The 59,779-nt window shown below is 43.8% G+C and overlaps 2 protein-coding genes and 1 pseudogene across 2 annotated transcripts; 1 reads left to right on the top strand and 2 right to left on the bottom strand.

Moving 5' to 3' along the window:
- Nucleotides 1-1,877: 1,877 nt before the first annotated feature.
- Nucleotides 1,878-9,383, top strand: Pts (6-pyruvoyltetrahydropterin synthase). Its single transcript, XM_055622314.1, has 6 exons — nucleotides 1,878-2,020; nucleotides 3,927-4,006; nucleotides 5,834-5,856; nucleotides 6,356-6,412; nucleotides 8,665-8,735; nucleotides 8,933-9,383. The coding sequence occupies exons 1-6, from the start codon at nucleotides 1,941-1,943 to the stop codon at nucleotides 9,054-9,056; spliced, it is 435 nt and encodes a 144-aa protein (XP_055478289.1). The 5' UTR covers nucleotides 1,878-1,940; the 3' UTR covers nucleotides 9,057-9,383.
- Nucleotides 9,384-26,458: 17,075 nt separating this feature from the next.
- Plet1 (placenta expressed transcript 1) lies at nucleotides 26,459-37,195 on the bottom strand. The gene is made up of 4 exons (XM_055622257.1): nucleotides 36,992-37,195; nucleotides 32,251-32,452; nucleotides 30,146-30,204; nucleotides 26,459-27,475 (listed from the first exon to the last, which is right to left on the bottom strand). Exons 1-4 carry the CDS (start codon nucleotides 37,176-37,178, stop codon nucleotides 27,210-27,212), a joined length of 714 nt encoding a protein of 237 aa, XP_055478232.1. The 5' UTR covers nucleotides 37,179-37,195; the 3' UTR covers nucleotides 26,459-27,209.
- Nucleotides 37,196-47,612: 10,417 nt separating this feature from the next.
- On the bottom strand, nucleotides 47,613-48,247 carry LOC129687591 (heat shock protein HSP 90-alpha A2-like; annotated as a pseudogene).
- Between the last annotated feature and the right edge of the window lie 11,532 nt (nucleotides 48,248-59,779).

The following is a 59,779-nucleotide window of genomic DNA, read 5'->3' as shown; positions in this document are numbered from 1 at the left end:
AGCATTCCATATATTTCCACAGATAAAACATGGAGGTTTGATATAACCTGTCTTGAAATGGAGGTTTGTGGGGTGTCTGCCTTCTGGAAAGCACACATATCTCACTGCATCTTTCTTCTGCACACAAACTTTTACTTCATCCCAATCCAAGAGTGATGGTCAGTGTATAAAAGAGAGGCAAACAAAAATGAGAGGGCCTGCTCCTGGCTCAGCTTGCCACAAGGAAGCAAGCTACAGAGGTGAATGTAAGATGGTCAGGACTGATGAGGTATGTGTGTGGGGTTCTACTTTGACTTCTTCCTCCTTCCTTCCTTCCTTCCTTCCTTTCTTCCTTCTTTCCTTCCTTCTATTCATTCAATCTTTCTATCTTGTTTTCCTGTGTGCATAACTCCAGATAATAAGCCACAGCTACCCTAGCAAGCAAAACTCAGTTATGCCTGGAAATATTATTCAAGCAGTTGGAAACACCTTTCTCTTAGATAGAAACTAGATGAAAAGAAAAACGTGGGGCCTCTTTTTTCCTTTATATGTAAAAAGACATTCACAATTCTTCAATTAATCCGTCTCCAGTCAATATTTCCAATACACTCTCTCTCTCACAACCCAAAGTAACCATGGATTTGTCACTATGCATCAAGCAAGCCACACTTCATTTTTTTTCCTACTGGAATTTCCTGTTTACACATCTGTTGGACTCCTTAAAATCCATCTCAGAATAATTTGTTTTCTTTTACTCTCTGATGCAGAATTAGCAGTTTTTCACTTGTCATATTACTTGTTTGACTGCTCCATTAAACTGAACTTGCAGATGGCAGGGGCCATTTTGTCGTTCTGAGGTACATGTGTCTAATCCTTAAAGTGTCATTATTAAGATCTTAGCCTGGTGTGCCTTTAATCCCCGAACTTGGGAGGCGAAGTGGCAGAGGCAGCCAAAATCTCTGTCAGTTTGAGGCCAGCCTGGTCTACAGCCTGAGTTCCAGGACAGCCAAAGCTACTTAGGTAAACACTTTAACTAATATTTTAATTTACTTGGATGGGCGATGGCTGAGGGGCTGCCTTGCCAAAGATGTCCATCTGAATTATTGGGTTTTATTCTTTTGATATAGACCTTCTCACCACTCTCCTGCTGCAGCCTCAGTGCTGGGGATTACATAATGTGCTATATCTGACTCTCAGACAGCATTTAATAGACTTTCTGAGACAAAAGATCCAAAAGGCAGAGCCCACAAATATTGCACAAGGGCAGTAGGGATTACTGGAACGCTTTTCAGTTTCAAAACGCTCAAAGCCAGCAATCTAAAACCAGGATTGGCTTGTTCCTTCTAAGGGTTCTGAACGGTGAATCTGTTTTCAGGCTGCCTCTGGTTTGAGGAGGACTTTGCATGACATTCTCTCACCTGCATATGGCATCGTCAAAGTTTTTCTATTTTCCACTTGAGCTTGTGTTTTGTAGTATGTTGCCTAGAATAGACCGGAACTCCTAAAATCAACCTTCTCCACCCTAGCCTCCATAGTAACTCTAATGAAAGCACACTGCCATCCTTGGCTAGGGTTTCCTTTGGTTAAGGACACTCTCAACATGGTACTGGGCTGGAGAGCATCTGATTAGGCTACCCAGCCATTACATTGGCCTATTGTTACCCAGGGCTGTCAAAAATGGGGAAAGGGCAAGACACAAACTATTGTGGGCAATTTAAAAATCCAGGCCTCTGGCTCCTCACTGGCCCAAGGTATTTCTGACTGCCTAGCAAAGACTGAACAGCAGGAGGCGCTAATTCCTGCCTCCAGGCGGGTGGAGGGGCGTCAAGAGCCGAAACCACCCCCAGGAGCGCTTCCGGCAGGGAGGCCGAGCTTGCACTGCGCAGGCGCGAGGAGCGGGGCTGGCCTCGGCCCCGGAAGCCGCAAGGGCTTGTCTGTCGCGGGTCGCTGGCCTGAAGACCATGAGCGCGGCGGGCGGCCTTCGTCGCCGTGCGCGACTGTCCCGCCTCGTGTCCTTCAGCGCGAGCCACCGGCTGCACAGGTGGGGTGTGCCCACGTGTGTCGCCGCACGCGCGGGGCTTGTCCCGCTACGTTCCCCGGGGCGTGGCCACGCGCTGGAGTTAGAGCCGACCTGGGGCGGGCGGAAGAGGAACTGAAAGTGCGGAGTAGCGCTCCGCCTCCTCCGGGAGAGGGCGGTAGAGCTCTCCTCCGGAGGGCCAGCTCTGGAGAGGTCCCTTCCGGAGGCTGCCCGCAAGGTACAGTACCCAGCGCATCCTGAAGGCACCGTGACAGGAGCATGCGCTACCGGGTGCAGCACAAGGTAGCGTTCAGCCCTTTTTGGCAGAAGATAACCTCAGCCTTGATGCTTTCCAAAGGTCGGAAATTAGATCTGAGACACACAAGACCCCACCTGAGAGTCGGTTTTGAAGGGAGCTTCGTCTACTCTCTGAACCTACGTTTTGTTGTCTGAGAACAGTTGTTTCTAACAGCATCCATCCACTCCTTACTGGACAAGGCTTTGTCCCATACTAGGTTATTGCAGGGAACAGCACACAGTTGTCACCGCCCCCACCCCCCACACCGTATGGCGTTTAAAATGTGGCCAACTTTCATAAAGTGAATTTTCTGCAAAAGCCTTGAGAACTGTAGCGCTCTAAGTGTGAGCAGTAGGAGGAAAGTAAAGGGAATAAGAAAGATCTTGAAGAATTTAAATTTAAAAAATTGTCTGTGTGTTATGTGCACAGCTTACATGAAAGAGCCTGTGGAAGCCAAAAGAGGGCATCAGATTCCTTGAAAGTGAAGTTACAGGCAGTTCTGAGCGGCCCCTGGTCTTCTGTAATAGCAGTAAGGACTCTTAACTGCTAGGCCATCCTTCCAACCCCTCAAAGAGACTTTTATAATAGGAAGCTCAAACACAAGGTTAGTATGCACAAGATAAGAAGTTGACTGAGTTGGTATAGATACACAGATTCATTACGTTAATTGTTTTCTATCTGGAACCACATCTATGTGTAGTAATTTTAATGTGCCATCATGTAATTTGAGTGTCCCAGAAGGTATTGGTAAAGTTTCCACTTGGCAATAGAAGAGCAAGTTAGTTAAAAGAGCCCCAGGCTGTTATGTTTCAGGAGAAAGGAAGGTTAAGCTGCCGGGGGATGGGCCTCTCTTTGTGCTTTTCATTGTTCCTTGCTTCCTTCTGCTCTTGTCCCATAGCGAATACTCAGTGCTTGTTGGATTGAAAGGTGCTGTCGGGGTGGGGTGATGGTGGTGGTGGTGTAGTTCAGTAGGTAGAGAGCTTGACTAGCATGAATTGTGTCCTGGGCTCTAGCCCCAGCCCTACATAAGTCAGTGTGTGGTAACAGATTGCAGCACTCCTGAGGTGGGGGCAGGAGGATCAGAAGTTCAGAGTCATGCTAAGCTACATATTAACTTTGAGGCCAGCACAAGATATAGGAGACCTTGACAAAGGAGAGAGAGGGCAGGAGAGAAGAGCTGACTGTGAGCAGATTTTCTTGGAATCTTGCTGTGGAATAAGTGGGTTGAAATTAAGATTTTTGATAGTTTATGTGATACTGTAGTTTCGTTAGGGAGCATACATTGGTTCTTGATGGACATGCGGATGATGAAATCCAAATGATCCATCCAGTTGATTGTCTAAAGTAAAATTAAATTGTAGAGTTTTCAAAACCCAGAGCAAAACAGGAATTTGGATGTCTTAATTGTGTCACATAGACTTTCTTTCTTTTTTTGCCTTTTTTTTTTTTTTTTTTTTTTTTCCAAAACAGGGTTTCTCTGTGTAGCCTTGACTGCCCTGGACTCAATTTGTAGACCAAACTGTCCTTGAACTCACAGAGATCCACCTGCCTCTACCTCCCCCAGTGCTGAGATGACAGGTGAATGTCACTGTGCCTGGCTTACACGGACTTTTTCTGTTTTGATTTTGTCAGCCCATCTCTGAGTGATGAAGAGAACTTGAAAGTGTTTGGGAAATGTAACAATCCGAATGGCCATGGACACAACTATAAAGGTGAGGGGAGAACACAGTTACTCCTAACCTGTTAGTAGGAATGAAGAGTGTGTAAGTGCAGGGGTCGTAGGTGAGAAGCCTCGTGGACAGTGTCAGGGCTCTGAGCCCTGGATAAGTGTTGTTTCTTCCCTCACAGTTGTCTACTCTGTTAAAGATAGTAGAAAACAACAACAAAAAATGATATAAAGCATTTTCTTTGACAGTTGAATGCATAATAAAACTGCTGTTAGCTGTTTCCTTTTAATTATTTTGGGCTGAAACTAATGTTAAAATTTGATTATAATCTATGTTTGTGGAGACAGATATGTTTAACCTGATTTAAATATCATACTATGTATATATGAATTGAAACATCAAATAGTCCCCTTTTAGATGTAGACTTTTTATATTTTTTGTGTATTTGTTAAAATGAAAATTTTAAAAAATGTCATAGCAATATAAAAAATTTACTATTTTGAGTAATGGCCAATGGAAGAGGTGTATAGCTTAGGCATGTATTGTGGCAGAAAAGCAGTTTGTATATAAAACTTTGTTGGTAGTGTTCTAAGTGTTCTAAAATAATTTGTGGGAGTAGTTGTAAATTTAAAAAAATGAATATTGGGCTATATAATGTCTGTTATTAGCCCTAAGATTATCACAGTGGTATTATTTGATCTGCTATCACAAATAATAATACACAGATGCCTGTTAGATTTTATAATTGCCTTATATACCTTGGCCTGGGCAGATTTTTCACTTACACTGTCTCAGTATCTTCACTATCCATCTCCCAGCCCCCATCCAGTGCCATCCACCTTGATCCTTCTCATCTGGTCAACCTTCCATCCATAATCCTACGGTACTTGCTTGTATTCTTTATCTGGGGCTTTTCACACCATTATTGGAGTCTTTTTCTCTTGACCCATGTGGTTATTTCTCCATGCTAACCCAGCTAACACATTGTGGCGGCCTCCTTCCTCCTCTCTTTCCATCTGTCTGTCTCCCGTGATTCCTGGTCCTCAAAAGCCCAGGAACCTTAGCCCTACCCCATTCTGCCCTGCCCAGGCATATACCATTTACTCAACCAATCAGGTATGTCTTAGGCAGGTTTACTCAACAAGGATAGGTGTATCCAGATCTTGAGGGCCAGTAACACACATCAACCTCCAACATGGGAGAAAAAAGGACTTGATTCTTTGAGAGACACCTGATGCCATAACACACACTCTATAAGCCCTAGAGTGTAGTAGTGTGTGGTGAGATAGGATAAGGGCTACAGAAGCCTCTCAAGATCAGGATTTCAGGCTCAGTCTCTGGCCTTTGTCTTCTCTATATACTTCTAAACCTCAGTGTACTTGCTCACTGTGCAATATCCAGTGATATTTCTGTGGAATGGAAAAAATACAACTTGTATATGTCATTTATTTACTTCAAGTGCTTCATGCGAACACCTGCTGTATTAGCTGAGTACACATTCTTGAAAGTAAAAGATGAGTATTTTCGCCTGCTGGCGAATGGGTGGGTTTGGTGCAAGGCTGGACATGCATGTGCATGTTCCACTTCTCCAGGCCCCTCCTTCCAGGGCTGTGTGAACCTAATAAACAGAAGTTTTTAACACCTTTTTGGATTTGGCTAATTTGCTGAGCCAAAGCTGCTTCCAAGTGCCTCTGTCAGGGTTGAGTCTTGCATTGAATGATAAAATGATTTTAACTAAAAGAATAGATACTTGGAGAAAAATTGGAGTATAGCCTTGGGGGTCAGAGAGCTGACAATTTGCTAACTTGTGTGTATGTGCTAATCTGTGGAAAGTCATGCGTTTTTGTTGGTGTTTTGTTTTCTTTCTCGTAGTTGTGGTGACAGTGCACGGAGAGGTACGTGTTGGAAACGGTATGTGGATTTGTTCAGGTTGTGGGGCCATCTTCCAGACACTGGTGAAACCTATGTTGAAAGCTTATGTTTCAGTTGCTTCACTGTTGGCCTTTTTTGTGTGGTGAGCTGCTGCCATGCAAGGCCCCTCTGTGACCTTTGTGTGGGTGGGGAGAAGAGCCATCCAGCGAGCAGGGTGCTGGAAGTACATGGCACTTCTGCACGGAGACTAATAAGTATCCCGAGGGTGAGGGAGCGTGGCAGAGCCTGCTTGTTGTGCAGCCTTTAAAAACTGCCAAGTGGATTTTACTTTTGAGACAGGCTTTCATGTAGCCTAGGCTGCACTTGAACTTCCTGTGTAGTCAAGAAAGGCTTTGAACTCCAGATCCTCTTGATTCTGTGTCACAGTGCTGGGATTACAGGCATGAGCCACCCCACCAGCTTTGTGAAAGCGTACCTATAGAGAGCCTACTAGAATGATACTCACCCTTGTTTTTTCCTTAGATTGATCCTGTTACAGGGATGGTTATGAATTTGACCGACCTCAAGGAATATATGGAGGTAATACCACATCAGGTGCTTATTGTGTGATATGCCCTCAGCATAACTTTTAGTACCCCCTGTTCACTGTATCTCATGAGATACCATGACATTGTGAGTTGGGGTAGGTGGGGGAGTGGGAGAGTATTTGTAGCGACTGCTTTATTGGTCTTCTGTGGTCTTCTTAATAGAAAGTAGTCAAAGTTGTGTTGTAATGATGGGAAGAAATGTCATATGACCATCCCTACTTTTCTTCAGAAGAGACTCATTTTTTTTTCTATTTATAAGATCCTCCCGTTCTTTTACAACACAGCTTTTTCTTTGAAGCTTTTGCTCATTCTTTGAATATTGTACCATTAATAAAAATTTTAAAATATCACTTTCCTTTTTTAAAAAATATTTATTTTTAATTATATGAGTCAGTTTTTTTAAAATACAAAGATGAATGAATGAATCATAACCTCATAAATATACCAGCACAGGTGATTGTAGAAGCTGGGAGCCTTGGGAGCCTCACTGGGAGCTGGAGTCACAGGTGGCTGTGAACCATCCCATGTGGGTGCTCGGAACCCAGCTTGGGTCCTCTGAAAGAGCATCAAGTGCTCTTAGCCACTTAATCTCGAGCCATCTCTGCAGCCCCTGTACTATACTTATTTAACAACTGTGGCTTTATGCTAAGTTTTTGAGGCAATTCATGATAGAGATAATGCATCAGAGTGTATTCATTAAAAAGTTTCTTGATTGCATCATTGTAAAATTCTTGTGTTGTAAGATATTTTAGAGAGTATCTCTACCAGTTTCTTCATCCCATGGATTTAAACGAGGGATGCTGGGTAGTTAGTGCCATTGCCGCGTTGCCCCAGGCTCTGTGGTCTTCCTTGTTCACAGAGTTGGGAATTTGTATTTCCTCTGGCTGTTCCCGTTGTCCCACCATTTGAACCTGCTTGTTTAGTGCTTCATTTCTGCTTGCTTTTGTTCTCAGGGTTGACAGATGTTTTGTTAAAAAATGTTACTAATGATTACTTTCTCATACTGTTCATATATTCAACAAATTTGTTTCTTTGTATCATTTTAAAAGCTAATTATTGGAAATATGAAAATGAATGAACAAGACATAGCCCCTAGAATGTATACATTATCTTTACTAGGAGGTGAAGAATAGTAAGTAGTCATAAATTTTTGAATAAACAAATGAAAGAAAGAAAGAAAGAAAGAAAGAAAGAAAGAAAGAAAGAAAGAAAGAATCGCTCCATACTTATTAATTTAGAGAACTTTAGAAGAGGGGCCACAGAACCTGCACACACAGTACTGTGCACTGTAAGATGACAGTGAGGAACCTCAGCAATCGAAGGATTAAATACTTAGGAAGCTTTTGAGATTTTCTTCTTCCTTTGGGTGCCTAAGCTATTAAACACACTCACCAGTAAAGGTGGCTTCTTGTGGCCACAGAGTAAAGTTAGAGCCCTGTAGAAACTTTGATAGAGGAGTTGGGGTCAGAACCGGGATCCAAGATAGAGCAAAGATAGTTATTTTCTTGGTATTCACATCTCTTCATTTGATTTATTTTTAAAAATTAGTTGATTTAGGACTCATTCTTTTTATATGATTCTAGTTTTACTGGAGAAATAATTAGTGTACCTTCTTGAAATCAAACCAGGTGGAAAATTAGTTTGTTCCACAATGCTTAAATTTTTGTAAGAGAGCTAATGGTAAAGATTGGAAAGAATCAATTACAGTCTTTGCTAATGACAAAAAGAAACATTATTTTAATATTTGTATTAAATATTTATATTAAAGTGATATTCTCTGCATTTTTTTTTCTTCTAAGACAGAAGATCATTGTTAAATTATTGTTCAGGGCAGAAATGTAGAAAACGTCCATCCTTTCAGACCAGGTCTCAGTGACACGGCCACCAGGTCTTAGTGGCACTGTTCTGTAGGTGACTGTGCTGTGGAAGAGTGTTTCTGCTAACTTTGTGAACAGAATTCAAGAAGTGCTGAACTGAGCTGTGACTCATGATGGCTGTGTTTCTAGAAAGTTCCAGGAACCTGTTTTTGTGGTTCCTTCTGCATTCAGAAACCAGGACACATGGTCAATACAGGAAACTAGGTCTGACCTTGTTTCACAATCTGCTCTGTAGAACCTGGAAGGAATGCTTCCCAGTGTCAAGTCTTGGCCAATCGAGAGGGGAGACGCAGAGACTATGGGGGAAGGAACACTTTGGGGTTTGAGTTCTAAATGAGGTCAGTGGTTCCCTTTTGTTTGTCTGCAGGAGGCCATCATGAAGCCCCTTGATCATAAGAACCTGGATCTGGATGTGCCACACTTTGCAGATGTTGTCAGGTAGGTGCCACTGTCCTGCCTTGGGCAGTAGAAACGAGACAAATTAACATTGTGATTATCGTGAGATTTCTAAAATACTGCTGTCATGGTAGATTTTGTTATTGGAATTCCTCTGTTTTCTTATGTATTAAACTTGAAATTTTGTTCATTATTTGTATTTTGAACTTCTTTAATTCTTTTTTTTTTTTTTTTTTCAGCACGACAGAAAATGTAGCTGTCTATATCTGGGAAAAGCTCCAGAAACTTCTTCCAGTGGGAGCTCTTTATAAAGTAAAAGTGTATGAAACTGACAACAACGTTGTAGTCTATAAAGGAGAATAGACCTTAGGGTTAGTATTGCAGAAAGGCTAGTTTCTGTTCATGTTTGAAAGAGTCTTTGTCCTCTTAGAATACACAGCAGTCACCACATACTTGTGTCCCCACGTTTTATTCTGGAATACCCAAGCATTGAAATAACTGTAAGGTCTCTATTTCAATGTATCAAAAAATGAAACTTGCAGTGTATCCTGAATATATTTTTGGTGAGGAAGCAGAGGAGAAATGAGGACTGACGTCAGGGCCTCACTCACGTGAAGCATGCACTCAGTCCTCTCAGCCATTTTGAGGATCTTGTATCTAGAGATTAAAAATTATTTCATCTCGGCAAAATGTTTTGGTGTAGAATTATTTAAAGGTAAAGAAAGCCCATTTTGTTGTATGTATTCTCTGTTATATACCTTATTTTCAACATTTGTTTTTTTTTTTTTTTTCTTGGTATAATATAAATAGTAAGAATGTTTATGCAGTTTTGCCAGGCCAGGCTCCAGGGACTGCTACAGGCTGACCAGCTCGGCTGCCATTCGGTCCAGGGCTTTGAGTTGGTCTCCCCCAGCATCTGCCCCATCTCTAAGCTGCTGGAGCATGTGAATGGGCTGGTGCTGCAGATCACCCTGACTCTGGCAACAGTATAAAAGCTGAAATGAGTCTTGACAGTGGTCCAGTATTCATAATTTATAGTACCTCAGACACCAAAAGACTTGAACCAGACCAAGGACTCATTGCAATGAATATTCGCATGCAAAGTTGCTTGGGTGGTGATGATGATAATGATAAGTGACATACTGCAGTTTCCAATGCCACTACTACAAATGAGTATTTGGTGAGAAAGGTGGAAAAGATAGCGGAGCAAAGGGGTGAGTGAATGGTAGAGAAAGGCTGAACTAGAGACACCACTCCCACGAATGGCATGAGAGAAGCAAGTGGTAGATGTCATTGCTGTCGCCAGGTAGGGTGGTGTGCAACAGCCTGGAGCTTGCACCCCCACTCAGTTCTGGAATGTGCCGCCCAGCCAGACTGTTATCCTCATTCTGAGCAAGAGCAGGGTGACCACGATGAACAGGTTATTTTCTGTATTGGACCTTCTTGAAAGACCTCATTGGGCCATGCTGCCCCTAGAGGCCACCTTGGTATTGCTGGTGTGCTGCCCGAGGTTTCATGTGGATGCCTGTGGTCGTATAGCAGCCGGGAGCTATGTTGATGTCCCTGGCCCAAGGTACCACCAAAGGCCAGACAAATGTCCTTCGTCTGGGTCTGTATCTGAGGCTATGCTGATGTCTGGGTCTGTGCTGTTGGCGGTGCCCATTCTGATCTGAGTGGCCTGTGCTACTACCCGAGGCCTTGGTGTTGTCTGGGTCTGTGCTGCTGCCGAGGGTTATGTCTGGGTCCGTGGCCCTACTGTGGCATGGGCCGTGTTGATGTTGGTGGTCTGTACTGCCACTGGAGTCTGTGCTGAAGACCATGGCATGTGCTGACTGTGGAGACCATATGGATGTCTATCTCCAGAAACCATATGTAAGTCCATGATCCATGCTCCTGCTGACTGTAAAGAGCAAGGAAGCTATTTTTGTCATGGTATTGATGACTGTGACTCACAGTTGAGAAAGAGGGACACAGAAGGCTTCAGTGGCAACCCCTACCCTCACGACCCACCCCCACCTCTCCAACCCCTGCCAAAAGGTAACAGCTTAGACAGAAAGGCACGGAAGAGAACTCTTAAAAATTCTCACAAGGATGCTGATGGGTACCTGTCCACACTGATGCCTTCTTGCAGAGGTCTCGGGGGTGCGGAAGGGGGAGGACTCAATTTTTTAAGGGACTGTCCACCAGGGGTTTGACCATGCCCCAGAGAGTATATGGGCAACACGAATTGGATTCAGTTTTTTGTTTTTGTATTTATTTTTTGGGGTGTGTGTGATATGGGAGAGGTCATAAGGGTAGGGGGTGGATCAGGAAGAGAATTGCTTAGGGTTCATGATTTAAAATTCTCAAATAATCAATAAAATTACTATGGAAGAAGGAGAGAAAACTTAGAGGGACACAAAGTCTGGAGACTATATTTTTAAATATTTAGTTACTTTTTAATTGTGTGTGTCTATATATAATCTATATATGTATAATATATATGATATATAATATATAATGCAGTTTCTTTTTCAGTTTGTGTTTGGTGTCATGGCCCATTTGCAATTTATTTGTTAAGTGATCTTAAATAGCTTACATTTTTTTCAATTTAAACTTCTTATCAATAAAATGGAAAAATGCCTTCCTTAAATGGTATTTGTAGAACTTGAAACACAAAGTGCCTTTCAAAGTAATAACAGCAATCGTGCCTTTCAAGCAATCAATACAAAATATTGCACATGAATAAAATTTTTGACAACTAAAACATACTATAATTTAACTAAGTGGGCATTGCATTGTCAAAATTGGGAATAAAAGTTCTTTGTTTACTCTCTACAGGTCTATTTTTCTGCAGATGTTTCTAGAATTATAATCAGTGCATAAGTCCTCTCAGGAATCATTAGGTAACAACATTCTGAGAATCCAGTGTGTACTAGTTGTAATGTGAAGAGAAGTATAAAGTCCTATGCTTAAAAAATGTAGAATGCAAACAGGATGCAAGATAAGAGCTGCTCATGCAAAACAAGCAAATACATTCTTGAGAATATAGTCACGAAGAAAAGATAGTGAAGAATACCAGGAGTATATATAGTTCAACTTACGTGAGTTTAGTGCTCAGAGCAAAGCAGGATCAATCAGGAAAAGAGTGTGCATAGGGGATGCTTCACTGAGCAGCATTGTTCCTTTGTGTTGACTCTAACAAGATGTACAATTTGTGGTTACTGTGCAGTCTTCTAAGGTAAAATGGTGCAGGTGGCCGTTACGTCTAGAATTCCAGATAAATACAAATAAGTAGTTTACTGACATTGATGGTGTGTTTGATACGCTGTTCCACAGCAGCAGCTCACAGTTCAGCAAGCTGTTCAAAACCATAGTGGATAATGCATGCAAAGACAGCATTTCCACCACTCTCACATACTGTCAGTTTGTACATCATTCTTGGCCTCACATGATTTGTGTGTTCAATGTTCACTGAAGAAATGTGTGCCTTTAGCATAACTAGAAGTAATTAAGGGCACTCAATCTATTAAATTTAATCTCTAGGGGCTGGAGAGGTGGTTCAGAGGTTAGGAGGAGCACTTGCTCTTCCAGAGGACTGGAGTTTGGTTCCCAGCATCTACATGGGTGGTTGGCAGATGTATGTAACTCCAACTCCATGGAACCCTGTGCCTCCTGTGGCCTCCATAGCCATCTGACCTCAAGGCAGGCTTTGCAGCAAGTGCTTTTACTTACCAATCAGGTCCAAAGATAACATTTGCTTTTTCTATTTGCCCTCCCATTCAAATCTCTCATCAGTCTGTCTGTCTGTTTACTCTCTATAAAGTGAACGTATGAGTGAATAATGTTCATTTAAAGAACCAAAGATACTATACAGGTAGCTTGCTTTTCTGTGGGGAGCCAGACTGACTAAAGACTTTCTCAGGGGCCCTGATGAAAGGACAGCGAGAGCTTTAGTCCTGTGTTCTTCTCTAGGAGTGGGCTTGACAAAGCTGGTCTAGGGCTGGAGAGATGGCTCAGCCATTATAAAGGCTAGGCTCAACAACCAAAATGACAGATGCCTGAATAGCTCAGTTAGTAGAGCATGATCATCTCAGGCCCATGAATTCAAGCTCCGAGTTGAGTACACTTGACCCAAACCAGCAGGACTAAGGGTCCCGAGCTTCAAAGAGTTGAGTGAGAGGCCCAGAGATGAGAAAAAAAATAATATGAGAAATAAAATAAGAGCAATCACTGGAGCCAGGAGGTCCTTATAAGTTGATGACTTATGCTGACCAAGTTTATTAAGAAATACAGCATTGGCCAGGTGGTGGTGGCGCACACCTTGAATCCCAGCACTTGGGAGGCAGAGGCAGGTGGATCTCTGAGTTCTGGGCCAACCTGGTCTACAGAGTGAGTTCCAGGACAGCCAAGGTTATACAGAGAAACCCTGTCTCAAGAAAACCAAAAAACAAAGAAGGAAGAAGAGGAAGTGGTGGTGGTCGTAGTAATAGCAGTAGTTATAGCATCGTATACACTGTTTGCAGAGGGAAGATGGCTAAGGTCAGCAGAGAGCTAACTCAGACAGCGTTGGCAAACAGAACACGGGCTATCTCAGACATACCTGCCTAAGGATTGGTAACCACAGCCCAGGGGAAAGAGGTCCCCAGAACTGCAATCTTGACTCTTTCAAGGCATTAGATCTCCCCCCTAGACCAGCCTTGCCACGTCCACTCCTGGACAAGGACACGGAACTAAAGCTTCTTTTGTCATTTCCTCAGGGCCTCTAAGAAAGTCTTGGGTTAGTCTGGCTCCTCACATCTCTCTCTTTCAGAGGCAACCTCAGCTTTCATTGTAATTACTACTTTTTTGGTTGGTTTTTGTTATACTCTTGCTAGTGAATTTCTTGTGGGCAAAGTCTAAGTAACATCTACTAGATAGTACTCAATGCTTTTTCTTTTTGTTAATCAGATAAATGTGTGGCAAATTGTTAACTGCTGAAAATTTATCACACTTGGCATATGTTTTTGGATTTGATTAACTAGAACATTTTGGGGCTCAAGTATTGGTTCCAAAATGGTTACTGTTTAAAGTAGTATTCTCAACCTGTGGGATGCAACCTTTTCAGATGTCCAATGACTGTTTCACTGGGGTCACGTAAGACCATCAGAAAATACAGATATTTATATTATGATTCATAACAGTAAGAAAATTACAGTTATGAAGTAGCAATGAGAATAGTTTTATGTTTGGGGGGCCACCAAACATGAGGACCTGTATTAAAGGGTCGCAGCATTAGGAAGGTTGAGAACCACTGACTTAGAGTCACACTCATCTCTAGGCTTATTTCTTTTACCTGTAAATGGAATCCTTAGATCAGATGCTCTCTGAAGTTTTTTATTCTAATTCCTCTTCCTTCTTTCCATCCTCCCTCACCAACTCTTCCCAGACTCCTCCTCCAGCTTTGTATCTTCTTTTACCCCTTCAAGACTAATTTGTGTTGTCCAAATACTCTTGGGTGTGTTGCCTTCCCCTGGAGCACAGTTGACTTATTAGGAGCTACCTCTTCAGAAAGAACTGTTCCTCCCTCTCCCAGCCAGTAACAGTTACTAATAGCTCTACAGTTAGTGGTGAGATTGTGTACCCTCTCAGTGCTGGAATTTGGTCTGGCTTGGACTTGCACAAGTTTTGTGCATGCTTTTGCAATTCCTATGAGCTCATATATGTAGCTGCCCCCATATTTCCAGAAGACAGTGTTTCCATATGGTCATCTGCTGCCTCTGGTTCTTATACTCTCTCTGCCTTCTCTTCTGCAGTGATTGCTGAGTTCTCTCTCTCTCTCTCTCTCTCTCTCTCTCTCTGTATTCATGTGCATGTTATGTATGTTCCCTCTGGGGCTGAACATTCTGCAGTCTCATTCTCTGTACCTTGGCCAGTTGTGGGTCTGAGTTAAGCACCATTTCCTATAAATAGAAGCTTCTCAGATGAAGGTTGAGAGATGCTTTGATTTAAGGGTATAATAATAAGTCATTAGGGGAGTTTAATAATGTCTATTTAACAGAATAAAAATAGTGGATTCTCTCATAGGGCCTATGACGTGTCTAAACATAGCTTGATAATGGTGCCAAGGATGGGTTTCATCTTGTGGAACAGGATTTAAATCCAACCAGAAAGTAGTTGGTTATTGTCTTGGTTACTGTTTTATTGTTATGAAGAAAAACCATGACCAAGGCAATGCTCATTTAAAAAGCATTTAATTGGGAGCTTGCTTACATTTCAGAGGGTTAAGCCATGATCAACATGTCAAGGAACATGATGGCAGGCAGGCAGGGGACTGAAGGCTTTATATCCTGATCTGCAGGCAGGAGAGAGAGGCAGAGACAAGCCTACCTTCAGTGACATACCTCCAACTAGGCACACCTACTAATCTGTCTCTAACAGTTGACTAACTGGGGATTAAGCATGCAACTATATGGGCCTGTGGGGCCTTCTTATCCAAAACATCATAGTAAATCTCATGACCCCGGCAGATGTTTGACTCTTGCTCCAATGCATGTCTTTCCAGGCCAGCCACCATTGTAGTTTGCAGGGTTCACAGCTGGCTATAATGGATTACTTTTTCACTGTGGTAGTGTGCACAGCACCTTCTAGCACTATGAGAGCCAGTTAGGAGGGAGAAAGCTTGATTTCTTCAAGCATGTTGTGTCTTCGGCAATAGGGTTTTACCATCGAATTCTGGAAGGTAACCAAGAGCAGTGACAATATCCAGTAATGTTTAGGGGTGGGGGTTGAAGCTATGGGTGTTACTGGCCAACAACTACAAAAGAAGTAACACACTCTGGCACCAGGCTTTTTATTTGTTAGCCTGTGTTGTCCAGTAGGGGCATTTACTACTAGATCCCTGGAACTGGAGTTTCAGATGGTTGTGAGCCACCATGTGGGTGCTGGGAATCAAACCCAGATCTTCTGGATGAGCAGCGAGTGCTCTTAACCATTGAACTGTCTCTCCAGCCCCTCTGCTTTATTATAAGATTAATTTTTTTAACACAAATGTAATCATTTATTTCACACTTACTCAGTGTTTTCTTGGGTGGGGGGCGGCACACATGCCACGGTACATCTAAAGGTAGAGAAATATGTGTAGGAATGAGTTTTTTCTTCCACCATGTAGCTTCTGGGGATCAAAACTCAGGCCGTCATGTTTGACAAGAAATGCCTTTATCTCGTGGTCCCTGTGTGGTTTAAAATACCAAATGAGTCAGTGTTTTAATTTGGAGAAGGAAGACGATTGCTGTTGGGTGGTAAGGTCTGGGAAAGCTTAGGGAAAAGGAGTCTTTGATGGTACTTAGTGATGGTGGTTTGAAATCCAGGAGAAGAGGGGTAAGGAGCACCTAAAGGGCAAACACTGCCTAGTAAAGTTCCCAGGGTGAGAATGTGAGAAGTCTATCCGAGATCCAGCAAGGTTAATTTTAGTAGAGTGGTGCTGTGTGAGAGCATCATGGGAAGTAAGCTGAGGGTGTCTGTACTGTGGCAATGGCAGGGGATACAGATGGGGGAAGAGAACCGAGCTGACACTATGAGGTGCCTTCCGTGGCATCAGATATTTTCCTAGATGATTTTTTTTTTCTGGTTTTAAGACCTTGTTTCAAAAAATGAAAATTCAGAAAAGGGACAGGGCTTCCCCGTGTAATCAAGAATGACCTTGAATTCTGGATCCTCTCACCTCTACCTCCCATGTGTTGGGAGTACAGGCATGTGATTGTGCCTGGTCTAGGTGTATTTGTATTATTTTATCCTTGTAACCACCCTGTTAGGCTAGCATATTAGTTATCTACTGTTGCATAACAAATAGCATAGCTTACACATGACTCAACGCAGTGCACTGTTATCTCAGTTTCGGTGGGCCAGCAAGCCAAGGATGGTTAGCTTGTGACTTCCGGTTCAGCGTTCCATACATGGCATCGCATGGCCTGACAGGTTAGATCCACTTCCCAGCTCACTTGGGCTGTAGAAAGCTGAACCCAGGATGGTTGAACTTAGACCTCAGGCTCTCTGTCTTTTGAAGCATTTCCTAACATGATGGCTGCTTCCTCAGCGTGAACAAGGGAGACTGTCAGAAAGTCAGTCACCATTATGTGTATCTCACACTGTTTCTGTGTTTTGTTCTTTAGAAGCATTGTTAGTGGGTAAACTGTCACACAGAGATAGCTAGGGGTGAGGTTGGAAAGGTGGTTAGAGAATGTGGATTCTGACCTTCTTGACACTAGGGGAAAAAACACATTTCCTTTTATAGGAGTCTCATCAGCAGTGGTTACTTACAGAGGGGATTGTGGAGGGTTTTGAAACAGAAAGTTCTTGAAAGCACAGTTCTGGGAAATAAAAACAACTCTAAGGCTAAGCCTGATAGCACACGCCTCCAATCCCAGCACTCGGGAGGCAGAGGCAGGCAGACCTCTCTGAGTTTGAAGCCAGCCTGATCTACAGAGCATTTTTCAGGACAGCCAGGGCCACACCGAGAAACATTGTTGTGGGTGGACGGAGAGTGGAGATGACAAAAACAACAACAAAACTCTAAGGGGGGAAACTGAGAAAAAAAAATAATCATCGTATCTCAGGTTGGTTTTTTGTTTGAGGTGTGTGTGCGAGCATGTAAGCAAGAGCACTTGTGGAAGCCAGAAGACAAACTCAAGTGTTGTTCCTGAGACAAGGTCTCTCATGGGGGATGGTCAAGTAGGCTAAGCCTGTGAGCGCCAGCAATCTGCCGTTTTCTTCCTCCCGAGTGTTGGATTTACAAACGTGTGCCACCACACCTGACTTTTTCCTGTGTGGGTTCTGGGTAAGGTCTTCATGCTTGTGTGGCAGGTGTCTGACAGACTGGGCTATTTATTCATGCCTCTTCCCCCCTTTGGAGACAGTCTTTTTGTGTAGCCCGGACTGGTCTCAAACTCCTGGCTTTCCTCCTGAGGGTGGAGGCTACAGGTATGAGCCACCCTGCCTGGCTTGTTACCATTTCTTGTGAGCATAATGAGCAAGCTTGGCCATCATTTGTATTGTTTTGTAGCAACCACTAATGAGTTATAAAAATAGTCAGGACTGAGCATGGTGGCACATGCCCGTAATCTCAGCACTTGGGAGGCAGAGTCAGGCAGATCTTTAGAGAGACCCTGTCTCAAACAGCCAATCAAACACACACACAAACACAAACAAACAAGACCAGGTGGGTATTGACCAATGGTGTACAGGTGGCCTCCAATGCACAGTTGCTTGGATTTTCAAACTCCTGGCCTTTAAATTCGTCCTAGAACTGAAAGTACCTGAACGATGGGGAACGGATTGTTCTCGGTTTGCTGCTGCGTTAGATATTTCTAGCCCCTTCCACACAGAAGAACCACTGTTCATTTCACTTTACAGCAAAATTCTGCTACAGTACATTTGTGGAAACCGTTGCAGACAAATGGTGTTAAATCTCCATGTAGCTGCAGAGAGAACTGTCAGCACACGGGGGCAGGTAAGAGGTGTGTGCCAGGAACGCTGTCAGCACCGAGGGGCAGGTTTCTCTTCCCTTATATGCCCTATGTACATGAGATGACATCCCAGGCACGTGTTCACAGAGATGCAAATTCTCACTTCTTCTGCCCAAGTTCATCGTCATTCAGTCCGATGATTTTTCCCACCCTGGAAATGGCCAGCACGGTAGGATAATAAGCATGAACCAACATTTCAAACTCCTTCTACTTTTCATGGTAAGAAATGGGAGAGATGGTGTTACCTTTTTTTTTTTTTTTTTAATTTTACCTGTTACCATTTTTATGTGATCACAGAACTGTGGATGGACATCTCATAGGTGTGTCAGACTTGACCTTTCCCAACACAGCTCTCTAAGGTCTCCTTGTTGGCCAGCCAGTCTCCCTACGCCACTACCATTCATTTTCTCCAGGTTAGAAAGCTGGGTGTTGTCCTTGATCCACAGTGCCCCTCCCCCAACACCACCTTCTCACCTCCTACACTTAACCTATCACAGTCCTTTTAGCTCTACCTCCCAATGTATAGTGTTCATTGTCTAGCGTTCCTTTTCTGATGCCATTACCCTAGTGAAAACTGCCACCACACCAGGCATGGTGACTCGTGCCTTTAGTCTTCGCTCTCAGAAGGAATGGAGGCAGTTCTCTGAGAGTCCAAGGCCAGTCTCATTTACAGAGCAAGTTTCAGATTTGTCAGGGCTAAATAGTGAGACCCTGTTTCAAAAACAAACAAGACAAAACAATAACATCTGCCACCATTCTTTCTTGCTTAGAGTCTGACATTGCCTCATCACCTGCTATTACTTGGTTCCCTTTCACACTCCTTTCTAAAAAGTGGACCTGTCTAAAAGAGTGATTTAGGGGCTGGAGAGGTGTTCCTTAGAGCACATCCTGCTCTTCCAGAGGACTAGATTTTGATCTCCAGCGCACATGTACAGCCTTACAATTGCCTGTAACTCCAGCTCCAGGGGATCTGACTTCCTCTTCTGATTTTCACATATCCACTTAAGTGATTCAGGTCTCGCTGTCTTCTCCACATTGCCCCCTTGAAAGTACCGTCTTACTTTCAGAATATAATACAAACTCCACTCTGCCTCCCAAAGTCTGTATGGCCCAGCACTCCATGAATATCCTCACACGGACTTTAAGTCACCTGTAGGCTTGTGATACTTAATACAAAACATTGATGCGTAGCTGTCACACTGTTTTTGTCTAGTGAGCCTGTATATGTTCAAAAGTGATGCAGCCCCTCCCCCAAGGTATTTTTGATCGGTAGTTGGTTGAATCCATGGTTGTGGAACCACAGGCACGGGGGCCCAATTACACTTATTTGTTAAATAATGAACACTCCTGATGTTTCTGAAAACCTGGCTGACCCTGGCTTTGTAGATGTTTGAGAACCATTTAGAGCATGAGGTAACATCCTTTGATACAGTTTCTGTACTTCAGAGAACAGCCCCCAAGATTCCCTTCAAACCTGTTTGTCCTGCTCACTCTGCATTCCTAGAAAATTTCCATTTCCATTCTGAGTCAAACCTTTTCAGGTCTTTAACTGCCACTGTGGACAGTGTTGACCTGGAGTGTTCAGTCTCTCACCTTTCACACTCTCCTCATGTCCACACCAGCCTTAGCAGCCTCAACTCAGGGCTCCTCTGACAGCAGGATCCAGGGGAAAGGCTTCAGTAGTGGTAATCCCAAGCTCTTCTCCAGCTGTCCTTGTCCTTTGGGCTGAGCTTAAGATGATCTCTGTTCTTGGCCTAGAGAGCAGTGTCTTTGGAATTCTGAGCTAAAGGCAATGTGCTTTGTCAGAAAAGAAGGGCCCCACTTCTTTGATTATGACCATACGATTATGGTCAGTGATTTGCTAATGCTAGTGAGAAGGTGGAGGCTCCAGGCTTCTCTATTTGTATGAGTGTTAGTACCAGCCTGTATGTATTTATATGTATGCCTGGTGCCTGTGGAGGCCAGAAGACAGCATCAGATTCCCTGGAACTGGAGTTACAGATGTTTGTAAGTCACCGTGTAGGTGCTGAGAGCCACATCCCTGCCCCCTGGAAGAGCAGTCAGTGCAGTTAACCACTGAGCAATCCCACCAGCCCTAGGCTTCGTTCTTGAAGGAGAAGAACAAAAGGTGGGGTTTAGGGCAGAGTGGCTCATTGGAGTGCTTACCAGACAAGCTTTGAGGACTGGATTTCAGATTCCAGATCCCACGCTGGGCAGTCATGGTGGCACATCTGGACCGGGATGATCCCCAGAGCAAGCTGGAACTAGCCATATTGGTAAGCTTTGGTTTGACTGCGAGACCTTGCCTCAGTGGCTAATAGCTCAATGACTATGAGCAGTCAGGGATGATTCCTGGCTTTAGCCTTAGGCCTCCACAGGCACTTGCACAGACATGCATGCACACATGCTCATGTGTGCCCACACACATGCAAACATGCTTACACACACATGAATACATAAGGAGGGAAAAAAGAAAGATAAGGGGGCTCTTGAGATTAATCGGAGGGTAAAGGCACCCGGCACCAAGCCTGATGACCTGCATTCGAAACCCAAGACCTACATGGTGGGACCCATATGGTGGTAGGAAAGAATGGACTCCTGCCAGTTGACCTTTGATCTCCACACACCTGCCAAAGACTCCCTGCTACTGTGCATACGCAGAAGAAATACAGTGTAAAGAAAAAAAAGAAAGAAAAAGAAAAGAAAACCAAGTTCTGGGTTATAAGGAGACTTGAGGCTGTGTTGTTTGCATAGTTGCACATTTCAGGATTTGGCTTGTGAATGAGTATTGTGCCCTCCATGATGCATTTGCTATGCTTCAGCTAATCACTTCACCTCCTTAGAGTGGCAATCATCTCCAGTTTCCTGACAAATCTGAGGCTCAAGACAATGAAGAACCTCTTTTTTTCTTGTAGCTGTAGAGAGCTTCGAGGTCCTGAGTCTCCCGCCTTTCCCTGCCAACTTCGGGAATTACACTTAGCCACCACACCTTGCCAAGTTCAGAGTCTTGCTGAAGGTCATCCCACAAGTGAAGAATCAAGTTTGAACTTGAGTCTCTTTTGCTTAAAATATGAGTGATATGCACACATGTATGTGGACGACCACACACACACACACACACACATGCCCTCCAAGTAAAACCGTTAAAATGACTATCTAAAACTTTCCAAGCCATTTAAATATGTACTATATGCATGTTTTATTTTTTAAAAGGCCTTTTGAGTTTGTTGGGCTCCAGCTTGTGCCCACAGTTTGAGTAGAAACAAAAATGAACATGGAGATTTTGCATATATTAATTTGTTTCCCACTTACCTCAAGAGCACATATATAATTTCATTTTACCTCTTTGCATGGATGGATGTAGGTAAAATCAATGTGGGACCGTGCATCTGTGCTAGCTCTACTGAGTCATATCCATGGAACTATAGTTCAGCAGTCAGAAGTCAAATAATTTTAATTTTTGTACCCCTTGAAGGGCATCAAGGGAGATCCAGTCTGTGACCCCAAGTGATCCCTGAGAAGTCCCAGGGCTTTTCTTTCACTGGCTCTGAACCCTGCATCTCAGTTCCCAAAATACTAAGCTCAAAGTTTGCTTTTGCTCTTTTCCCTTGGTCCCCCCTTTCCCATATCAGCTCTTAATCATGTAGAACACTTAATCTTTCCTTCTCATTATCCACTCTTTGAATTCTCTGTAAAAGAATAGAGCCAGGAGCTGACCCAGACAGCTGGAGACATTCTGCTTAGCAGGGAGAAGGTGGATGTGGAGCTGGGGCTGGAAGAAGGGATGATGGTACAGAATCTCTCATTAGCTAGTTCTTTGAGAAGTCACAAATGTATAGTGTTGGCCCTTGTTCTGGTCACCATTTTGTGCACATTTTTAGTGTTTGTAATGCTCGGCCATCTTGTCTGTCAGTATCTATTTTGATATCTTTTTAGCTATTACGTAGCAATATTTGGATGGTGTACACTTGTGCCAGCCACTGTCTTAGATGCTCTGTGAGTGTGAATTCACTTCACCCTCTCAGCAGCCTATTGGGTGGCTGCTACTGTCATTTTACAAAGAAGCCAAGTCCACAGAAGTTACTTCTACAAGGTCCCACAGCTAACAAGAACCACATGAGACTGGACTCAGGCATGTGACTTCAGTGTCACTTAGCATGCCACCCATCTTATGAAACAGTAGATTTTCACTTAGTTTTAAGCATTTTATTTACAAGCAGCCTGATACAGCATTGCATTGTAATCTCAGCACTGTGGTGGACGAGGGAGACAAGCATATGAGGAACCCCAAGGCTAGCCTCAGTTAGATGGAAAAAAGAGCTTAATAATAACCCATGATTCTAGGTTTTCTACCTGCTTTGAATTGTTAGTGTAATAATTGGTCTGTTCACCTGGTTTGGGGCCCCTTATGAAGATCTTGGAAGTAACTAGGTTTGGAAGGCATCACTCTTTTTTCCTTCTTTCTCAGAAAGGATCACACCCTTTAGGTGGGTAGATGATTTTGTTCCTAATGATTGGAATATATTGATTTTATAAAGTGTGAAGCTATAAGCAAAACAAGGTTGGAAAGTTTGAGAAGTTACAAATGTATAGTTTTGGCCCCTGTTCTAGACACTGTTTTGTGCATATTTTTATTGTTTGTAATGCTCGGCCATCTTGTCTATCAGTATCTACTTTGATATCTTTTGAGGTGGGAAAAAAAGGTTGAGTAGCAAATGGCAACTGTTCCCTTACTGTCTTCTCTTCTTCCTGTGGCTGAGGTGCAGCTCACAGGCTTCAGTTAATGAGTATCAGAAGATTATGTGCAAATGGAAGACCAGGATTCTGTATTCCTGGAACTCCCAGCTCTTCATACCATTTCAGCGCTTTCACGTTTCACTCTGCTGCCTGCTGTGCTTGCTGCTTATGAACTCTTTTATAGAGCAACCAAGGGTGGCAGTCGCCTGCAATCCAGACTGCTTCAGTTCTGCCTCCCAAGTCCACAGGTGACGTCTCTTGTGGAATACTGCGTTCCTCTGAGTCTGTTCTGCCTCGCAGTCCTCAGCAGTGTTCCCAAAGCCCTTGTTAGTCAACCAGGTGTGGCATGAGGTAACACTTACTTATCTCCCCTGACTGGATTTTTAAAACTGGGAGCTAGCTCTCCATAGTCAAGAGCCTTTGTTGTTCTTGCAGAGCATCTAGGGTCCTGTCCTCATCACCTATCCTGCGGTTCACAACCATCCATGATTTCAGCTCCAAGGCATCTGACACCTTTTTCTGACTACTATAGGTACCAGGCATGCATATGGTTAACATACATTTGTGCAGGCAAACATGTATACACATAAAGTTAAAATAAAAATTGAAAAAAAAAAAAGAACAAAGGAATTTTTTAAAAGAAAAAGAAAAACTAGGATTGGGTACAACAGAGAAGGCCAAATTGAGATCTAGAGAGAGCTGGGACAGTAGGGTTGTCTCACATCATCTCACACCATCTCACAGAAGACGGCACACCTGTTTGTCTCTGTTCACCTCCCTTCTTCTTAGAAGGTCAGACAAGTTGACTCGGATCTCCTAATCCCATTTTCTTGCTCAGCTGCCTGGCTGAATTCTGCTGCCCAGACTTCTGCGTGTCTAAGAATCTTCAGAGAATGATTTTGCCAGGATTGCACTTTGTAACAAAGTCAATATTTGTCACAACTTCCACACTGAACCTGAGATGAAGGACGGGCTGAGCCATGCAAGATAAATATGAAACTGCTCCTAGCTTGCTGGGTCAGGATTTACCAGTGTTTATTTTGGAGATGGTACTGAGCAGTCAGGCCTGGAGAAACTGCCAGAGAACACAGCATATGTGTGAGTGTCAGCAAGAGACACCTACACCCGCCCGTCATATGACCCGTTGAGCCAGTTTTTCTGAGGGAATCCCTGGTATTTAGGAGCTAATCAGGAGCCCCAAGGCGTCCTGATTAAGGGGCAGGCTCAGAATGATTCAGAACAGCTTTTAAAAGCTGTTGGCCTCAAATTCATGGCAGTCCTCTTGTTTTGGCCTCTGGAGTGCTAGGAATACAGAGTTGAATCCCCACCCCTGGCTTGGTGTAAGGATTAAATGAGATGGTTCATATGTACAGTGCTCAGGGCAAGGGCTGGCAGGGTCACTAGTAGGCACCCAGCTAGTGATACAAGAGAAAAACCAAGGAACAAGAAGTTCCAAGCGCTGGCCTCTCCCTTGGACCAACCACTGAGATGGTCACACCTTGCCAAAATTTTTAGAATTCTGTGATCTATTCAAAACAAAAGAGAACAAACAAACAAAAAAAGCTATCAGGGTAAAAATGCTAAAATTTTGCAGTTAACAAAATCTATCAGCTCACTGGTTAACTACTTAGAAATCATGAAAGAACATGTTACGACTGCACAAGAAATGCAGTCTGCAGCTATAATCACTGGCAGTCAACAATAGCCAGTTGTACATCTAAATCAGGTTTTTCCAGAGTCACCACGTTGTAATATTCAGAACACCCAGTTTTCAACCAAAATTCACAAGACACAAAAGAACAAAAAAAGGATGGTCAATTCAAAGAAAGAAAGAAAGAAAAAAAAAAGCAGATATTGTTCCCATTGGGCTTAAGAGGAAAAGATTAATAAAATGGTGTCAACCATTTTAACTATGCTCCAGTGGAAAAGGAAACCATGACAAAGAAGTAAAACCAGGGGAAATTATTTCTGAGCAGAGAATATTGGTGGGCAGAGAAAAATAATATCAAGAAGCCAAATAGAAATTTTGGAGCTCAAAGCTATAACAGATTAAAAAAAAAATTGAGGCTTAACTGGAGACTTGAAGAAGTAGAATAATTGGTGAGTTTGAAGACAGGCCAGTTGAAATGATCTAGTTTGAGGAGCAGGAAACAAACCAAAACAAAGAAAAAGATGAAAGGTCTGTGGGATACAAATGCGCTGACATACATATAACTGGAGTTCCAAAAGAGAAGAGAGAAGGAAGCTTAAAGAACAAAAAGATAATGTGCTGAAAATGACCAAAGCTGGTGGAAGACATAAATGCCTGTCTCCATTCAGAAAACAACAAACTGCAGGGAATTCAAAGACATACACTGAGACTTATTGTGATCGTGGCTACAGTTGATTCTGTAGTAACTGCTTCTGCCATAAATGGCATTGTTGTCTTGACACACTCAGTGAACAGGGGTGGCTCCTATTTCAGCCCCTTAAAGGGCAGAGCCAGCTCAGAAACTTGTGATTATGTGGGAAACCCAGCCTTTGGAGCTGTCTGTATTTCTGTGCTGCCTCTCATCATCTCTGCGGTGTCTCTCCTTTTCTGCCCCCTCCCTTCTGACAGGGTCTTTCTGTGTATCCCTGACCAGCCTTAAACTTATGAGAAGATCAGACTGTCCCCAAACTTACCAGCGGTCCTCTCCCCTGCCTCTCGAGAGAGCTGTGATTAGGGGAGGGCTGCCGTACCCATCCACTAGCTCTGTGGTTAGGGCTGGTTGTCGATGTTCTCTGACCCCTCTGTCTTCTTATCCTTACACATACACACCTGATAGGCAGCTTGGTCTTCATGTGGATTCCCTAGTAAGGGGAGCAGGGGCTGTCTCTAACAAGCACTCTGTTGCATGCTTTTCAATCACTTCCTCCTGGTGGGGCTGCCTTGCCAGGCCACGGAGGAAGAGGATTCATGTGCACAGTCCAGGTGTGACTTGATGTGCTGGAGCAGGTTTGCTGGTGGAGGGGGAGGCTCCCCTTTTCTGAGGGGTAGGGGAAGAGAAGACGGGAGGAGAGTGGGCCAGGAGGAGAGGAGAAAGTGGGCTACGATTGGGATGTAAAGTAAATAATGAACGAATGAATGTACAGAACGACCAGGCAACTATCAGGACAGCACATTTTTGTGAGACTTGCACATGTGGCACACATGAAAGTAGCTAACAGGGTCAGCACCTAGCAGAGAGTCATATGAGGGAGTTTCTTCACACCATGTGCTCCTTAGCTTTTTGTTAACTTGACCCACACCAGGGCCATCTTGGAAGGGAAAACTTAAAACCAGAAAAATTCCTCCCCTAGATTGGCCTGATGTCTACAAATCAGTGGGACATTTTCTTGATTAAAGATTGATGTGGGCAGTGCGTCCCCAGGTAAATGGTCCTAGATGGTGTACGAAAGGAGTTAAAGGAAAATTTTATTTCTTATTACAGGATTATTGCTGAAAATAACTTTTGTTTCACATTGTACTATATACATAAGTTTTTTTTTCCATTTCTTAGTGGAAATTATCATCAAGGAAGAAATCAGCAGCTTAGACTGAAAAAAAATTAAGACAAAGGTAGAATCTGTCTTTGAAAACACACATACATTCACACACACACATAATTTCATTCATAGTTTTAAAAATAAAATTAGGTAACACTTTGTATTTTGTCATTCATTAAGGCTTATCTTTCAATTTAGCACATTAATTATTCTTGTTTAATGTATCATTTATTTGACTTGGGAAAAAAGAGTCATGTTCCCTGTAATTGGCTTCTCAGGCATAGTTTTCATATATTTTCATTCTTCAAAACCTGCTGGTCTGGGCACAGTGGGAATCTGCTAGTGGCCACAGGATTATCACTCATTTCTTTTTCTCCTTCAGTCATGTAAGTCACAAAAGTTCTTTGTAACCTGAGTAGGTTTGGCCAGAAATCAGCATGAAAGTAAAGAAGGATATTCCCTCCCCACCCTGAAACCCAGGAGGCTCATGGGAATCCTTTGGGAAGAAACACAAGTTCAGATTGCCTGTCAACATGTTAAACTGAGAATCAGTACTCCAGATTACAACTAGGATGGCCTAAGTATTTACAAAAAACAGAATTTGTGCCCTGAAAGATCCAGGCAAACGTTTGTGTCCTTCAAATGCACTACTGAGTGTCACAGGTTTGTGGTCAGAGGTGGTGGAGTTGCACACTGAGGACATAAAACCTTCATTCAGTTTAAACACACTGGCCTGGAATGAGCTTGGGAAGATGCTGTGGGGGCTTGAGATTTGCTTCCCCAGTTTCCTTTAAAAGAGGAGTTTGCTGATGAGAAAAACAAGCAGGATGTGGAGGGTAGCTGCCAGGGGGCTGCTGAGAGTGCTAATAGCCAGGTTTGTGGTCATGGCCGTAGTCTTGGCTGTGGTCATGGCTGTGGGCTTGGCTGTGGTCATGGTTGAGTTATTGGCTGTGGTCATGGCTGTGGGCTTGGCTGTGGTCATGGCTGTGGTCTTGGCTGTGGTCTGGATGGTCTCAGAAATTGTAGGTAGGGCTGGAGTCAGGATTGCACTTGTCACTAGAGGAGAAACAAACAAAGAAGCCAATTTTATCAGATCTTTGTATGGAGGTGGGTAGGCATTAGAGAAAGAGGTTAAAGGCTGGCAAGGTGATTCTACTGGTAAAAGCACTTGTCATTGAATTCAATTTCATGTAAAGAAGAGAACTGACCTCAAAATGTCCTCTGACCTTCACACAAAAGGTGCATGCATATGCATAGTAATAATAAAGTTTTTTTTTTTTAAGACAGTAAAGCCAGAGATCATGAGCAAACAGCAATCCACACTTCTCTAGTGCTGCAGGAAGGAAGCTGAAGGAAGCTAGAAGGGTCAGATTGCTAAGCAACAAAAATAAGTAAGTCTCTGTCCTTAGGGTCTATATGCTTCTTTGGTTTATTTTGCTTATTTATTTAAAAAAATGTGTACAGATATTTTGCCTGCATGTTTGTATGTGTATCACATATATGTAGTGCCCTCAAAGGCTGGAAGAGGGCATCAGATTCCCTGGGACTGGAGTTACAGATGGAGTTACCACATGGGTGCCGGGAATTGAACCTGGTCCTCTGGGAGAGCAACTATATGTTCTTAACTGCTGAGTTGAGCCACCTCTCCAGCCCCTGCATAGTCTGTTGAAATGAGGAGAAGGCCTACAAAATTTACAAAACATGAATTTGTCGTTGGTTGGGTAGTCTGCCCTCAAATATCTTCCTATTGTTAACTCTAATGTAAACATGATCCAAGGTAGTAAATATGTAAATATGATCCAATGCTAATTCCAAGTCCTAGCGAGAATTCAGTATCATGTAGAACCAAGAACAGTGATCTCTGCCTTAAATTTAGCTTAAGATGCCCTGTATAAATCCTTTACTTTATTTCTCTGGCTTGCAAGCCACAGGCAGTGTCTCATGTTGGTTCCGGCAGGATGCTGGTACTCAGTGATGGTTTCAGAGAAGCAAAGAAAGCCAGGCTTGCTCTCCTAGGGACTTGTGTGATGCCAGAAAACCTGGAGCTTGGAGCACAGACACTTCAAGGGTGTCTCACCTGAGCTGGTAGTAGGGCCTATAACCCCAGCAATGAGTAGAAAGGTATTTGGGGGGAAGGGAAGAGACAGGAGAATTGCTGGGGCTTGCTGGCCAACTGCGTAACTGAAAATAGGAAGGTCTAGGTTAGTGAGAGCCCCTATCTTGTCATAAGAAGGGAAGCCATTGATGAAGGCACAGGATGTCCTCCTTTGTCCTCCCAATGTGTGTGTGTGTGTGTGTGTGTGTTCGCACGCGTGTGCACACACACACACACACATACACACACTCACATGGTCACTTTCTTCCCCTTTAAGACTTGGTTATAAGAGGAAGAAGGAAATTGTCACAGGCCCAGGCATTCTGCTTGCCTGGAATAAGGCTCCCTGGCCGAGACAATGTCTTCTCTCTCTAGCTCTTCTCCAGGACAAGTGTCTCTCTGGCATTCCATGCAGCCAGAGAGCAGAGCACAGCCATGCTTTGCCCTCCCCTTTCATCCTTTTGTTTTGTTTGAGGCAGTCTTTCTCTGTGTGGCCTATGTTGGCCTTAAAGTTGGGATCTTCTGGCCTTACCCTCTTAACTGTCGGGAACATAGGTGCACACCACCACTTTTGGCCTGTCCCCTGATTTTTAAACTGTGTTTTCTTAGGATGGAGCTAATGATTAAAAATAAACATTCCCCCTCTATTAGCATTTCTGCAAGTGTTTTTCTAAAAAAAAAAAAAATGTCCTTGAAGAAGAAAATAACTTCACAGAGGGAAAACCATCAAGGAAACAATTAACACTGTCATACAATAGTTTAATTAGGCATACGCACTTTAAAATTTGCTGTTAGTAATAATTATTCTGCCTGTGCGTTTTGTAGTAAATGACCTACAGAAAAACTGGCAGTACATTGATATTTCTGCCTTCCAGTGCTCTGCGGCTCATGAGGAAGGCCTGGTATTTGGATATTGAGAGAGACTAATGGTTCCTCTCTCTCTCCACAAGCTGAAGAGTTGAACCCAAGGTTCACACATGCTCTTGGCTGAATCTTACAATAAGAACTGCCTCAAAGTGATCTCTCTAATTTTAACGTAAGCCTAAGAAAAGTAGAAAAAATGGTAAGATGTTGAATCCGAGTCCTCACTCTGCTGTGGATTTTCTCTGTGCTCTTAGGCGAGCTAACTCTCCTTTCTGAACTTCAGTTTTGAATGCTTTGGTGTCTTACAGGAAAATAGGAAAATGGGGAGTAGAGAGAAGGTTAAGGAGCCTGGGGATAACAATGCCTTTTGTATAAGTAGTAGCTTCCATCCTCCAACCCCTTCATAATTCTCTTAAAATTGACTAAAATTGGTTAAAATTGACTATGTGAAGTCCTTGTGTGAGGGGGCTTTCAGGTTCTGTGTGGAAACTGAGAATTATGTTGCTTTTCCATATCGATGCCTGTCTAGTACTTAACAGAAAAAGTCCCCATTGAAGCAGGGGCTTGGAGCCAAAGGTGACCATAGGGATTTCTGAAAAATTGCACAAATCTTAGAGAGGGCTTTTGTTTTCCATGTAGCATAAAATGGGGAAAATCTCACATAGGTTCCAGGAGTGTGGGAAACTCAATGGCTATCTGGGCAAAATAACTTTCCAGACTGCTTGAGTTTACTGTCAAATATACAATGATTTCGCAACAGAACTCACTTGTTTGTTCCAGACTCACAGATGACACTATTGCGGTGCGATTGATGACTCTGAAGACTCTGGAGAGCAAATCAGTAAGAGAAATGGTGAGGACCTTGTCCGTGCAGCCCACAAGCTACAACCTTTTGCCTTTCCGGATCACCCATCCTGTCAATCTGTTCTGAGCATACTTTTTATATTGCACAATAACCAGATCATTAAATATTGACCTACTTTGTATTGATGTGACTGACTCCTCCAAGGGTCTTAACTCCAAACTGCTCCCTAACGTCCCAGCCTCACCAGCTTCGTCATTAGAAACTCCCCACAGGCTGGTACCCGTTTTCAGCTCTTGTTCATTCTTTCCTGAAAAGCTTGCAATAACTTTCCTGGTCACATCTGTTCAGAAACTCAGTAGTCTCCTTTTGCTAACCTGGACAGATCTCTTGTCTTTTGTTATATTGAATTGCTATGAGCTTCTCTATCCACTGTAGGGTTGAATTCTGGAGGGCAGGTCCTGCAGGCATTTACTGTTCACTAAGTTACCCTCAGAGCTTGTTCTGAGGGTAACAATGGGTCCATTGTACTATTGGGCCCTCGTCTATACATCCAGCAAGTCACTAACGAAAGGACCCCATCTGTCTGGCAGTCACCGTGCTTGGTGTGAGCAGACAGCGGTGAACCCATGCCATGGCTTTTGTGCTCATGACATTTACAGTGTCTTGACAGGCAGATTTTTATGACTATCCGGATAATTAGCTAAGGAGTCAGTTACAGTTGTGATGCATGTGGTGAGGTAGAGAAAGGCTGGAGAGAGTGGAACGTTGCTCTTTCTGAATCTACGTGTTCAGGGAAAGCAGAGGGAGCATTTCACTCAGTACTCACATGTGCGCTGGTCGTGTTTCCCAGCCTCTCTGTAAATCCCATGGGCTGAGACCTTTGACATCCTGTTGTACCCTGCGTAGCATAGTGCCCTCCATGGTGGTGTTCCCTGTGTCCCCTCTCCTTGAATCAGTGTGGCTGATCAAGACCATGAGTGTATACATCATGAACAAGCAGAAAGACTAGTGTATCGTCGTGAGTGTACAAGCGAGGGTGCAAGCCACATTGTTGGCGGGCTGTAACTGTTTCTCCTGTAGGCTGTCGTTGCTGGGCCGCTGCAGACTGCACCTGTGGGTGCTCAGTGTGCTCAGCATCCTTATTCTAAGATCTGCCTGGTTGCTAAGCAACTGTTGCCATGGTAGGGTTGATAGTAGTAGCTCTCTTTGGATTCTGTTTTCATTTATCACACTATGGGCATAACAGTTCCTCCTCAAAAACTGATGAAGCCTGGCTAGGTCTAGAGTGTGGCAAGAGAGAAAAGAATGGGTTAACAGCATCGCCAGTTTCCACAGAGACAGGGATGCTGACGGTGGACACAGCCTGATTGCCAGGTTGCCCTTTCAGGAGCATAAGTTCTTCACAACACTTGGTTTCCAAAGTCAGTGTCATCAGGTCCTCAGAGTGAGAGACATTTGTTGTGAAAGCTTAATGCTAGCTATATGTGACCTTTTCTTAGAACCCCAGGGCTTCCATCTTTTATGACAGGAGGAAACTTTTATTATAATCTCAGTTGTCTTTTAGGTACACATTTCCCAAATGAGTGTCTGCTTTACAAATGATAATCCACTAGATTTGTATTATATAGATATATGTATATATATACATATATAGCATGTGTATTTATACATATATGTGTATATATACATGTATAGCATGTATGTATGTGTGTGTATATGAAAGTAGAAGGGGGACTAGTTGCAGGAAGGTAGGTAACTGAAGGAAAGGGAGACTAAGAAAAGGCAATGAAGTGAATAGGAGCAAAGTACAATGATATACATGATAAAATGTCATAATAAAATCTATTATTTTGTTTGCTAACAGAAACTTAAAAAAAAAAGAATTCTCTAGTTTAAACACAGAGAACTTGAGAGAAAAACAGTGCCCGGTCTTCCTAATTATGCAGAGCACTGGGCATTGCTTGGGTTCTCCACTCACACCCACAGTCTAGTTTAGTCCTAGATAAACGTGAAACTGTATCAACCTGTTATAAAAATTCAAAAGCCCAAAGTGATATGAGCTCTTACTGCAGGTCGACTGTAGTCAAATCCTCAGAATCTGGAACTTTCCACGTTGTCTGAATGGCTGAGTTGTTTGGGTGTGTCACATTGTAGAAGCTGGTGCCATTGCATCCCTCAGTTGCTCCAACCCAGGTACCCACTGTGTCATTGCTCTGGTTCACTGCTTTCAGGATCACGGCTCTGACTGAATTGTTCACAGGGATTGTCACTAGGAGGAAAAGATGAGGAAGCAGTTAACCTGAGCCAAGTGAAACCAAAATAAAGTGTGGGCAAAGGAAGTTACAAAGTATGGACAGCACGGTCCTGTTTCTGTAAGAGAAACTGAAGAAGAGGGCCTGGAAGAAAGTACAGAGCTACCAACTGGGAACTCAGTGGCCACATGCCTGCCATTGCAGCACTTGGAGGATAGTGAGTTCAGCACCCTCTTCATCTACAGAGAAGTTTAAAGCCAGCCTGGGCTATAGATGATTTTTAATAGTCGTCTCCAGAGTTGCTTTTTATTTCCCAAATACTCTACAGTGAAAGGTGGGTATGAGTCCGAGCATCCTCTGGCCCTGGTTTTGCTACAGGTGGACAGACCCTAAGGGTGAATAGGCTGACCTCTCCTCCCCCGAATGGGTTAGGAGGCCTCCTAGAAAGTGCTACAAGGGAATGCTGTTGCCAAGTAAAGTAAAGCCCTGCTTCTGACCCCAGAAGCACTGATCCTCTTGGCCTCAGTTGTTGAAGGTGGCGGGTAGGAGTAGGGCAGAGGTTGGACCAAGTATGATGCACTGAGGTCTGAGCCACAGGTTCCTAATTCAAAGACCAAATTACATCGTGGGGGTATTCTCTATTCAGATGAGGTCTGTGACCCAGCCTGCTTGTGCTTCCAGGGGACCTTGCTGACATTTTGTTAATTTCAACATGAGGACATTTTAGTCTCTCCATTTTTCTCCCTAGAAGAGCCCGCATGAGTAAATTTCTTAATATTGGGGCATGCCAGTTATCTGAAACTTCTTCCAAGGCTCCTTCCCAAAGCAAAGCAAGTGCATCAAGTAGCACAACGGTCAGACTGTCCGGATCTGTGTCCTGGCTCTCGTACTCAGGGGCAGAACAGGCCACTTCTGAGCCCTGGCGTCTTCTCCCTCAGTGACCACTGGGGACAGTTTGTGTGTTTTGAAACAGGACCTCTTCCTAAGCCGGACTCAAATGTGGCTGAGGATGACCTTGAACTCCCTCCGTCTTGTGTACAGACATTGCAGCGCCACGACTGATTTATGAAATGCAGAAAACTGAACCCAGAACTTCGTGTGTGCTAGGCAAGCACTCTACAAATTAGGCTACATCCCTGATGACCTGTACATATTTTTTTTCCCCAAGTTCCCACTTTGTGCTTGCCACAGCTCCAGGTCTGGGGGATGACATTATCCCTCATCTGGGTTGATGCTACATATCAGCAAAGGCTCCTGATAGGATCGAAGATGCTAACAGGTGCTTCATATCGCATAAATTGTGATCGTTAATACTAATTTAAGCACATTGTGTTTTATTGCCCTGGTTTGCTTTGCCAAGAGGGTCAGCTGAGCCAAAATCTTGTCTGTTCTGGCTCACTCAAGGGAGCCGACTTTTGTGGTAAGTTTTTGCATTGTTGCATGGCAGAGATGACGTGCAATACTGCCATTTAGATAGTCAGTCAGCAATCTTCTTCACTCTCCAACAGTGTTTTCTTGACTGTTCCTTTTCTGCCTTTTGCCTCTCACTGTGGGCTTAGCTTTCCTTCCTAAGCACTTGCAGTCTCTGGCTCTGTGGCTTCAGCCTCCCTCAAGATGCCTTGCAACATGTGGTGGTCAGACCAGACTTCCTCACATAACCTGTCAGGTGGGCTGTGTGCCCACACATCTAGAGAATCTAAACATTTCTGCTTTCACATTCCCATCTCTCCCGGAAGTGATCGGATCCAACACCCAGCCTCGCTCTGTCTGTATTTTACTCTAGGGACAGCAGCTGTTTCTCACCTGCCCCACCCCAACCTGTCCTGCAAACGCACCTGGTTACATCTGACCCGCACCTGCCCCTCGTGTTCACTCACATCTGGGTGTCTGTCTGGAGCTCTCCTTTGTTATCATTCATCCCATCCCCACTTCCACACCCAGATATTGTTCCCCTCCCTTCTCTGGTCTAACTTAGTCCTGTTTTCCCCCTCATATCTGAAACATTCACACCCCCTTCTATAGCATTAAATACTTAATTACATTTTATGGTTTCATCGGTCAGTATCCGGGCACTAAACAAGTGTTTTTGACTGATTCTAAAGCCCCGAATTGAGGCTGGGTGGGGTGTAGCTTGGTGGTAGATCACCTTGTCTAGTGGCTTCAAGGCCCTGGGTTCTGTCTCTAGCACTTAGAAATAAAAAACAGTCCTTTATCCAGTGGAGTCCAATGTCCTTAAAGCCTGAAAGTTCAGGAAGTGCTAAATTACATCCTTTTTTTTTTTTTTTTTTGTCCATAGAAATGAACAACGGGGCAGAGGCTGACTGAGCAACGTCTCAGGGTAAATATTATAGGCTTCCTTCTTTAACAGGTCCAGGAGGGTCTCTGAGATGCTGGCTAAGCTGTGGCCATCTCGGGTCTGCCAAGCCATTTATACATGGCTTACCAATGTTGACACAATGCTGAAATGGAAAAGATTTCAAGCCAAAACAAGGAAAGGTGGCTGACAGAAGGTCTCCAGAAGGCCCGAGTCCCGGCCATGGCGTGCTACAGAGGTATTTGGAAGGCCTTCTTCGTAACTGTAGGTGTGGAATCCAGCCCTTCTCACCCCCCACAGACAGAGGTTTTTTTGGCCCTCAGTTTAAAGTATGAGTCAGATTTACCTCCGAGCTCGGAACTCCAACAGGTTTTGGTTTGAAATGGAATCTGATAAAAGAGCAAAGCGTAGGCACTCAAGGAAGCTGAGTTCTTTTCTCTTTCCCCGAGGCTACGGGAGCTGCGGTTGCCCTCTTCCCCACTGTTCCTGTTTCCCCCTTCCTGCCTTCCTCCTTTCAGACCGGCTCCAGGTCTTCCTCTTATCTCCCTCTATTTCATGTCTCTTTCTCCCATTTCAGCAGCAGACCTGACACTCTCCTGCTGTGCAATCTTTCATTGGAGGTCTGAAATCGCTCTTGCAGTAATGGATTCATATACACACTAACCTAGTATTCGTCTTGAATTACAGACTTATCTTCCCTGCTTTGGTATGAAAAGACCACTTCTCAAGAGAGTGGGACATAGCCCTGTTACAGCAGGAGAGCCTGCGTAGTGACATCCCCAGGAAACAGTAGAGAGACAAGCAGGATGAGTGTGGGAAGGCAAGGCAGAGCAGTTCACCTGTGAGGCTGGGTCTGCAGACCGGGAGTACCGGCTGTTACCATGGTGGTCTCTGCAAAAAATTGCTTAGACTTTTAAGAGGGGAAGGGTGACGAAGGAGTTAGGAATGGTGGGCCTTTGCTATGCTCCTTAGGCTCACATATTAGTTCTGTTACATTCTGGTGACCTTGGGTAAAATTTTGACTTCTATGTGTCTTCCTTCTCCCCTGTAAAATGGAAGTTAATAATAGCATTTTCCCCTTAGAGCAATACCAGCACATAGTAAGTTGTGTTAACGTTATAATGTGGATTGACATTTACTTCTGCCATTTCCACAGCTCTGTGACTGGGAGCAAGTCACCCAGCATCTGTGTCTGTCTTCTCATCTTAGAAACGGGGAGTATCAACAGGTCTGCCTAGTGTCATGTTTTCATCTATGAAGCACCAAAAAAAAAAAAAAAAAATGCTGCTGCTGTTATAAAACTAGCTGTGGTGAGTGTGGGGGGAGGGCAGGCAGGTGAAAGGGCTCAGTGGGTAAAGGCAGTTGCCGTGAAAACCTGGTGACCTGAGTTCAATCAAGCCTCAGGACACACATGATAGGGGAGGAGAGAAACTCCACAAACTTATCTTCTGACCTCCACATGAGTGCCAGGACGTGTGCATGACTCTGTGTACACACATACACACATCACAAAAGAGCACACGCTATAATAATAAAAAAATTTTAAAAAATCAACTGAAGATGCTTTAAAAAATGAATAAAAAAATTTAGCTAGGTAGAAAGCATATTCTTTAACGTGTAGGTTTGTTGAATCCCCAAGGGGAAAGTTATGAAATACTTTCTAGATACTTCTAAGGAGAACATCAGGTTAGGATTGACCAACCAAGGTTCACAGAGCTTCTGCTACTTCCAGTCCGTGAGTTCCCAGTGAGTCATTTAACACCTCCGTGCCTCAGGCTGCTCACCATGAGGTGGGCTACTGAAGTTTTCCCTTAGCTCACACAGTTTTCAGCAGACACTAACTGCAAGTCATCCTTCCTGGTGTCCTGCGAGGGACAGTCATTTTGTCAACGGGATGTGATAGGATTGTAGGCTGCTGTGAAACCCCTCAAATAACACCATGCCCATTTAAAGCAGCCAGATCTTTGCCTAGGTGGGATCTGGCCGGGGTTAGTTCATTTAGGCACATGCGGTTTAACAGCACCTGTGATTTAGTCATGGGCAGGAAACTACAGAAATGGTCCTTCCAACCCACTCTTTCATAGATTAGCCACCCCTCTCCAGTTTCCATCTTGTTCACACACACACACACACACACACACACACACACGCATTGAGAGCAGCGATGGAGGGGTACATTCTGAGAGTCTGGTTAAGGTTCTGTGGAGAACAAAGGACAGCAGAATGAATGGCTTTCACTCACCTGTGTAGGTTGTGTACCCGTCAGCAATGTTAGCCTCAGTGATGTTGATACCCAAGGTGTCGGAGGAAAAGACTTTATCGAAGATCATGCAGGAGTCGTTATCACTTGCAGAGAAGGCGGGAGAAAAGTACAGGGCCAGACACACAAGCAGCCTAAGGTGTGGCAGCACGGATTGAAGCACAGCCATGGTCCTGGTCTGTCTGGTTGCTGGGCCTGGCGGTAGTAAGACTGGCGAGGAGTGAAGGCTCTCCTGTTTATATGCTCTGGGGCTGGGCTTCTGGGTGAGGTCATGCATGCAAATCGCCCTCCCTCCCTCCTGAAAATACTGCCTTCTGGAATTTGGCCCAAGACATCACCGGAATGAATCACCAACCTCCACTTTTTGTGTCACCAATGCTGCTTTACCAATTACAGTTTTGCCCAAGAAGACTGGCAAATTATCTCACATGTCCCTCATCTCAGCACCTGATAGCTGAAGAAGTGGAAAGGGCTGGCGAGAAGTGGTAACCGCCAGAAAGTGGAAGTCCACAGTTGAGTAATTTGCACGTAGGTGGTCTATTTGGAAGCCCTGCTTTAATCCACAGAGACTCTCTCTTTATCTCCTCCAGTTTCTACATCACCTCATGACTAGTCTAGACCTGGAATAACTGGATATTTATTTACTTATTTTTAAATTACATTTGTTGATTCTGTCTGGGGGTTGAAGTGACAGGGAGATAGATATATAGGCCACAGTATATGCATGCGTGCTTGTGTGTGTGTGTGTGTGTGTGTGTGTGTGTGTGTTTGTGGTGGGGGTCAGAGAACAACTTTCAGGAGTCATTTCTTTCCTTCCATAACATGGGTCATTAGGATTGAGCTCAAGCTGTTAGGTTTAGTGGCAGATGTCTTTTGTCACAGAGCCTTCACCATGACAGCTCTTCTTATTTCTTTTTAAGACAGAGGATCTCATGCATTCCAGGCTTGCCTCAAGTTCTCTGGACATGAGGATGACCTTGAACCTTTTAAAAACATATACTTATTTATTTATTTAATTTTTGAGCCAGATTCTCACTATGTAACCTTGGCTGTCCCGAAACAAGCCATGTAGACCAGGCTGCCCTCTAATTCCCAGAGATCTGCCTGCCTCTGCTTCCTGAGTGCTGGGATTAAAGGCGTGTACGACCATACCTGAGGTTTATTTTATTTTTAATTCCATGTTTGTGTGAGTGCACTTGCCCTGGAAGGCCAGAGCTGTCTGGTCTGCGGGAACTGGAGTTATAGGCAGTTCTGATGTTGGTTCTGAGTGGGAGTCCTCTGTAAGGGCAGCATGAGCTCCTAACCACTGGGCCATGGCTGCAGGCTAGGACTTTCAATTTCTGGTCCTTCTGCTTCAACGTCCCGAGTTTTGGGATTGCATGGGCGCACTGTCACAGCCAGTTGATACGGCACTGAGGGCTGGATCGAGGGCTTCCTGAAAGATAGGCAGGCACTCTGCCGACTGAGACACACCCCCAGCGCGTGTTATTTATTTGCTTATTTGGAAAGAAACGCTTTGGTCCACATTGTTTCTGAAACTTCCCTCCATGGTACCAGTGCACAGGGAAACTATTTTTAAAAGTTAGAAAATATTTTTTTCCTATTCCCACGCCTCCTAAAATTTTATAATTTACTCACTGAAGAGATGAGAGAGAAGAAGCAGGTTACTTCGTGGGTAGAAAAGAAATAAAAATACTATTGAGCCAAGACAATAGTTTCTAAATGTTTAGTTAATTAATTTGTATATGCTACCCCTGTGGTGTGTGTGTGTGTGTGTGTGTGTGTGTGTGTGTGTGTGTCTGTGTAGGACAGAGAAGAACTTGTGGGAATTGGCTCTTTCCTTCCTCCACATGGGTTCTTTACTTTCAGAAGTACTTACAGGACCTGAATCACAGGTAATAATTTCAAGCGTCCCTTCAAGGAAACATGAAGTCTTGGTTGAGGTTCTCTGGAAAATCTGTTCGACACTAGCAGTGAAAATATCAGCAATAACTGTCAAAATTTGCTTTTCAAAACCCTTTAGAAAAAATTAATTAATTAATTCACTTTATATCTCTATTGTAGGCCCCTCCCTCCTGTCCTCCCAGCCTTAACCTCCCTCTCTCTTAGCCCCCACCTCAAGTTTCATCAGGACTGAGTGCATCCTCTTCCTGTGTGGCCTGGCAAGGCAGCTCTTCCAGAGGGGGAATGATCAAAAAGCAGGCAACAGAGTCCATGTCAGAGATAACCCCTACTCCCCTTACTAGGAAACTCACATGAAGACCAAGCTGCCCATTTACTACATCTGTGTAGGGGGTCTAAGTCCAGTCCACGCATGGTCCTTGGTTGGTGTTTCAGTCTCCACAGCTCCCCCCTGGGCCTGGCTAGTTTGCTCTGTTGGTCATCTTGTGGATTAATCTGGAAATGAATTTAAGTAACCAGAGTGGTTGGATGTAGTTGAAAACAGTGATTGCAGTGGTGTTTTATCTTGTTTGGACCTACTCTCTAACCTCATTGCCATGGTGGCCACAGAAATTGACAAGTTACTATGGCAACTGTAGAGGCCAGAAAAGTAGTAACCGGTGGAAGAATCTAGGTTTGGGGTCTTCCAAAATAGTCACATCTCTGGTGAATTGTCTGTGTGACCTTTCTGGAATCTTCTTATAAAGTTTCATTCTTAGAACTTATGACTATTTTGATTGGATTAAGAACTTTCTCTGTGAACAGCCTTATTAGGGTGTTGGTCAAAGTGGGTTTTTAAAGCATTGTCTTGAGGCAGTGATTCCATTTGGGACCAAGAGAATGAATTAAAACAACATAAAACATATTCATAGAGAATTTCGAATGCTCCAGCAGATTCCTAGGAAGCTAGTTCCTGTGTGCACATGGTTCCACATGTGATTAGGAAAGGGCCAGGAAAACCCCTCTCACCTTTGATACATGTTGAGACTCTCACAAACAGGAAAACTCTAAGGTTAGAACCATAAACTGCCCAGCTGGCCACAGAAGACAAGCCCAGAACACAGAGGGAGGAGGAGTGCTCATTGAATCCTGGGACTATCTATTCATTAGTCCAACCAGTAAGTTAACTAAATGGGGACTCAGGGGTCATCATGCTAAGGAATTCAGATCCTATAAAATCAGTAAAAGAAACTCAGAAACCAATAACAGCAGCAGCAATAGGCAACACTGCAGGGAGGGGGAGGGAATCTAGTACTTAGAGTTGACACATCATGGTGTGTGAACGGTCAGCCTGCAGCAAAGAGTTACAAGATTGGGGCTAGGCGTGTAGCTCACAGACAGAGCATGCCTAACACACACAAGACCTTGAGTTTGATTCTCAGCACAGGGGAGAGAAGGACTACAATACATATTAACAACAACAACAAACTATGGCCCAGAAAGAAGGGAAAATTTATCAGTAAACAGAAACTGTACCTGAAGGAATCCAGTTGTTGAATTTACTAGATATAATATATTTATATTTATTATAAATTAGAAATATATTTAATATATTTAAAGAATTAGGAATTGTGTCTAAAGAGTTGAAGGAAGGTACATAAAATTAAGCCTGATCAAAATAAAGAGTAACAATAAAGAGACAGGGATGGTTTTAAAAACATAGAGAACCAAATACAAGTTCTGCAGTTAAAATTCCAACAGTAAATTAAATTGATTAATGACTTTTTGAGCTCACAGAAAGCCACCAGCCCCTGTGGTGGTTTGAATAGGAACGACTCCTATAGTCTGTATAGTATGTTTAAATGCTTGGTCATTAGGGAGTTGTGCTCCTTCATGGAAGGGGAAGGAATTAGGAGGTGTCTTGCTGGAGGAAGGGTGTCATTGGGGGAGTGGGCTTTGAGGTTTCAAATGCTAAAGCCAGGCCCGGTGCCTCTCTTTTCCTGCTGCCTGATGATCTAGATGTAGACCTCTCAGTTACTCTCCAGCACCTCTAGGCTGCTGTGCTTCCCACCATGAGGACAATGGACTAAACCTCGGAACCTGCAAGCCAGCTCCAATGAGATGCTTTCCTTTTTATGAGTTACCATGCTCATGGTGTCTCTTCACAGCAATAGGACACTGACTAAGACAATACCTAATAGTAAAAAAACCACTACTTTAAAAACTACTAAGATTGTCCAACAGATTTAAACTGGCTGCAGGAAGTGTGAGTAAACATTAAGATTGCTCACCTGAATGGAGTTAACAAGAGGAGTGCAAGGTTCATATACTGAAAACTGCAAGTACCCAGAATAGTTAAAATCATGTTGGAAAAACTAAACAAAGCAGTCTGAGTGATTTAAAAACTAACGACAGAGGTATGATGGGACAGGACGGTACTGGCCTTCGAACAGCCATGTAGATCGACAAGGCAGAAGTAATCCCCTGTGTTCATGAGCAGGTGACTTATTGAGTGTTTTCTGGTTCTTAGGCTTAGACCCAGGGGTTTGCACATACCAGGCAAGCGCTGTACCAACGAGACATATTGCCCAACCCTGACCAACTGATGGTATGACAAAGGGAATAAAACAGTGCAATGGGGGAGGAACAATATTTTCAACAGATGCTGTTAAAAACTGGATATCCATATTCGAAAGCATGAGGTTGGACCATATATAAACATTAACTCTTGTTGAACCAAGGATCTAAATATAAAACTATGAAAATGTGTAATCTTTCTGGCCTCTGTTGGGACAATAGCTCCTTAGGTGTGCTACCCAAGACAAAAGTAGGAAAAGAAAAAGAGAAAAAAAAAAGATAGATTGGACTTTATCAGAACTAAAATTTTTCTGTTTTTCAAAAGTCACTATAAAGGAAAGTGAAAGATAGCTCACATAATTGGAGAGGATATTATGAATCTTACATATCTGATAAGAATAATGTGTGTGACCAGAGTAACAGTGGCAGATGCCTTTAAATGAAGCACTCAGGAGGCAGAGGCAGGTGGATCACTGAGTTTGAAACTTGCCTGTTCTACAATGAGACTCTAGGACAGCCAGGGTAACCTTGTCTCAAAAAAAAAAATAGTGTGTGTGTGTGTATAGATGGGCAGAGAGTTTGAACACCCTCTCCAAAGCAATAGTGTGCTGACTATGCACGTAGAAGGGCACTCAGCAACATTAGTCATTAGAGAAATGTGAATTAGGATAACAGTGACACCATAGACACCACAATAATGAGAACAAACTTGGGGGTCACAGCCTGTGAGCCAGGTCAGGTCTGGCCACCTGCCCTCAATGAGCCAATTAAAAGAGCCAATTAAGCTGGGAACAGTGTGCATGCCTGTAATCCCAGCAGAGGCAGGTGGATCTCTGTCAGTTCGAGGCCAACCTGGCCTACAACTCGAGTCCAGGATAGCCAAGGCCACACAGAGAAACCCTGTCTGGAATAAACAAAAACAGAAAGAACAAAAACAACAAAACACAAAACAAACAAAAGAAAACAAAAACAGAAACAAAACAAAAACAAAAAGAAAGAAAGAAAAGAAAAAAATGAAAACCAGGAAAAGGAGATTTATTCAGTGTTGCCATATTGAGAGGAGAGACAAAGAGTGTCATTAATCCCTCAAGTCTGTGTTCTCACTGTGGTCACATAAGTAAGTGTCCCTTTCAGCTTGGTTCTTTTAATTGTCTTATTGCAGATGGGTGGCTGGACCTGGATTTTGGGCACAGATTATAACCCTAGATGGGTAACAATGACTCAGTCTTTGGTGTGGCATAGAGACCCTCCCTGGAACAAACACTTGTGTATTTCCAGCAGGAATAGAAAACGATGTGGCCGCCTATTGAAAATGCTCGGCATCTAATCAGTTAAACATAGAGTTGTTACTGTATGGCCCCCGAACTCCAATCCTGGGTATTTATCTCAAGGACTAAAAACCTTGAATCCCCATGAAAATATCTACATGAGTGTTTACAGAAACATTCCTCCCAATAACTCCAAATCCACTTTGAATAAATAAGCAAAATGTGGTGTTGTTTTTACAATGGACTGTCACTTAAAAGCAGGAATGAAGTGTCGCTTCACGCACTGCCAGCGGAGAAAATGCTGGGGTAGACTACACTTTGAAAGCGCCTGACAAAGAAGGCCATGTGCTGTGTGATTTCCCTTATGTGGATGTTTGGACTAGGCAGCCCCTCCGCGGACATGGGAAGCAGGAATCGGTTGCCAGGTCTGGTTGGCAGGCCTGGAGGAAGGGGGCAAGGGAAGGGAGTGTTAACTGCTGCTTCTTTGGAAGTGTGGGGAAGCTCTGGGAGTGGCGGTAATGACGCTGAAACCCTGAGGATGAACTAAAGACCCCCAGGGTGAATTTCATCTATACACGCCTTTATTTATACTGCGGGCTTCGTAGGTGAGCTGGGGTGGTGGGTTATGACAGGGCTTAGTGTCCAGTGTTGTACATAACACTGGCTTTTTCAAAACTATTTAAATTCTAGTCTCCATGTTTTTTGGGGGGAGGTGGTGGTGAGGTAAGGGCTAGAAATTAAACCCAAGGCCTCGGGCTTGCTAGGCCCGGGGGTCCTACCCCGAGCTACCCCTTCAGCTCAAATCTCTTTTTCTAAGAGTTGGGACCAAAGCACCAATTCTGGATATCTTTCTGAATATTAAGGAGAGCTGTATGTGAATTGTTTGAGGTGTCAGGTAGAATGTCAGAACAGTATTTTAAAAGTTTTAAATATGTTAATTTGCCTTTTATTCCCCCCCTTCCCTCCCTTCCTCCTTTCTTTCTTCTTTCTCCTTCCCTCTTCTTTCTGTAGAAAGTTCATCAGTTGCTGCACTTTCTCATTGGTCCCTCTGGGAAATACAGTTATCAGGGAATAGAAGGCACCTGTCCCTCCAAGGTCCAAGTTTAAAAGGAGAGTCCCTTAAATCCACCAGAAGAGGCCGACGCTAGAGGCAGGGATTGCTGGTCTGAGGAGCCCTGGGGTTTTGATCTTGTCTCCTAAGTATGTCAACAGTGTGGTCATGATGTGGCTGAGACCGAAGTCCTGAGAACCCCAGGCTTGAGCTCACCTGCCTGAGCCTTTTGAATGATTGCAAGAGGATGGTGTCTGGGTTTGCAGGCAAAGATGCAACAAGCGAGGCCCTTTCTGGGGTAGGGCTCCCCCGACCCCACCCCGCCCACCACGGCATGTCAGTGTGCTGGCCTCACTCTAGGAAGAAGGGCCAGAGGGCACAGGGCAGAGAGCCTCTACCTTCAAGTCCATAGGTGCTGACCTAACTGTGCCTTTGACGGTTGCCTTAGAGTGGTGTGTGTCACAGTCATGAGGGTAGCCTCTGTGCTTCCAGGCTAACAGTGATCAGCATTTTAGAAGATGCCCGCTAGCCTTCTTATTCCCACAGTTCGCCGTTAGGTGACACTTTAGGAACTTTAACCTCGTCTCCTCCTAAGAAAGAATTGTCGTGTTGCCCCTTCCAACCCGATTGAGGAAACAGCACAGTAAAACGGAAGAACTTGCCCCAATCGTAGAAGTATATGGATCCTGGCCAAATGTCTTTTCACTGGCCAGAGTTCCTAAATAGTGCCCCAGCACTATTTAGCTCTTCCACTGCACGGCTCCCGCATTCTGCAGCACCCTATGGTGTAGCTCCCGTACTGTATAGCTTCCATGCTATAGAGACCCTCTTCTGACAGCTCTCCTGGTTGGTTAGTTAGCATGTGTGAGCTCAGCTTAGCGTTTTCTATTCAGATCTAGCCAAAATACAGCATATTTTAACTTGCCGTGTGTATGCTTTCTAGTACATCTGAGACTCTTGCCTAACCTACTCATTGTTTGTGGGCCTTAAAGCCTACTGTTACAGCAGTCAGTTGTTATGTCTTTGCTCAAGCGTTTCTCTGATCACGCCGCTGTCCTCATTTTATGTACTTGTGCTTTTAAGTGCACAGCGTGATGTACACGATAATATACTTTGATGGCTGGGCTTGTGTCATTTGTCCTTACTTTGGTGTTTGGCTGCTCAAGCCCATGGTGCCTAAGGGGACACTATAGTCAGCTGTCAAATTACCAGGCTGGCCACAGCCCCCAGAGACAGCCTGGGAAACCCCTCACTTGTCTTTGTAGAATGATAGAAGCAAGAACAAAGTGGTAAGATAAGAAAAGAAAGAAAGAAAGAAAGAAAGAAAGAAAGAAAGAAAGAAAGAAAGAAAGAAAGAAAACCAAATGTATGCGTTTATTTGAAAACTTTTGACTGCCTTTTTTATTCTGGTTTATTTCCCACCCCGTCTCTCTCATCTGTATTTACCTTTTAGAGCAGAATGTGACTTGGTCAGGACATTTCCATTTATAAGTCTGGTTCGGCTACTTCCCATTCAGTTTTACAGGTCATAGGGAAGTTAGAGTTTTGTTCCTCAATATTTTACTGTGGAAAAGAAGCTGTGGGGAATCCCTCCCACCAGCTTGTTTCAGTTTAACTTATTCCTAAAGTACTAATCCATGCTAACCTAACCACAAGAGGTGGAAGATTTAGCAAGTAGATCCTACAGGATGAAACTCAAGCCATTTTAACTTTTGTTGTTGTTGTTCTAAAAATTAAGACATATCTAAGAACACGGTGACAAAAGATTTGATCTACCAAGAAGTCCATGACTCCGAAAACATGTTAGACCACAAGGTAAATAAGGCCTTATGCTAAATTTTACAATAAAGGGTCTGGAAATCACACGGTGGCTCAAAACTATCTGTAAAGCCAGTTCAGGAGGTCTGACACCTTCTGACCTCCACAGGCACCAGGCACACGTGGTGTACAGACATGCACACAGGCCCAAATGCTTACACAACAAAATAAGACTATTAAAAACAGTTTCACAACAAAGGAGGGGTTGAGGGAGGTGAGTGAATATGGTCAAAATATATTGTATATAATTCTAAAAAAAATTAGCTAAAGATATTTTAAAAATAAATAAACCAATGCAAAACTGGAAAAAGTGTTACTAGCTTTGCTTTATAGCCCGAGGCTGGGGGCATTGGTTGAGAGTAGAAAGAAAGCCTATCTGCTTGTTAAGTATCATGCCTTAGAGAACCTTAGAATGCTAGCACAAAACAGAACAAAGCGTCCTGGGAAATGTCTCCTCAGAGGGGATGAAGGTAAGCATTGAACAAGTGAATAAGTGTTTTTCCTAGAGAATTTTAGTCTCGTTCTACACGTATGATGTGTTGCTGTCTCCTTCAACGGCTGCCGCTCTTCAGTCATCCACAGTGAGGCTGTCCTTCTCAGTCTGAGAGCAGGTCTGAGCATCCCATGGGCCCTGGCAGCAGGGGTCTGGGGATCTTCCACACTGAAGCCAGTGGACAAGAATGCAGTTCCAGACAGCAAGAGATGAGACCCTTCACAGACTTGTCCTTGTCAGCCTCTGCTGAGGGTCTCTCTGCTTCCTGGTCACCCTTCGTTGCAGTCCATCCACATGTGTTTGTGACAATAGAGCATGGGAATGTCACCAATTGGTTTGGCGTGATCTCTGCTCCCACCTCCCCCACCCATGAGGTCTTCCATGGTTTTCTCACTTTGTCTTTTTATCTTCCTTTTTCTCTTTCTCTTCTTCCTTGTCTGGGAGTCCCAACCCTCTTGGGTGACTGACTCTAAGGTCTTCCCTTTAAACTTCTTCAGCTTGAGCACACTGCTTGTTAATGAGCTCAGTCGTACAGATCACTTGCAGAGGCCAATTAGCCTTGTGATAGAAGAGACATGCTTTTGGTTTGCCTTCATTTTGCTGCTTCTCACTGTCAGAATAAGGCATGTAGTCAGAGACAGGATCACAGCTCTGAAACCTTCTTCTGACTTTAGGAGTCTCCATTAATTCCAGGGTTTTTAGAAGATTCAGTGAACATTTATTTTTTCTATCAAAATCTTTCTGACAACTTTCAAAATTTTTGCTGCTTTTTCTGTTTTTGGTTTTTTTTTTTTAACATTTCATTGGAATTCTTTAGTGACAACTCCTTGGAACCCACCACTCCTCTAATGAAATTCATTCTTGGGGATTGGCTCTTCATGGTTACCCATGATGAGAACTCTGTAGAAAAAACTTTTTTGTTTGTTTTTTTGTGGTTTTGTCCCTTCTCCTTCTGTTTTCAAATATATCAAAAGGATCACATCTTGAAACATAAAAGGAACTTGGGATTCCAACTGTCCTTCAACAGAAAAAAACCTCCATCTCCAAAGGCTCTTCCCAACTGTGGGCCAGATTCTTACATCATCCACCGTACTTAGTGCCATCAGCATTTCTGGTCTAAATAGGTTTTGTTTTCTTGAGTTCCTCTTCATCAGTGTACTTTTCCTTAATCAGATATTTTTTTCTTGTCACTTTTCATTCTCTCTCCTTCCTCTCTTTCTTCATTTCTCCTCCTCCTTCTTCAGAACTAACACCATTTCATGTTTAAATCAGACGACCTCTCCCAACCATCTCTCCTTCCCCTCCTCTATTCTCTTCTCCTTACCCCTCTTCTTTTTTGGGGGAGGGGTGTTTCAAGCAGAGTTTCTCTGTATAGCCATGGCTGTCCTGGACCTCATTTTGTAGACCAGGCTGGCCTCGAACTCACAGAGGTCCACCTGCCTCTCTGCCTCTGGAGTGCTGGGATTAAAGGCCTGTGCCACCACCACTCCCTCCTCTTCCTTTTCTTTAACCTCATCAGCTAAGAACCTGAGAATGTTTCTTTGCAACCTCCCTGATTTGTCTATCCTGTCAGCATTCCATCTGGTCGTCTCTCAGGTACAGGGTAACTTTTGTTCCAAGACCCATAGAGTCTCATGTGCTAGTCCTCGGTCCTTGCTGTGACTGGTCCCCTGCTGAGGATTCCCAGGCATGTTACCCATCATCCTCTTTGGTGATCATAGCCATTTTCCCAGCAAACAAATACAGAGAATAAAAACCATCGCCTAACAGGCCAATTGTAGAGATGTTCACACTAGCTGCAAAGTCTCCTTGATGGCTTTGGTTCCAGGGTGAGCAGCAGTGCTGAGATTATTAACCAAATTGGCTTTGGACACTCCAGTTCTACTGTGGTGATGGTTTGACCTTGGTCACTGGGAGTGAGCTCAGTGTGTGACTCCTTCCCAGAGTGTAGGTACTGGGATCTGCCAGGCTTTCATATCTGATTTTATCCAGAATGTCTGACGAATTTGAAATGAGTTCCCACAGAAAGATCTCTTTGAGTAGAAAGTATTGATGATCAGTAACATTAACAACAATTTCTGCTCAAAAGGCAAAAGTCTCAATCTCTTTGTCCTCGTTAGTTGGTCTTGGGTCTGGGTTTCCTCAGACATCTTGGTTGAGTGACTGCACAGGTTCTTCTGTGTTGCAACACTAGAAGTGGTAAGGAACTCTGAGGTTGCCCACCCAGATACATATTCACATACAGGATAAACAAATAAAAGCAGTAAAAGAATTTTAAATGTCTCTAGGCTTGGTGGTGCACGCCTGTAATCCCAGCACTCTAGAAGGCAAAGGCAGGTAGATCACTGTGAGTTCATGACCAGCCTGGTCTACAAAGAGCATACAGGACAGCCAACGCTACACAGAGAAACCCTGTCTCAAAAACAAAACAAAACAAAACAACACCAAATAATAAACAAACAAACAAATAAAGTTAAAAAATTTTAAAAGTTTATCTTTTAAAAATATGAACTATGCAGGTCTTAGGAATCAAACTCCAGGCGTCATATTTAGTGTCAGCCAGCTTTACCTGCTTGGCCATCTTGCTTGCCCTAGTTTTTCAATTTGTTTATTTTTGAGATTATTTATAACACTTCCCCCTTCCCTCTCCTTCCCCCAAACCCTCCTGTATACACCTCCCCTCTCTCCTTCAAATTCATGGCCTCATTTTTTATCAGTTGTCATTGCAGGGCAACATGTATTTGTATATGTATATATGTTCCTAAATATCACTTGTTAAGTTTTTAATTTTTTATTTTTTTTACCTGTTAAGTTTTTGAATGGATGTTTTCAGGGTTGACCATTTGCCTCTTCACCTCAGTTTTTTGATATTTTTGTCTAAATATCCCTTTTAAATGAAATCATATATATTTCAGATATTTTTCTCTTATTTCAACTGTTTATTTTTAAATGTCCTTATTTGAAAAAATTAAAAAAATGGTGCTGTATCTAGGCTTCTGATATCCACAGTCCAGAAACCAGGAGCCTAAAAGTTTGCCTTGTGAGGTAGGTATTCAGGTGCCTTCTGTTGCTGTGGCAAAGGCATGGGTGGGTGTTTAAGGAGGACCTGGAAGGCTGTGTCTCCAGAAGGGTATTATTCACTGTCTGATCGACTTCCCAAGGTTAGGCCCCACGGCCTCCCTGAAAGAAGAAGTTGATTTCATTCATTTTAAGGCAGACGCTGAAGTGTTGAGGACACTGGTGGGCTGGTGAGAGTGGGTTGGCGGGAGAGGAAGTGAAATAAGACAAGAGAAGTCAGGGCTCTGTGTCTCCCATGCTAAACAGAAGAGGAAGGAGGAGAGGGGTCACCCACAGAGGAGGAGGAGTTAGGATGGGGGTGAGTGCTTGGACACTCCAAGGTGGGTTTGTATGTGGTCTCCTCCCTGGGAGGCAAAAGTGTAAGAGCAGCCCATTGCAGCATCTTACAGAGAGCTAAGCAAACCATACCAGGGACTGAAAACGCAAGGGTCCTCTTGATTCCTATCCAACTATGCTTAGAAATGGCTCTGAAAGGTGTAGTGTTTTATCAAGAAACTCCAGAGTGTTGTCCCCACAGTTTAAGCAGAAGGCTCCATAGTGAGAAAATACACAGGAGATTGATCCGTGCAGTGTTTGTTGGAACTCTCAGGTTGAGCTGTGAGTTAGCAGGGTACTGACAAAGTTGTGATGGAGACTCCTCTCCAGGCATAAAATCCAGGCATAAAATCAAGTAGATGTCTCAGGGGCTTTCCTCATTCCAGTTCTTGGAAAGTATATTGGTTTTCTAATACCCTAGTCTATCCAGGTAGTTGTCCTGGTTACATTTATGTCAGCTTGACACAAACTGGAGCCATTTGGGAGGAGAGACTCTCACCTGAGAAAATGCTTCCATAATATTGGCTTATAGGCAAGTCTGTCTGGCATTTTCTTGATTAACAAAGGATTGATGTGGTCCTGTCCACTGTGAGTGGTCCCACCTCTAGGCAGATGGGCCCGAGTTTTATAAGAAAGCAGACTGAGCCAGTCTTGAGAGCAAGCCAGTAAGCAGCATTTCTCCATGGCCTCAACTTCAGTTCCTGCCTTGACTTCCCTCAGCGAGTTGTAAGCTGAAATAAACCTCCAAGTTGCTTTTGGTCATGGTGTTTTATCACAGAAACCCTAGCTAGGACAGGAGGTATTTTGGATATCTTAGAGAAACACCAGATTGACAAAGGACAGACTTAAGAGTGCATGGAAGAGAGAGGTAGAGAGAATAAGGATACAAGGGAAGGATAGGACTCATCCTGTCAAATGTTTGCCAAATGTCTCTATGTTTGGTGCTGTTTGGTGGTATGTTTGGCTCTGGGAGAAGAGAAGCCCTGGTCCCAAGAGGTGTGTGATATCATGTATACACACTTCCAAGTGGTGCTGGGATTCAGAACTGGGCTATGAAGATCAGCCCCGAGCCCAGTCCCAAACCATCCTTGTTAAGTGTCATGTGATGACCAGGAGGACCCTTGAATTCATTTTATTGCCTAAATGCTAACAGCATTTGCCATTAATGGGCATCTGGCTTTTCCCTTGGTGCTGATGTGACGGCATGTGGGAGCCTTCGCGTGCTGTCACGCTGTGGCAGCTTATCTCTCCCGTGAGCCAGAACAAACGGCAACATCTACTTTCCTGGCGACAAACAGATCCTGTTCTAGACGCCTTCAAAGCTGCAGTTGTGCTCTGCAGGTAATTTGTTATCGATACACTGACGTCAGAATTATTTGTGGGACTGTTTCCCCAAAGATTGAGGAAGACTTAAACGAAAAGTCATGCCCTGAGCATGTTCTTTGGTTGAAGATCACCACTTAAACAATGAGTTTTTTTTTTATCATAAAATATTTGATAATTTCTTAAAAGTAAATGTTTATTTAAAAACAATTACTTATAATTTTTGGTATACTTAAGATACTATTTTTATAAATATTGCCATATAACCTAGGTCTGTTTGCTCACGAATATCATAGAAATTTTGAGTAATCATCAAGCATTCTGGCTGAGGACGTAACTTAGTTGGTAGAGTGCTTCCTTAAGAAGACCTACATTTGCTCCTCAGCTAATAAAGAAACCGACCATGGTGGTACACATCTCTAATCCCAGCACCACTTGGGAGGTGAATCAGGAGGATTCAAGGTCATCCTCACAAGCACACTGAATACATAAGAGCCAATCTAGAGATAAATAGTTAAGTAGATAGATAAATAGCCACATAAATATGCAGACATTTTAATGAAATATTTTCATCTTAAGACGATAAGAGATGGCATATGCAGATGTTTTGATTCACATAGGCCATGTATAACTTGCTAGTAGAAAATGATTAATGTAATATAACAGTTTAAGAATTAACATGAATATTATACTATAACTTTTGGAATCAATAAAATTACTAGAAAGACAACATGTTACTTTATTATGAATGAATATGTTGCTAGTTATATGCTATGTACCCTCAAGCTAGAGATTCTGACTTAGTTCATGTAGGAAAGGACCCAAAGTTCCTGATGACTTCAAGGGTCTGGTGACAAATAAGAGTGGAAGAAGGGACTATTTTCAAGACTTTTAGGGCCAAATGGTATTAAACAGTTGCTTTCACCCTCTGTATGTATTCCTCACAGCTGTGAGCCGTTGCAGGAATGGAGGCGAGGTGACACCCTATGAACTGGGCAAAGCTGTTGTGTGCAGGGTTGAGAGTTACATGGTTATTTCTGCTCTACCTCTTTACAGAGCGACTTGGGACTGTGCACTGGGATTTGAACCCAGGCTCAGCTGCCTACACAGTCCCACTAGCTCGTGACTTCCCATCATGAAGTTTCCTATATACAGGAAACAATTTGGTTCAGGACAACAGGAAGAGATGTCTTGTTTTTGTTTTTGTTTTTTTTGAAATGATGCTCTGGGGTTTTTCTAATGATTCCCAGGAATTTTCATTTATTGACTGTGAGTACTAAAGGCTGTTCAGCAGATGTTGGAGAGGTTTTATTCTACTTACTTGTTTACTCTCAAGCAACAGTGCTCAATTGTGAGGGTGGTTTTTGACACCGAGGAGCCATCTGGCAATGTCTGGAGGTATTTGAGGCTGTCACATATGTGGCGTCTGAGGGTACAGCTGGAATGTAGGAGGCGGAGGTCAGGGTGTTCTAACACAGAGAACAATCCTTATGACAAAGACAGATCTGGCTTGAAATGTCAGTAATACTGCAATCATGAAATATTGCTGTAGGGAAAAACATTACCCGATGAAAAACTATTTCAATAGCAGCCAATAAGTTACACTTATTAAATGTGTTTCAGTTTGTCAGCATTACGTTCTAGCTGCCATTAATCCCAAGACACCATCAGAAAGTGGTCTCTAATCTTGGGGGAGTTATATCAGAAGGGATTAACAAGCACACCATCGTCATCCATGCAAAGAGGAGGAGGTTCCTCTTCAGGGCAAGACGAAGGGCCCCTGAGTGGTTGGTGACTGCCCGATCTCTGAAGTAGGCTGGTGTGTTTGTGTTTCTGTGACTCTATTTGTCACCTGTGTGGCCTCCAAACATCTCACAGCTCAGTTTCCTCTATCGTGGGGACACAATGGGATTTCCCACTCTGTGTTTGTTGGGAGATTTTAATGAGATAACATATGCAAAGAGAAAACACTCAATGAATGTTTGTTTTTCTTCTTATTACTGGAGAGATTCTACTGAGTTGGTGCCTTCAAGCTGCCCATTCCTTCCCCCCAGGCTTCTTTCCCTTCTTGAGCAATGAAAGGTGAGTCAGGGCTATATGTCCTCCTCAAGGATACCCGCATGTGGCTCAGCCAGCTGGTGCCTTCCACTGCAGCTGACATGGGGTGGAGCTGGTTAAAGGGAGGTGGAAAGGAGGACAACAAATTCCATTTCCTTGTGAAACTTTGTCCACAAAAGGCCATTATCTCAGTCTCAGAGGACAATGGGGGAGGGGAATAGCAGTCTGAAGGTCTCCACTGGTGAATGAAAAATGTTTGCAGGACCCCAGAAATCTTCTTATTAGTCTCCTCCCCAGGCAGGAAACACCTTCTCTGCTCCTAGGACCTTGGGCTTTAAAGCAAGAATAGGACCACTTGAGGAGGTGAGAGGTTGGGTTGGTTGTCAGAGAATTAAGTAAGGACAGAGGGTAGGTAGGGTGTTCTCACCAGGACCTCTGGCTCTTCATTTGTGTTTGGTTTGGGGTTTACTGGAGAAGGGGACCTTATCTTTATGCCTTGTTATCCGCAACCCCTGCCTTTTGTGTTCTGTAGATATCAGATGATAGTTGTAGTTTTCTTTAGATGTAACTATACCAACCTATCACCCTTATCTTCCTCATCCAGGAGCATTACCTTCCATCTTAGGACCTCTGGAGGAAGGAGTGCAGGGAAGGGCGGTGTTCTGATGTGTGCAGGTGTAGGAGGCCATTGGTTCTAACTACCCCTCTCTTTATTGCTGCCTCACAGTGTTGCTTCATTATCTGCGGTTTTGGGCTTCAGCTTTCTTAGGGTTGTCTCATGTCTCAGCCTCCTGGCCCCTCTCGTCTTCAGGCAGCAGGGGAAGGTTGCTGGAAAGTAAGTAGGAGAGGCACAAAGCCTTCTCAGTAGGGGCTGAGGGATGGCAGCCCTTGCGCATTACCTTCTATCCACCGGATAGTCTGTGGACACTCCCCGTCGTGATCTAAACTAGGAATCTCTTGGAAGCCTGTGTCACAGAGGTGATGTCTGCTTGCTTAGCGAGCAGAGGTTGAGTAAGTGCAAGGGAGAAGCTGCTTGTGATTCAGATCTGTGGATGTTCACAGCACACCGGCTGTGTCTGAGCTGGCAGCATCTAGAGTTAGGCAGTGAGTAGGCCTCGTCTGATAGTTTAGTGTCTCAGGGCTTTAACTGGAAATGATAAGGTTAGCGGATATGGTGGCACATGCTTGTAATCGCAACATTGGAGAGGCTGAGGCAGGGGGATCACAAGTTTCGGGCCTGCTTGCAGGCTACATGGTAAAAACCAGTCTTTAAAAAGAGGAAAGAAAGGAAAAAGAAAAAGGAAAAGAACCAATAATACCAAGGCCACAAATCTATATTCTTTTCATTTGCTAGAATCTTCCTCACTTCATTTCCTTAGATTCCTCATGGAGACCAACATTCTGAGTTAGGGCCCATCTCACTTTCACTTCTATTTTTGGGCCTGGCTTGAGTTTCCCAGGTTATACCTGAAGCTCCCTGACCTTCGGAGACTCATTCTCTTACTGTGTAACAGCACCTCCTTGCTGTAAGAATTACTCAGTTTCATGTTTTTGAGGGTGTAACATGAAAGGTATATATCAACCTTTGGCAGGACTTTTCAATTGCTTTTGGTTTGATGTTGTACCACAGGTCTATCTAGAGTAAGCAGAGGATGCCTCAGGAGTGAGGGGTGGGCCGTGATGCCTTTTAGAATAAACAGTAGGTGAGCTGGTTTGAAGGGTGGACGAGAAAGGGTGAGTGTTCCTGAAGAGAGAAGTGTGGGGTGTGCAATAGCCTGGTGGGAGCAGGGAATGACTAACAGGTGAATGTTCGGGACAAAGAGAGGCCGGTGCCAGTGCCGGTGCTGGTGCATGAATGGACCAAGTCATGGGAGGCCTTGCTGGTCATGCCAAGGATTTTGAATCCTACCCACAGACAATAGGGAGTTTTCAAGCAAGAATATGACATATCCAGATCTGGGGTCAGATAATCACCCTAGTGACTGTGTATAGGGAAATGGGTGTGGGAGTGGTAACTCTGGAACCAGCGGCTCTAATGATGAGGTTGCAGCAATACTCTAGAGGGGTGATTACAAAATAGTCAGGGCCGAGCATAAGACTGTTAACTGTCGGAAAAGAATGGGGCTATTGAAGGAGCTGCTCTTAAAGGAAGACTGCCAAATAGAGGGTGAAGTTCAGGATGACGCAGAGTGTCGGGTTTGCCTGGATGGGTGGGTGGTGAGTTGTGCCACTGAGTAAGAGAGGGATCCCAGGAGGAGCAGGGCTGGGGCCAGGGTGGAGACTGTGAATTCATTTTGAGATGGTTCAGCTTGAGGTGACCTGGGCATGTATGACAGGGATGTGCAGCTTGTAGTTGAATATGCAAATGTGTCATTCCAGAAGAAAGTCCAAGCCAGATATAGAAGTCTGGGAGTTAGGAAGACTTCAGCAAGGAGTGCTGCTGTCCACAAACAAACAAACAAACAAACAAACAAACAAACAATGGTACAAGGACTGGTTGACAGGAAAGTCCATGACTGCATGGCAGTTGGATGCAGTGTCCGAGAGGGACCCACAGTGGCAGAGAGAGTAGCATTATACTCACTAGAGCGTGGACAGTTTGAAGACGGAGAGTGAACAATACCGTTGGCTGCAGTGAATTTTCTCACTGATCTGACAATGGTGGGTGTTGGCCTCACCTGGGGTGATTATAAATTCAGACAGCTGTGGAGTGAGCTGGTAAGCTGAGGAAGGGAAGCAGGGAGAGCAGGTGTGGGAGGCAGCTGATGAAGTGGGGTTGGGGATGGGACAACGAAGACAGAAAACTGCAAGGGTTGTAGCTATTGTGGCCCGAGGATCAGGTTCTGTGGATGATGAAGAACAGAACGGAACCCCCAGACTTTAGAGTTGAGTGTTTCCACCAACTCTGTTGAAGATGTCGGAGTTAATTAGAAATGAAAGGGAAAGAGACACTCCCAAGGCAGGAGGGTTCCAAGAGAGAACATCGTTCAAGCGGAAAGGGCTTGTCTTTAAATGGTTACCGAACAAAGGAAACAACAGTGGGTCACTGGTGAGAAGGTGATTTGTCTCCTGGTGTAAAGATGAGGAATTTCTTCCCTGCATTGGAGCTCTGTTATGAGCTAGTACAATTATCTAAAGGCTATCAAGCAGAGTGCCTTGATCCATGGAGCTCCTTAAGCGGAGGGCTTTGATCCGTGGAGCATTTGAAGTTGGCATCGGGGGAGTTTTCCAGATGACTGGGGTCAGAGTCACACTGGAGCCAGTTCCTCGCTGCCTAACTTTCCTTCCTTCATTCCCACCTTCAGATTCTACTTGATCTGAATGTCCGTCCATCCATCCATCCATCCATCCATCCATCCATCCATCCATCCGTGTTTGAGATAAGGTCTTGCTATCTGTATCAGGCTGGTGTAATCGGACATTTTTTTCCCTCACCATTCTGGATGCTGGGATTGCAGGTGTGCTTTACTAAGCCAAGTTGTACTTGCTTTTTTTTTTTTTTTTTTTTTTCCTTCTTTTTAAAATTTGTTGGGAACAAAACTTGGGTCCTCTGCAAGAGCAAGAAATGCTCTTAACCACTAAGCTAGCTCTCCAGCTGCTGTATTTGCTTTTAGGTGTTGTTAACTGGAACATACCTCTTGGATATGTGGCAAGGAAATACTATAGAGGGATTGAAAGATAAGGAATGAAGCTGGGCAGTGGTGGCACATGCCTTTAATCCCAGCACTCCCGGAGGCAGAGGCAGGTGGATCTCCGTGAGTTCAAAGCCTGGTCTATAGATTGAGTTCCAGTGCTACACAGAGAAACCCTGTCTCAAAACAAAACAAAACAAAAAGAAACGAAAGAAAAAAAAAACAACACTCTACTGCTGAGGGAAAGATAAAGAAGTGATGAAGAGTGGTCCCAAACAGAAAGAACACAGCCAGACCTGGGTTGGCTCAAGGACGGACTGGAGACACACAATGCCTAGTGATGTGCTTGAGGTCACAAGGATACAGCGCCTAGTGCGGGGCTGTTGTGGTCAGTGGTGGCTGTGACATGCACTGGGATCCGGGTGAGGTGTCTGAGACCATTCTCAGGAAGAGAGCTTCATTTTCTGCCGGCACATTACAGGATGGGGAATGACGCTTCCACTCTTTTTTCTTCACTCAGGGTCACACCCCTGGGAACTGGCTTCCTGCTCTGGTAGGTCTTCGCTCTTCCACAGTCTTCAGTTTTTCACTGCTGCAAGCTTCTCCAGAAAGGGCGGGTGGGGGGAGTGGAGGGAAGTTCTACGAAGGATGAGATTACTTGTGTGGCATGTGCATGCTTGGAACCTCAAGCTCCTTGTTATCTTCACAGTGGACCATGAGCAAGGCACACAGACCTGCCTGTCTTACCTCCCATCCTCCAGTACACTATTTTGTCAACAGGCATTGGTGCCTTTTCTCTCCACGTGGAGGGCCTCTCAGAAGTAGGTGGAAGAGAGAAGCAAAGAAAGCATTAATATTTAGCTCTCAATCAAATTTACCCTTAAAAATATTTTTTGTTTTTAAAATTTATGTGTACAGGTGTCCTGTCTGCATGTATGTCTGTGTACATGTGTGAAGTGCTCTTGGAGGCCAGAAGACAGTGTCAGATCATCTGGAACTAGAGTCTCAGAGGGTTATGAGCCACCATAACTCTGTCCCATGTGGGTGCTGGGACCCTGATTCCCTTAACTACTGAGCCATCTTTCCTCCTCCTTATTTATACTGTTAAGTTGTGTTCAAGTCTTGCCTTAGCCGCCAGTCTTTTCTACCTGTCCCTCCCCTCACCTGTTTCTCTCTTAACTCCTTATGCAATGTCCTGTCATTCTAAGCAGGGAGTGAAGCAACTCACTGAGTTTCAATTAAGTAGGTGTTTATTCAGAAAGCTGGTCCTGGAGGCCACGCATTAGTAAGTACTTAAGGGGAAACTTGTCTGTGGTGATGTGAGACATGACTGAGAGAAAAGGAAAGGAGACCTCAAAGGGGTTGGGCCACAGTGTCTCTGAGAGGACAGAGAGATAGTGCTGGCGAGGTGCCTGGATTAGCTGAGCAGGGAAGAGGGGTAAACACGACCACAGTGAAGGCAGTGAAATAGACTCGGTCTGAGAGCTCCTTTCCTAATCACCCTTGTGACAATCACGTGTTCTAGGATCTGTGGACACCCGCAAGAGATAAGAAAGAGTAAAAACCAGAACTCTTAATCCCCCAGCATCTGCAGCAAGAACAGCTTTTGGATGGAGATCCCTTGACCCTGCAAAGGGGTTCAGCAAAACTGAAGGTCGATGCTGTTGATGATAATTTGCTGTCCATTGCTATCACAGAATGTCTGAGCTTCTGGCCCATGCTCCTGGTGCTCTCAGGTGCACAGTGAACTAATAATATGGGAGTGGGCCGCAGAGAGTGGGCAGAGGACATGACAATTTGCCCCTCATGTATATCACTGAGTAATTAGGAAGTTACTATGAAACCACTCACGGGCGTGATGTGACAGATCTATGAGTAAGACGCCATCCCTGCCCCTAGCTCCCAGGTGACGTGAGCTAAGAGGCATGTGGATAACAGCAGTGGTTTGAGTTTGGTCCAACCAGGCCATAAAGAAGGTGGAAAGTCAGTCCATGAAAGAAAAGATGAGAGGGCAACTGGGTTTAAAAACCTTCTCCCATTGCCGCTTTATTTTCTTTCCTAACTATTTTTTAAATTCTTGGAGCACAGACATTGTGTTTTCTTTTGTAGTTCCTCTGGTATTTAGAGTAAGTGTTCAGTATAATGTAGGTGTCCAATATTTGCTTATTTATAGTCATTTTAATACCAGAAAGGTTTAGAACATTCCCTGTATGTGTTACCTGGCTGTGTGTGTGTGTGTGTGTATGTGTGTGTGTGTTTTCTGTTGTAGTTGTTAGATGAATGAAATTAATTTTTTTCAGATCACATTCTTCTAATTCTCAAGTCCTCCAAAGAGTGTATGTAAATGCTTATTAAAATTAATTATGAAATGGTAAATGACTTTAGAAGAATTCTACTCATCAGGAATAAAGAATTTAAAAAAAACTCTTTATTGATTCTAGAAATCAAGAACTTCATTCATAACTTCAGTGAATATTAATAAAAATAAGATAATTCTCAATATCAACAGGATTACCACCACATAGAACACATAAATTATAAAAGGAAGAATGTCCATTCAGTTGTGTTGATATTATTTGTGAACTGTGTTGAGAATGCACAAACCCTTTGGTCAACATGTTCAGACTCTATGAATTTGCTCTAAAGAAATAACCACTGATGAGTGGACAGAATGACATATGAGGAAGGCAACTGTTGTCCTCTCCAAGACAGTGAAAATGGAGAAGATCTCAGATGCATGCCAGTCGGGGACTATGTGGGCAATAGCTTGGAGCCATTTATAATAATGTGGCACGCAAGGATTTGAAGAGTGAGACGTTGTTAAAGATGATGTAAAAAGATTACAAAGAAGACAGCACAGAAAGCTGGCTGGCAGGGGTTCTGGTCTGTTCTCTACTGGCCCTGTGGCCTGCCTCTGTCTCCCTGAGCACTGGGATTAAAGGTGTGCACCAGCAACCGCCCTGCTCAGTATTCCTGTTAAAAGGAGCCCAGGATCTCTCCCTTTCGGTGTTGCCCCGAGGATCAGCCATATGTTTGTGCAGCATTGAAGTTCAGTGTTTCACAGGCAGCAGAGAGGCTAGCTTCTGGGTGTCATTCCCCAGTTCTCTGCAGAAGGTGGGGAGGAGGACACAAAGACAGGAGGCAGTCACAGCAGGGTGTTAGCGTGCTGTCTCTAACTGGATGTTATGGGAGTGATTTTTATGTCTTCCTTTGACTTCTCTCTGTTACCATTTTTGTTTTTTTACAATTAGTACATGTGTGAGATATATATATATA

The sequence above is a fragment of the Psammomys obesus genome, unplaced genomic scaffold (genome assembly GCF_907164565.1).
Source record: "Psammomys obesus unplaced genomic scaffold, mPsaObe1.curated_primary_1811, whole genome shotgun sequence".
Lineage (NCBI taxonomy): Eukaryota > Metazoa > Chordata > Mammalia > Rodentia > Muridae > Psammomys > Psammomys obesus.
The sequence above is the reverse complement of the archived record's forward strand: the minus strand, read 5'-3'. Positions and strand labels throughout refer to the sequence as shown.

Excerpts from the sequence above, each read along its gene's own strand:
- Plet1 (XM_055622257.1), bottom strand. The coding sequence starts at position 37,178 with ATGGCTGTGCTTCAATCCGTGCTGCCACACCTTAGGCTGCTTGTGTGT. Across the intron at positions 32,453-36,991 it reads CGGGTACACAACCTACACAG|TGACAATCCCTGTGAACAAT; the intron begins GTGAGTGAAAGC and ends TTTTCCTCCTAG. Across the intron at positions 30,205-32,250 it reads TTGACTACAGTCGACCTGCA|AGTCTTCAGAGTCATCAATC; the intron begins GTAAGAGCTCAT and ends TTTGCTCTCCAG.
- Pts (XM_055622314.1), top strand. The coding sequence starts at position 1,941 with ATGAGCGCGGCGGGCGGCCTTCGTCGCCGTGCGCGACTGTCCCGCCTC. Across the intron at positions 2,021-3,926 it reads GCGAGCCACCGGCTGCACAG|CCCATCTCTGAGTGATGAAG; the intron begins GTGGGGTGTGCC and ends TGATTTTGTCAG. Across the intron at positions 8,736-8,932 it reads CACTTTGCAGATGTTGTCAG|CACGACAGAAAATGTAGCTG; the intron begins GTAGGTGCCACT and ends TTTTTTTTTCAG.